General features: G+C 33.7%; 5 protein-coding genes, 4 long non-coding RNA genes and 1 pseudogene across 9 annotated transcripts in view; 2 read left to right on the top strand and 8 right to left on the bottom strand.

Annotated features, from left to right (window-relative positions):
- LOC149374343 (vascular endothelial growth factor receptor 1-like) overlaps positions 1 to 1,570 on the bottom strand; it is a 1,884-nt gene extending 314 nt beyond the window's left edge. The window contains exons 1-4 of the mRNA XM_089594034.1: positions 1,467 to 1,570; positions 449 to 585; positions 170 to 353; positions 1 to 61 (exon numbers count right to left, since the gene is read on the bottom strand). The exon at positions 1 to 61 is cut by the window's left edge and continues 73 nt beyond it. Coding sequence (XP_089450160.1) covers positions 1 to 61; positions 170 to 353; positions 449 to 585; positions 1,467 to 1,548 — 464 coding nt within the window. The 5' untranslated portion in view covers positions 1,549 to 1,570. The remainder of the gene's footprint in view (positions 62 to 169; positions 354 to 448; positions 586 to 1,466) is intronic.
- A 14,738-nt stretch (positions 1,571 to 16,308) lies between these two features.
- LOC149374342 (uncharacterized) lies at positions 16,309 to 18,343 on the bottom strand. Its single transcript, XM_089594033.1, has 4 exons — positions 18,220 to 18,343; positions 16,839 to 16,975; positions 16,560 to 16,743; positions 16,309 to 16,451 (listed from the first exon to the last, which is right to left on the bottom strand). The coding sequence occupies exons 1-4, from the start codon at positions 18,299 to 18,301 to the stop codon at positions 16,309 to 16,311; spliced, it is 546 nt and encodes a 181-aa protein (XP_089450159.1). The 5' UTR covers positions 18,302 to 18,343.
- A 3,474-nt stretch (positions 18,344 to 21,817) lies between these two features.
- Positions 21,818 to 25,176, top strand: LOC149374341 (uncharacterized). The gene is made up of 4 exons (XM_089594032.1): positions 21,818 to 22,023; positions 22,083 to 22,487; positions 22,647 to 23,402; positions 23,445 to 25,176. The coding sequence occupies exons 1-4, from the start codon at positions 21,818 to 21,820 to the stop codon at positions 25,174 to 25,176; spliced, it is 3,099 nt and encodes a 1,032-aa protein (XP_089450158.1).
- Positions 25,177 to 25,917: 741 nt separating this feature from the next.
- On the top strand, positions 25,918 to 27,081 carry LOC149374340 (uncharacterized). Its single transcript, XM_089594031.1, has one exon. The coding sequence runs from the start codon at positions 25,918 to 25,920 to the stop codon at positions 27,079 to 27,081; it is 1,164 nt and encodes a 387-aa protein (XP_089450157.1).
- A 72-nt stretch (positions 27,082 to 27,153) lies between these two features.
- Positions 27,154 to 33,423, bottom strand: LOC149374339 (vascular endothelial growth factor receptor 1-like; annotated as a pseudogene).
- Positions 33,424 to 35,545: 2,122 nt separating this feature from the next.
- On the bottom strand, positions 35,546 to 35,977 carry LOC149374338 (uncharacterized). The gene is made up of 3 exons (XR_016293135.1): positions 35,920 to 35,977; positions 35,679 to 35,812; positions 35,546 to 35,599 (listed from the first exon to the last, which is right to left on the bottom strand). It is a non-coding gene; the product is annotated as an uncharacterized LOC149374338 (long non-coding RNA).
- A 4,376-nt stretch (positions 35,978 to 40,353) lies between these two features.
- LOC111642739 (vascular endothelial growth factor receptor 1) lies at positions 40,354 to 43,938 on the bottom strand. Its single transcript, XM_089594030.1, has 7 exons — positions 43,892 to 43,938; positions 43,641 to 43,791; positions 43,315 to 43,539; positions 43,101 to 43,239; positions 41,114 to 41,267; positions 40,681 to 41,012; positions 40,354 to 40,606 (listed from the first exon to the last, which is right to left on the bottom strand). The coding sequence occupies exons 1-7, from the start codon at positions 43,895 to 43,897 to the stop codon at positions 40,354 to 40,356; spliced, it is 1,260 nt and encodes a 419-aa protein (XP_089450156.1). The 5' UTR covers positions 43,898 to 43,938.
- A 1,247-nt stretch (positions 43,939 to 45,185) lies between these two features.
- LOC106645674 (uncharacterized) lies at positions 45,186 to 48,346 on the bottom strand. Its single transcript, XR_016293113.1, has 3 exons — positions 48,203 to 48,346; positions 45,340 to 45,490; positions 45,186 to 45,242 (listed from the first exon to the last, which is right to left on the bottom strand). It is a non-coding gene; the product is annotated as an uncharacterized LOC106645674 (long non-coding RNA).
- A 1,686-nt stretch (positions 48,347 to 50,032) lies between these two features.
- Positions 50,033 to 50,600, bottom strand: LOC149374337 (uncharacterized). The gene is made up of 3 exons (XR_016293112.1): positions 50,468 to 50,600; positions 50,194 to 50,377; positions 50,033 to 50,084 (listed from the first exon to the last, which is right to left on the bottom strand). It is a non-coding gene; the product is annotated as an uncharacterized LOC149374337 (long non-coding RNA).
- Positions 50,601 to 64,282: 13,682 nt separating this feature from the next.
- LOC149374336 (uncharacterized) lies at positions 64,283 to 66,141 on the bottom strand. The gene is made up of 4 exons (XR_016293133.1): positions 66,130 to 66,141; positions 65,939 to 65,978; positions 65,713 to 65,817; positions 64,283 to 64,428 (listed from the first exon to the last, which is right to left on the bottom strand). It is a non-coding gene; the product is annotated as an uncharacterized LOC149374336 (long non-coding RNA).
- Positions 66,142 to 72,089: the final 5,948 nt, after the last annotated feature.

The following is a 72,089-nucleotide window of genomic DNA, read 5'->3' as shown; positions in this document are numbered from 1 at the left end:
CATCCAGAAGCTAGTAAATAATGCCCTTTTTTATGTACATGCACAAATGGGTTTATATTGGCTGCATAACAACAGTAAAACTTTTAAATATAGTTTGTGTGCAGTAGTATGCCAGTATTTGGTCATTTTATGATATAAACTAAAAAGCTGGAATTTGTTATAAACTTACATTTAACATAAACATAAATCCAAGTGACTTTTGAATCATTGCGATCTTTGACCGTCATACTTGTTATTTGTTTCGTTTCATCAGCGCAACAATACCAACCAGTGTCTCCAAAAACAGTTGACGATCTTATAAATGTCTTGTTGGTGCTCCTGCCTTCAGGTGTTACATCAGGCTGAGAGGTTGTCTGCATTTAATTTGAAAATTAGTAGCCATGGTATTATTTAAAAGTTTTTTTTTACAACTTATGTAAGCATAACATATTCAAGTCATTCAACTCACTCTACCCCATGTATTGTTGGTGGGAAAATAAAAATTGACATAGCCAGTGCTTATGCATGTAATGTTAAGAGTTTCTCCTTCATTTATCTGCAACTCGGTCACATTTGGATGAAGCAGAGGCTTATATCCATGGCATCCTATAAAATATAAAATCGATCTTATGATTTTTCTCTTTTTTCATTTACATTTTCTTCGAAGTCAACTAATTAGAGCAAGTTGACTCGTTTTTTTGACAGCTGTTAAGTTTAATATTATGGTTTTGTTTTTTATATTTATTTGAATGAAGTTAAAGATGAACGAAAAAAAATTTTTTTTTATTTTACTGTTCAATACGAACGATATTTCACGAGCCGAGAACCACGTTGATTCCATACAAAAACTTGTGTTGTAAATTGTCAAAGATTCAAAAAATGTTTGTATGTAAGTGTTAAATCTCGTCTGGATAACGTTCATTTAACCTTACGACCAAAATAATGCGTAAAAAGGTTTCCAGAAGTAGTTAAGATACATTACGCTAAACCACAGCTAGGCTTTGGCCTCGTACATGTTTAGAAATTTTTGATAAGTATTCAAATTATTCATTGACCAAGGAGTTCTTCAGTTCCATCATATTTAAAATTCAATAAGTTTTCATCTGATTTATTCATAGTTAAGCTATATATTTCATTTTTCAGCTAGAGAATAATCAAAAATACAAGACAAAGAACTTCATTAAATTTGAAATTTCATCCCTACGCTCCTCACATCGAAACTAAAAAAAATACCCGGAAAAATGCTGCAATATAATTAAATTATTAACTGCAAGCTAGTCAAATTCTGCATGGGACTGAGTCATAAGTAGCCTAGAACATCAAGCTATAATTTTGAGTAGGTACGAACAAAAATATTAGAACCAGCTGCGATTACAGTAATAATTTTGAGATAACTTTTAAAACTGTGCTGCGATAAACATTAAGTGATAGTGATATATTGACCACAGTTGTGGATTAATAAATGTAAAATATAATTTTATACATACCTGATAGTATCATAAAAAAAATGAGTAATTTTTTCAGCCTCAAGAGAGTTAGTGGGTCTTTCCATTCTTGAAAGCTCGACATTGCTGACTGTTGGGTGTGTCTCACTTCAAGGTCCAATAGTTAAGAATTAAAAATTTGAAGTCTGATTTTGGGTTAAGCCATTAACAATGTAGATAAATATAAGAAAAGTCTTATAATTACTCAACATGCAGTTATATCGTTTATTTGTGTAAAGCCTATAAACGCACCTTGTAGCCATCATAGAATCAAAGAACCATACACATAGTATGTAGAGACACTAGACGGTGACGATTGCATGTCACACACTATTCATAGCTGTATGATTGTGATTTACTAAACGGCAATTAAGATAGTTCACACTAGAACATAGAGGGAGACCCAACCATCAGCTGTTTGTTCCCTGTCCTTGTCACAAGTCTACTTTTTTTTGATACTTCTACCAGCGCTGTTCTGTGACTAAGCTGTTACTATTATGTAATTTCGATTACTTGAAACCTTAGTGATTGTCAATTTGATGGGTTGAGTAAAAATTGTCATTTGACGGCTTGAAAAATGTTATAAAATATTTGTTTAGAGCTTTTACATAATATACCAGATATATGACATAAGCATCAGCCTAGATAAGTTTTACACGTAACAACAAACTGTGATATCTCCCTTAACGTTGCTAAAATTTGTCATGGATTAAGTTGATGAAAAAAAAACTTATATTGAAATATAATTCAGGATCTTGACTATCAAATTATCTGTAAAAATAATACTATGACAAGGAGGTTTTATTGTAACAGACTGAATTTCAAAACATTAATAATAAATTAAGAGCAAAACTAATTCTTTTCACCACATACGTTTGTTTAAAATCATCGTATGCAATATTTTTTCTACTATCCTGTGCCACAGTCAATTATACCAACGTGCATTTATTTAAGTTTTTAATCATTATGTACCTACTCTCGTCACCAGTTACAGATACACCAGTGGTCAGTTTACATATGTTGTTAACGCACCATTAAAAATTAGTTTTGCTAAAAAAAGTGTCTTTAATAATGAAAAATGAAATAGTTTCAAAATTGAGCATGATTGCATCGTATTACATTTATTTTATTAAACTCTAACTAAGCAACTACTTTCTTCTGGATTTATGCACTTGCTCTTGAAATTCTTGTAAGAAACTAATAAAAAATTATGCATTATGAGTTACAGTAATGGTATAATGCACGTTTATGTATGACAGGTTAGGAATTTAAGGCAACGTATTAACATAGTTACGCCGGTTAAGCGGAATTGTCATATCTTCAGACAATGATGCTGTTGCTTGATTGTCATCTTTCTTTTGCAACTAGCGTTCTTTATCAAAATTTTCGTATTCATGATAAATTCTTAGAAAATGAGTTTTAATATCATTTTGTAAAAGTTTTCCAATCATTTCAACCAGCATTGTGAACGACGGTCTCGATGTCGGCTCTTCCTCCCAGCAATGGAGCATTATATTATATCTAAAAAAAAAGTAATCGAATTAAGTACTTAACGGCTTTTCAAATACAAACTTATTATAAAAAATTTCATTTACATGTCATCGGTGGCATAAGTGGGCTGAGACATTCTGTATCCCCTAATTAATTTCTGATACATCACCTCGAAACCTACACCTGAATAAGGTATTTTTGCAAGAGAGAAAAATTCCCAGAGTACTACACCAAATGACCACACATCTGACATAGTGGAAAAGACTCCGTCTCTAATGGACTCAATGGCCATCCACCTTATGGGTAACTTCCCATCGCATTGCTTCTTATAGTTTTCATCTTTGTACAATGTCTTGGCTAACCCGAAATCACAGATTTTAACAATGTTGTTCTCTGCTAACAGTATATTTCTTGCAGCCAAGTCACAGTGCAGCACCTGTAAAAAGAATGAGCATCATAAAACTACAGTTAGGTAATGCGTAGTTGTAAATACTTAACCATAAAATTTATATATGTATGCACATAATAAGTACTTGCCTTTCTTTCTGAAAGAAACTTCATGCCATTTGCCACCTGATAAGCCCATAACAAAAGATCCTCAGTGCAAAGAAACGACATGTCTTCTTCTACGTAATCACCTTCGTAATTAGAACGCCAACCTGGCTCAGAGTCTTCATCCATAAAATCATCACTGGATTCAATCGGGCCGCTGAATTTCGAAGTTTCTGAATAGTGAATGGTGTGCTTATCGTTTGGACTGCTGTCAGACAAGGCCGTAGTTAAATTTTCATAAATCTCATGTCTTTTTCTATAGGCCAAAAAAATTTGTATCGTTCGTGACATTTACAAATTATAGGTTACCAAATCAAGTTTTGTGTTTTGTTTGATGTATTTAATAAGTTCCAGAACTAACTACGTGGTTAATAACCTTACAAATTTTATCCTTTCTTGGTCACAGGGTGAACATTACTTATTAATAGAAATGATAAAGTATTTCGTATTTTTTTAACTGAATTATTTATATTATCAGTTTCGTATTCATTATGAAGCACAGTTTGTTTTATAATTGATGTAAATCTAGCTATAAAGTAAAGACATTATGTGAAAGCAAGGATAAAGTAATTTGTTACGTGAAACATAGTCTGTAATAAGGTTAATGTTAAAAGTTTAATTCAGAGTAAAAGTTCATTATATTATAAGTAACTGTTTTTGTACGAAATATCAATATTAATGAAAAAGCATCTCATTGTCTTTCAGTTCCAGTCCAATATCAAATTACATCGTCAACAATACAGTACCAGAACAAAAGGTTACTTAAGGTAGCTCCCTTGCGAAATGATACGTAATAAAATATGTTTTAATTAATGGATTTTGATCCATTGAATTTATTTGTATTTATTTTATACTCCAAGCCTCCCCTGAATATCGAAAAATTCTTACTTAAAGTCTCAATTTCCAATGAATGCTATTATTGAATAGTATAAGACAATAAGTGACTTATGCATTTCCTAAAAAAAATTGAAATATCTGAGCAAAGCCATTATTAGGTCCTTATAAAAAAATTGTTCTTGTTTCAAATGCCACGTTGCAAAGTGTATGTAGTGAGGCATTTTCTCGAGATATTTTTTAAAAAATAAAGTGAAAATTGTTTTAGCTACTTATTTTTTGTTACTGATACGCGCTAATTTTTGAAGATGAACATTTTTACTGAATATCCTCACTAGCCTTCTCTTCTACCTCTGGAGACCCTTATCAAGAGTAAAAAGATAATTTATTTTTGACTGTATAACAAGTACTCCGTATATGAAAAGAACGTAAAAATATACTTCGGCTAGGTGTGCGTAAATATCTATGTAGGTATGGGTGGTCGACTGCATTTGGACTTTGGCTGCCTAGGCTACACTTGGCTGTACTGGGATTTCGTTAATATTACTGTTAAACTTTTCATTATTATATGTAGACAATGGAGCTACCTTAAAAAACTTTTGTGATCTCTTGTTTGAAGGTGTCCATATGAATCGCTCTATAACTTAGGCTGTGGGTACGTAAAACCCCGTGAATCGTAAAACGTATCGCGTATCGCGTAAAGTAAGAAAGATAACATGTACGCCAGTTTGCGGTCACGAGAAGGCGTAAAAGCCTTGTGTATCGCGTTAAGTATAAGGGAGTTGACCGATCCATCTTATCAATGCTATCTTGTCAACAAAACAAGTTTCCTAATGCAAGTAAATTCCTAGCCTAATCAAATGAAAAAAAGTTTTCAAGTAATTATTAATGCCCTCATACTTTTTTTTCCATTTTATTTGCCGTAAATACATTTTATACAGATAAGTCATAACACTTCTCACCTTTTCTTTGCTATATTGGGTCATTTCATATGTCGTATGGACTTTCTATAATTTTTCAAAGGTCTTGGAATTCGTTTTTTATTCAATGTCAAAAATCTAATTAATTGTGGAATTGACGCTTCGATTGTTATTGTTGACATTAGCTACGGACTGTATTTACAGGTTCCGTACTTTATGTACGCTTGACGCACAAAAATTCGTCATCGTGCACATGAGTAAAAAAATAAGCACGTATTTTTATTTTTGCCACAAGCGAGGGTGAAAAAGCATGTGTTTTGCCAACTAACTACTAGCTGTGAATGGTTTAATAACACTTACGCGCGTATTTTTACTTACATGCACACGATGACAATTTTTTTGCAGAAAGCGTACCTCACCTAACTTTACCTGATCCTATAATTTTATGCGATACGTAATACGTTTTATGCGATTTCATGTATGTACTTGGATTCTAAGGGACTAATAGGGTCACGTTTTAATAAAACGAAAAATAACTTTCCTCAATAAAACTCACCGTAGCTCGAAAATTTTAATGAAAAGTTGAAGTAGTCAAATTCATACCTCTTTAAATTTTTTCCTATGGAGGTATCGATTTGACCTGTACTTGGATCAATTTGGTTAATAAAATTTCTTCGATGACGCACGAGATAGCTTTCAAGATTTCCAAATCTACAAAGCTCGACAATTACCAAAAGTTCACCTACTACATAATATTATTTTTGATAAATAAGTTCTTTTACGTTAATATTTTGAACAGTTTTTCGTAAACTATAACGTTTGGCTATATTTTTGGTGCAAGCGCCCAGAAGATTTATAACATTTAAGTGTTGTCCTAAATAAACCATTATTTTAAGCTCCTTTGCTAGCGCACTAATATACATTAAGTCTGCATTTTTGCGAACTGTTTTCACAGCCACAGTTGTAATAGACTCATGAGGCAAAATTCTATAGGCCTCTGCCTTATACACAACTCCAAAAGCCCCGCTTCCTAATTGCTTATCTTTAATTAATTGAATAAATAGGTTGTTTACATTATTATGAATTACTTAAATGTTTATTTTCATAGTCTTTGTGTGGAAGTAGAAAAATTTATAATTTTTACCTAATCTCAACTTTCCAATAGGAAACTCCCATCTAATATCGTAAGGAAGAAGTTCTGCCTGCTCGTCTATGGTTAACTCTGGGTTTATTAAATTAACTGCTCCTTCTTTACAATGCGTACAGCCAGCTTCTAATACTTGTTTTTCTTTAAACTTGAAATTATAGTTTATTTGACGATAAAAATTTTTAATATTGGCAAGTTTTATTCTTAAGAAACATCTAAAATTTTCTAGTTACCTTCGCATGTTGAGTTTTTAAATAAAAGTACATTAAAAGAGAAATAAGAATTGTTATAAACCACACTGTCATCGCAATCCACAAGTAAAATTCTCGATTTTCTGAAGTCAAATGCAATTATTTTACAAATACTATCATTTTTTTAAGTCAGTAATAAAGTTTAATACTTTTATGATTAAGAAAATCAACTACAACTATTTGTTATAAAAATATGGGAAAATAAAATTTTTAATTTAAAAAACAACATTTTAAGTGGAGTCATAGCATAAATTTGACAAAATTTTTTTCAACAAAAATTCGATTTACTAGCAGAAAGTATGAACAACTTTATTTTAAACTTGACAATATCATTAAATGTATTGCAATTTTTTTTTCTCTTCACTAAAGTTTTTTATAACAAAGTGACAAGTAAGGTTGCCCGTACATTAATAATGTAAAATACTTTTTTCGTTATCAACATCACAATCACTTGCATCGATAACTGTTACCTTTGACAATAATTGTTTGAGATTTTTTTACTGGCCAAAAGCCATTCTCTGCAACACATGAATAGTCACCACCGTCACGTTCCAAAAGATATCGTATTATTAACTTTTGATTTCTATCCTCTAAACTAAACTGTTTTGATGACGATATAGATGTACTGTTTTTGAACCACATAATATTCGGTGTTGGGATGCCTTCAAAGTGACATGATAAGTATACAGGATTTTCTGGGTCTTTTTCAAATCGTGTTATTGCAACGTTATTGATATTTCCATAAACGAAGTAAGCTGGAACTAACAATAAAAACATCACTTAAAACAAAGAAAAAAAGTAAGTTATCTATAAAAATTAGTGGACAGTGGGTGCTTGGGTAATCAAGTTGAAAGTTTGACTTTTATTTTTATGAAATGATATGGCAGACAATGTTAACTATAAATATAAATATCCCTTCCATGAAACGATATTCTGTACAAAGGTAGTTCAACTATCGTCGAAATTAGCATGCCTACTTTGATTGGGTAGGGTTTGAATTAATATTTTCATATTTAATGAATATATGATTATGGATCTTCCGAAGATTTTGAAAGAACTCCTTACCACCTACTCTGATGTGATCTCTAATGTCATACTCAAATTATTTGTCACATATGCTCAAACACTTATTCCTAGTCCATCTTTTATACCTAAAATATATTCGTATCTAAAAGGGTAACAAACACGTTCTGTAGAACCTCATCCTGTACCACTTCATCTTAAATAAGATAGTATTACAAATCTGTGAATGTTGCTGCAGGATGTTTATCACACGTAGAGTTTCTTAACTGATATTATACAAACATGAAACGTTTTTTTAAAATAGCATAAAAAACACCCACAAAAAATTGCAGTTCATTTAACTATACCCTCTGTTTATATGATTCCCGAGATGTTAAGTTTTAAAGAATCTCAATTCAACGTGTTGCATTACAAAGGAATCCCATAAAATTTCATTGAACGTCCTTAAGCCAAAAAAATATCTCGATCACGAATGGAAAAATTGTGAACGAATAAAACGCAAAAAAATTAATTGATGTATTCATGAAACGCAAAAAGTATTGTTTAAAGAATTTTTGAAAATTTTGAAAAAAAGATAAAAAAATTTTACAACAAATTATCAATGAAAAAAAAAACAAATTAATTATAACTAAATAAATATTATAATAACATAATCAAGCTGCTATGTTAAAAAAACATTATTTAAAATATTATTATTCTAAGTTTTGTAACGTATGATGTGTTAATCACGCTATCCCCGACTATCCAGCAATAACGGATAGTGGGCAGTTGGAATGAATTGATAGCAAAGTTTCGAGTGTCGCTGTATTAAATAATAGCGCTGAGCCGAAGGTATAAAAGGGGGCAGGAGAAGGCCCTCGCTCTCTTTTCCCTTTCGGGCCGCGCAAAGTCAAATCGAACGACGGTCGATCGCCAAGGTAGACCTCATATAAAAATACATAAGTACAAGGTACGGAATAACGGTACGGATCCAAGTAGGCACGTCGACGGTGAGACTACGCGGAGGACGAGAAGCCTAATTGAAAGTGCCCGGTTGGGGACGCTCGACCGAAGTCTGAACCGTTTTGAGTACCCGTGGACGTCGGGTGTATACTCACCATCTAAACCAGCAGTAACCCGAAGAGATTAACTTATGGACGAGAAAGAGACCAAGAATCACCAACACCACTCCTGGCAGATAAGTTTCGTTTGAAATTAGTGTTGATAAAAGACAGATAAATATATGGACAAGAGGACATTACGAATAGTGTTTAACCCTACGTGTAACTCTGCTCTCGTTATAGCGAATATTTTGTAATGCAATGATTATTTGATACATATGTATATATATATATATATATATATATATATATATATATATATATATATATATATATTCAAAATATCAAATTTGTTAACGATCTCTGATTTTCGCCTCATATTAAACACCGCAGAAATGATAGATATTACATACACGGTGAGTACAGATTGATACCGATGTATAAATTATCCATTTTTATACAGTAAATTTTAATTATTTATATAATGTTCATAAGAAATTTAACAGTTTTCAAGAAAATCATATAACTAAAGAAATTCGATTATTTCATGAATTATTTATTTAATAATTCAATTTATAATTAAATCAAATTTATAAGTAAACACTTTCTGATTTTTTTATGGCGATCACAAACCATAACATTACAAAAAGTAATTGAGTAGTTCCTTTCAGGGATGCTCATAGCAGATTAGGTAAGGGCTCTTGCTAGTATGCAGGTCATTTTTATTTAACTTTTCTTTTTTTAATTGGTTCGAGATAAAAAATTAAAAATCAATGAAATTCAACGTTTTTGGTGTGCTGTAGTGGCGAGGCGTTGGGTGGTGTGGAGGAAAAAATGTGCAGTTAGGTATAGCAAGAGAAGCGGGGTAAAGGAGGAGTAACATGCAAATCCACTTTTGTTTCACATTTTGTCAAGGTCACTAATCTAAAATCATTGGTTTACTCTCGTGCATAACCCACCTATAAAATTATAACTTAAATAATAATCTACTGTGCAAATATTGTAAAGAAAAAGTTTTTTATACGTACCATTAATCTGAAGAGAATATTTCTCTGGAATTTCCTTGTAAAATTTATTATTTGCTGTACAATAATAATCTCGTTCATCCAAACGACTAACATTATTAATCGATATAATAGCGCGGTGAGTGAAGTTAGTTTTTTCAAACGTGACTTTTATTCTTTCTAAAACATTAGAAGATCTGAATGATTCAAGTTTCGACAAATAAAGCTACTTTTACAATTTAAATAAGTTGCATTATAACTTTAGGCTTAAACTGACCAGAATCTTCGATTTTGTTGTTTTGATCATCATACCATACGGCTTGAAAAAATTCACGAATGACAGCAGAACATACTAAAGAAATATTTTGACCTTCATGAAATTTCATTTTTGGTTGTATAACTCCATAAGCCTCATTGGGATTTCCGTCTTTAAATAAAAGAATAAAAATTGAAAATTATTTCATAGCAGTCAATTTTCATCAAACTAAAAACTAAATGTAAATAGTTGGTTTAGATATACAAACCAGTGACATGAATGTCATATTTTATATCGCTACATCCATAACTATTGCAAGCCATGCATTTTATTGTTGACTTTGCTTGAGGTCTCAACATAACCATTGACTTATTATCAGCACTGAGGCTTCGTTCACCCATCTTGGTATCCTTTAAATACTTTATTTGAATTCAAATTAGAACTCTACAAAACTTACCTTTTAACAAAAGTAGAAGGTTTTGCAAGTTCGACATGTTACATTTAATTACATACGTTATTAATTTAAATTATTTGCGAATTGTTAATTTAGTGTGACAAACTATTCGAGTCTAAGCTTGCGCTTGATAACTTGGGACTTACACTGGGCACGTAGGTGCGACGCGGGGCTAGAGAATAATTGGGAATACGTAGTAAAATACCCGATAATAAGGGAAGAGTGCTTTTAAGCGAAATGAGTCAAGTTATAATGCCTCAGAGTGGCTGTAGTGCTGTAAGGTTAATGTTCCGATTGCGAGAAAACGTCCCAATTAATGGGATGTTTTGAAATTAATTAATATTTAAATAATGGAGAATATATAGAAATGTAAATAAATTTTGTTAACTTATACGTAGAAACATTTATCATATAAATTTTTTTCAAGGCCATAGTACGTAAAGAATATTACAAAAAAAAAGTTTATTGCAACTCTGCCATTGCAGTACTATGGGACATACGAATCTGCGCCTATTTTGACTTTCACTTTACTGAGTTTTTTCTTGATTAAACTAAATTCTTTGTCAAGATATGTTTTTTTTTCATGAACTCAGGTATTCCTTAATATATTTAAAAACAAAGATCAGTATTTTTAACGCAGATTTTTTATTTATAACCATGTCTCAATATACGTACATCTATAATTTGAAGGTCCCAGTTAATGGTACAGCATAATGCATGTACCGTATTTACGTACACTTCATATTTATGCCTTTGGCCCGATAAATGAGACACAGCAAAGTTGTTGTTTTTACTTGCAAATCTTGTATTCTGTTATGTAAAAGTAAATACAATGTGTTTTAATCAATTGTGAAGTTATTGTAATTGATATCCAGCTTCATAGTAAGTTAATTATTGACATACAGTAATAAATCGTACACATAACCTCAAAAATGAGCAGTCCTAGAACTCTTTATTTTGTAATTACCTACTTAATAAACAAAATTTACTGATTTTAGCTAAAAAATGAAAGAAAAAAAGGGAAAAAAGACTGACAGAAAAATAGCCTCTAAAGGTGTTAATAAGCAGCAATTGAAAAAAGAGGAAGAGCAACAAAAAAAGGAAGAGAAAAAATTTAAAAAAAAAAAACAATTACAAGAGAAAAAAAAGAAAATAGAAGAGGCTAAGAAAAAGTTACAAGAACAAATTAAAGATATTTCAAAACAAATTAAACAAGAAAAGTAGTTATAATAAGATTAATAGATTTTGTTCTCTTAATTTTTTGTTGTTTGTCAAAATTTGAAGTTTATTGTCTTGCATAATACTATTTATTTATTTAAATTAGAATGTAAATTAATGAATACATTAAGTTGAAATATAAATAGCAATTGTTATTATTTCCGACAATTTTTTTAAATCTCTATTTTTATCTTCATTTAAGCTTATTTTGTTATTTTACAAAATTGTGATTTTGTGGGGTGAACTTTTTTATATTATTATACTTATTATTAATTTTCACGAGCTACCAAATTTTTTTTTTTTATCGCGGTAGGTTCAATCTAACAGTTTTTGTATGTCCCATAAACCGGGACTGACTGAGTGGGACAACTGGGCCATGCTGTTTTTTGATGTGCCATTAATTGGGACCTCATATTTTTCTCCATTATTTCAAATTAAATTATTATTGCGATTATATTTATACACTAAAATAAATTTTTTATTGCTAGAACACATAATTTTACATTACAATACGAAACATTTTCTGGTTATATGTATTTTTCAGCTTCGAATAGCTTATTTCACTTATAAGTTCGCTTAACCCTGTCTCACAATCGGGACATTTACCTTATCGCGATGCACTTTCTCGCAACGCGCCAAGAGGTCTACAATGCTACCCGGAGCGGTGTATACAAGGTGTTCCATTCTACGATCTCCAAGCTACCGATACCGTCACCAAGTTAAACCGCCTCGTGGAGAACCGTATGATAGCAGAGGTGGACTCTAGCCACCCAGTTGACCGTTTGAGAGTAAAAGTCAACTTTCTATTTTTGGGGTCTCTGTGCCCTTTTATTAGGAGTAGCCGATCATTATTATTATTATTAATCATAGTACTATTAGTACTATGAGGGATATGATTATTATTATTATTATTATTATTATTATTATTATTATTAAAATTATTATTATTATTAATGATAGTATTATTTGTACTATGAGGGTTATGATTATTATTATGAATATTATTATTATTAGTATTATTATTATCAATAATATTATTATTATAACTATTATTAGTACAATTATTATACCATTACAAACATAAGTAATGTAATCGCAGCCACTGCTTTTGCTGTTCGTTAACTTAATTTATTATATCTAATTGATATACCGTCACGTTCCAACTGTTGATTAAACCAAGCAATTTATCAAAATAATAAGCGGTTATCACTGCTCTTTCTGCAGTAGGTTTCATTAAATGAACAAATTTTACCAAACATAAGAAAGTACTATTAATATTTTATCTTAGAAACAATATTAAAATGAAATGAAAAATTGGTAAAATCTGAATGTAAAAGAGAAAGGAAGGGCACTAGTAAGTGAATCACCTTCCCTTTTCTTGACGCATACGTAAGGGCAAGCTGAATGTGGAAAGTACCAATTTTTAAGAAGCTTAACTAGAGCAGCTCTGGCCAATCAGATTTTCAGTTATTGTATTTTCCTCAAGGTTTTCTCCCAGTAAGCTTTTCTGCGTCATCTTTGAACTTTAAACTAATGCATAACCAAGGTACGCTTCTTCTAATGTAAGGAACTAAATGCCTTCAAAAATAAGTGGACAATAACAATTTGAACAGTGAACTAGGTAGTTTGTCGTCCATGGAGAATGCGGTAGCTCAGTCGGCTAGGTCGTAGATTGTCACGAGGTTAAATTCCCGTTTAGTGCGATATTGACGAGCAAGTAGGGGACGCATAGCACTGTAATATAAAAAAAGTGCCCATCTCTGCTACCTCACAGTTTATCATGAAGCAAGTTTTTATTTTCCTCTCGAACGGTCGACTAGGGGAAGAAGAGGGTATTATTACGGTTGCTCCAATTATTGCGACTCGAATAATGCGTATATTTTAATTGAACTGATGAGTTATGGTGAGTTAATTCTTAATATAATTAAATGTAGTTACAGAGTATCTAATTATTAAAACTTCAGTTCCAAAAAAGGGTTAAAAACTTTGAATTCACATAACAAATTGTCACGTCCGCGCAATAATTGGTGCAGACATAACTTCTTTGGCTGTGAATGTGTTATTGTGGATAACCCGTTGATTCAACTTTGAAATTGACCACAATAATACGTGCACAATGATACATACAGGCTCGCAATGATACCAGCATTGGCAACATTAAACTTTTAAACCTTTTTTTAAATTAATATTCAAGAGTTAACAAATTTATCAAAGCAAAATTCAGGAGTTGTTACCTTTAACATTAACGAACAAAAAAATTACAACGATTTGATGAACTAAATTTCTTAGATATACGTCTAAAACTAACCACTAAAAAATCGCAATTATACCCCCATTTACCTCTATGTAATGAAAGTCTGTCTCTGCTATCTTGCAGCAAATTTGACGGTAAGACCACTTTTTATGAATAAGGCTAAGCCTGATCAAATGTTAATTTAAGCATTTTAAGATTCACTCATCTAATTTTCATCATTCTACTAACTATAATCGACAAAAAAGCTGTATAATAGGATTTAAAAATTAAAATTCAACCCAAATATTTGAGATATGCTGACAAGAATAACAATATTTCATAATTCAAAAATTCGAATATGCGAATTATAATTAAATAGTAGCGCGATCTCCGAGACATCGTATGTTTTCTCAAACGTGACTTATTACGTTCCTACTCCACTTGATTACTTCACATACCTCTAGTTATTACTTTCAATAAATCATTTAAATTGAAAAATTTTTTAGACAAACAAACCTGCAGCTTAGATGTTTCGTCAACATGTGTAGACTCTGTTGGATGACTGATATAACTCCATGATACATTATATTCCAAGTAACTTTTAACAACGCAAACGAACGTCGCAGTCTCATTGTAGCTGTAGTATTTTTTAAAAAAAATTGGATCAAACCTCACGCTGGGCTTATCTACAAGCAGTAAGATAGTATATAGTAATCATTCGAGAAAAAAAGAGTGATGATAACAGCAAAAAATATGTTTCAACAAAAGTAACATTCTGCTGCATCATAAAAATAAATCAAAAGTAAGTAAAAACATACAGAGCTCTCACTTTCGAAATCTAAATCAGTTAGAACATTTAACACTAACAAAACTTTACTAAATCTATTATTTTCTAAAATATTACCTAAAAAAAAAGATTAACATCCAACAAGATAAAGCTAAAAGTATCATACAGCATATTTCAAGTTTAATACAAAATTTACTGTGAATGCAAAGGGCTAAACACATCATAGCTTGACATTAGTTTCGTAGGATCAATGGACATAAACAAGAAAGTATTGTCTAATACTCTTCATATATATGATATAAGTATTAATTTTAAAACCGGACACATTGTTCTTTTGTAACGAATAAATTCGTAAGTATGCATTATCATTATTATTATTTATGACACATTTTTACTGACTGTGAAATGAAATTAATTAACATGTGGTATAACGCTTTTAGCTTTAAGTTCAAGAAAGCGAGATATTTTAAACTATCGAATTAATAAAATATTAAAAGTTTCAAGTGTTGTGCAGTTTAAAATGTTAAAAAAACTTCCGTGTTATCAAAATTTGATTTACCGAAAACTTTAAGATGAAACGTTATGTTTTTTTTTTTTAGAAAATTTTCAGCTACAAGAGTATAAATCCCATCATTGACAATGGAAATATTATCTATGCGTAAGCTACTTATTGTTCGGTTGGTAAATGTTAATATCAAGCTTCCAGAATATTCTAAACCATCAGAGATAAGGCGATGATTATATTCCCTAAAAATCAATAAAGTAAGTCTCGTGTTCATTGATTTATGTGTCTGAAAAAACTGTGAGTGTTACCACTGTAAAAAAGGTTCTCGACATGCGGAGACATTAGCCAAGAAAGTTACAGATTCACCACGTAATCTGGATACTTGTCTCTCAACAGATGTCAGACTAATGTAGGGATGATTCGAATCTGTCGAAATAAGAACCCAGTAATCATTTCAAAGAAGTGAACAAAAAGTAGAGAATCAAGACCTACCATATACACATATATCTACTTCAGTACTAATCGTTTTATTAAACGATGATTTTATTTGGCATATGTAATTCCCTGAATCTCTAAATGTAACGTTGTCAATTATAAGCTCAGATGTTATTACATCTTCTATGAAGAACTGATTAACATTTTCTCGAATAGTGTTTGAAATTATCCTAGAAGTCTAATAAACGTAAATACTATATTATTTGTAAAATTTGTCGGAAATATACCAACACTTGTGCAGTTATTGAAATAATTTTAATAATATACAAGTATTTAATGTTACCGTGTTCTGCGGAATTTTCCAAAAAATATTGTAAACGGCTTCTCTTCTCACTTTAACTGTACACTTAACACTAAATCTCGAGCCTGTAGTCATGTCTTTTGAACCATTCATGATTGTTCGCGGCCAACTCATACATCCGTATAGTATATAGAGATTAACTTTCAGAGTAATTGTGTATGATGAATTTTTATGCTGTACGGAACAAGTAAACAAATCAGAGTAGGGTCGAAGTCTATTCTTAATAATGTAACCAACTTTGGGATTAAAAGTTGTATTTTTGCCGAGTTGAACTACCTATAACAATAATATTTTTAGTTTTCGATATTTGTTTCATAGGTAAATTTTGACAAAGTCACATTACGTTTCCATTTTTTTTCAAAGTGACTTTAATTTCAGGAGAAGTCGTCTGGCACGAAAGAATTACATGTCCATCACATCCAGAAGCCAGTAAAAAACGCCCTCTTACATTTTCATGCACAAATGGATTTCTGTTGGCTGCATAACAATAGTGAAACTTTTTAAAATATTTTTTGTGCAGTAATACAATAATTTTTGATGATTTTAAAATGAAAATTAAAGTGCTAAAATTTTTTATTAACTTACATTTGACATAAACGTATATCCAAATAATTTTTGGATCATGGTGATTTTTAATTGTCAAGTTAGTTATTTGTTTGCTTTCATCAGCACAACAATACCAGCCAGTGTCTCCAAAAACAGTTGATGATCTAATAAACGTCTTGTTGGTGCTCCTGCCTTCTGGTATAACATCTGGTCGAGAAGTCGTCTGTTATGAATGAAAAAAAAAGTGGTTATCGTTTTATCTAAAGACCTGCTTATACAACCTTCTTGTTCATTAAATATTTAAGTTATATAACTTACTCTACCCCATGTATTGTTAGTGGGAAAATAAAATTTGACGTAGCCCGTGCTTATGCATGTTATGTTAAGGGTTTCTCCTTCATTTATCTGCAACTCGGTCACATTTGGATGGAGCTGAATCTTATATCCATGGCAACCTACAAAATTAAAAATCAATCTTAGGATTTTCATCTTCTTCGTCTACACCGTTCCTTACAGGCTAACTATGCTTGAGCTATCACACTCGCTTTTTACAATTTTTTAAATTAAATTCATGGTTTTTTATTGGTCATTAACTATTTCATTATACATGAAAGTCCAGAAAATGGCTATTTTTTAATTTTTCCAGGACAATATGAAGCATCACAGTAAGAACTTTATTTAATGGAAATTTGGAAAAAAGTTTAACATAGTTGTGTTCTTAAAGACAAAAAAATTTTTTTAATAGGGGTCCTTTAGCTTTGTTCTATTCAAAATTCAATTCAATAAGTTTTTATTTTATTAGTCAATAGTAGAGATATTTTTTTTTATTTTGTAGCTATCTAAAAAGTAAGCAAAAACAGGATATGGACAAGTATATTAATTATAAGTTTTACCACTTCATTCTTCACATCGATACTAGAAGCAAATATTCCGAAAAATACTGCAAATTTAATAAATTATCAACTACACGCCCGTCGAATTCTGCATAGGCCTAAGTCGTAAGGATCCTAGCGCATCGGATTATGAGTACGTATTAACAAAGATATTAAAATCACTAGCCAAAATACATGCGAAGGTAACAGATAATATCACCTTATATTCTTATACACTTATTTAATGCAGTATTTTAATTTAAAATTGTATACACACTCTCTTGAGAAGTATTCAAAAATGTTAGTTTGTTTTTACTTGAAGGTCATAACTTTTCTGCAAAAAAGGGACTTTACCAAGTTAAAAATCGCAACAAGAGCTATCAGATACAACACAACCTGAGGAGTTATAAGTTATTTTCAATTATTTTCGATCATTTACCATTTAAAAATTACAAATAACGAATACGCAACATAGTTTACTATTAGTCAAGGGGCTTCCACGTGGCACAAATTAGTTTTTTTTTAAATTTTATTCAAAAAATTTTTAAATCGGTTTTAACAAGGCAAATCCAATAGTCCTTTACCAATCCTTTACTCACTTTAGAAAGATACATCTATTAAACTATAGTGTGAAAAGAAATACTTCAAAATTGTAACTAAAAATATAAGTTGAAGTGTACCAGGTTATGCACTATCAGAATCAGTTGCGATTTTAGTAATAGTTTTAAGATAAATTTTATAAGTATACTTTAAGGAAAAATAGAGTGATAGTTGTATATTAAGGACAGTTATAAATTTAAAAACGTTAATTGTAATCTTATACATACCTGATAAAATCATTAAAAAAATGAATAGTTTTTTCCACCGTAGGAGAGTCAGTGGGTCCTTCAATCCTTGTAAGTTCGTCATTGCTGGCTGTAGGGTGTGTCTCACTTGAAGGTCGAATGGTTAAGAATTGAAAATTTGCAGCCCCATTTTGAGATTTTCCATTTGCAATAAAAGTATATGTAAAAAATGTCTTAAAATTACTAGATTTCTATATGTATTGCTTACTTAAAGAGCCTTTCTAGGTACTTCGTTGCAGTGATCAAACCTATAAACGAAGAACTGCACAGGTAGCATGTAACAATACTATAAAGTGACTTTGCCTCTTACAACCCATTGTACACAAGTGCAGGTCTCTGATTTGCTAAGTGGCAATTAAGTTAGTTCACGCTGATATGTAGAAATAAAACTTACCATCCGCTGTAAGCCACCTGTCCTCATTATGCCTCTAGTCTACTCTACTGCGGCTCCCCCGTCGTTTTATTGTTGAGGCACATATTAAAATAGCTTCGAGTCCAGATAGTTGTGTATTTAATAGCTTTAGTAATAATTTTTAAGTATTTCGTTTCAAACTTTTATTTAATTTACCTTATGTATGACGAAAGTATGAACCTATATTAATTTAACAAATAAAGAGAAATTATTGTTTCCCTGAGAATTGCTAAGACTCGGGCAGTTGAGTGGAGTTAAACGATAGTACTTCTAGGAAATTGATAAATTACAAAATAATGGGAAATTAGTTAACGTAAAATTTTCATGTTGCCTAAGTAATTGACTTTGAATACAAGTAGCAATTATTCATATATTGGCGAATAAGCAACTTCAACTATTAAATTTAAAAACACAAAACTTTTGATTCAATTAATATGCGTTTTAATTGTATTCTAGAGGATAAAATTTAATGCGATTTTCACATTTTATCAAAGATTCCCTGTTTACTCCAATTCAACTTATATTTATTTAGGAGAACTACTTATGCTTTAAATAGGTAATCAATAGTACTTTTAAAATAGTTGAAGAAGACTTTGCCTTTTATAACTAATTGTACACAAGTGTAGCTTTGTGATTTATTAAACAGCAATTAAGCTAGTCCCCATTATTCCTTCACTTTAATTTACTGCAATACCCACAATTTGTTTATTGAACTACGCGTTTTGATAACTTAAATCCTGAGTGGTAATGATTTTAAGTGGAAGTGACACTTTTTTTTCGATGATTTGCATTTGACAACTAGTTGTACGCATAGAAATAACTTATGAATGTCAATCGCGAAAAAAGGGTATTTTTATCACTGAAACCCGTGTTCACAATTTTCTCTGACATAGTACATGTCGTTGCGAGAAATGTAAGTATATCTTAAAGGTGTGTCTTAAAATTATTTATTTAAAAATCGAGGATTAAAATGGGTTGTCTTTTCTGGCTTTCCCAAAGTAACGACAGCATAAACCTATGTCAATTTCACAGGTAAAAGCAAACTGTAATATTTTTTTGTGAGCTTCTAAGATTTTGTCAGTCAAACAAAGTTAAATGATATTACTTTCGGCAATTTTTAGGATTACAAAATTATGTGAAGTCATAGTTTTCTTTATACAACGATTAAGGATATATTAAACATAACAACCCAACGTTTACCGTTCAAAAATATTTTATAAGTTTATTTATGTAATAAAATTAACGCTTAACATAACGTAACGTAACACGTAACAGCCGTTTCAATACACTGTACCGTCCTCAGACGTAGAGTATTACAAACTGAACTTATTTGGCTGTACAAGTCATCCATATTATACAAACGCATCCATATACACTAAGTTTCTATGCGCAATGGTAACAACATTTACAATATGCGTTATTAATACTACGTACATTCGTTACCAATTCAAAACTGGCAAATTATTCAAATTTAACTGACAACTGAGTAGTCGGTCAGATTGTCTGAGCTGTTAATTTCAACTATTTTTCATGCTTCTACAGTATTTGACTGTTCGTGGCTTCATATAAAATTTATATCTAAGATTAAATTTGCGATCGCATTCTAATGAAGGGGATGCGCAGTATAATAGTGTTATTTTTCTTTATGAAAGCTTTTTAATGCTCTTTCATATGTATATCAAACTTTTCTACCTACTTTTCCAACATATTCTTTTTCCCATGAGCTACATTTTAATAGATTTACACCAAATTTTTTACTTTTTTTAAATTTGCTTCAACCATTTTTAATTTATTGACAGTCTAAAATGCTAATTCAATGTTATATGTCTTTAATCTTGTTTTAATAATTTTTAAGAGATTTTCAAATTGTAATACAGTAATATTTAATGTATTGTTTCTGACGCTAAATATATATATTACGAGTAGCTTTTTTAATCAGAGGTGTTAATTAAATCAAAGTTATAATCATTTTTTTCGATTTACTTTACGATCTCCACTTCTTGATTGTAATTAATGTTTGATAGTGGAACAGTAAGTGATCTCTGTATGTAATTGGCAAATATTGCCATTTTAAGTAGATATAAATAAAGCGATCTATTATAAATTGTGATACTTGTGTATGTTGGTTAATGATAGATGCCTAATTCCAAACAATCTCGCTCTCGAGTAATAGTATCATCCAAACAGTTTATACCGATGTTTTTTTTGACAATGAGATCAATAATAAGGTAAAAGCTGTTCAAAAATTTTTAATACTTATGAAATTATCTTTGTGTTCATTTAAAAATACAAAAAAAGGTCTACATGAATATTTGCATCGATTATTGCTTGATTGATAATACATAATTTCATTTTCTAAACCATTCTTCTGGTTCGAGAAATGAAACTAACTTTTTTCATTATCGTTTATGTTGTCTGTTTCGTTCGACGATATACTGTCGGTCGGCCCCCCCTCCTGATCGTCTCGGCGCTTCATTACGCCACTGCCGCTGGCATCGACGGCCTGTGCCGGGACCAGCTCAGTTCGTCTCCTGATACACAGGTTCACGCATCAGCTGGCCAGCTACAAGCCTCTACCAGCCAAGCCACACCAGCAGCAGCCAGCAAGCCGCTCGAGACAGCTAGTCTAACAACAATATCAGCAGAGCATAGTACGCAGAAAGTACGCTATTCATTGTCACCGGGTTCGCTTCCCTTGTACTCAACAAATAAAGAGTTTCTCAAACATTGGTCCTTCGAGCCGGATTCAGCAACAAGGAGAGAAAAGCCGGCACGATGTAAGTACGCATTAAGTCCTGCGTCTTGTGTTAATGCGCGTGTCTTGCACGTCCACGCGCGTTAATTAATGTAGCCGGAGGTCATGGCCGCCACGCTGCCCATGATACGGATTGCGTGGCAGCTGTGGTTCTCGTTTGTCAGCCACCGCGGCCTCCATATTGCAGGCGTCGCCGACTGGCGCTCGCGAGTGCACGCGCGCTTGGGACCGCCATATTGGCTGCTCGCTGTGCGAGCGTTAGCCAATGCCGCCGCCATATTGCAGGCGTCGCCGACTGAAGCTCGCGCGCTCTGGACCGCCACGGCCGCCATGATGCCCGTGTCGCGGATTTGAGGTTTGGCTGCTCGCCGTGCGAGCGTTAGCCCCCGCGGCCGCCATGTTGCCCGCATCGCATGACTGCTGCTCACAAGTGCACGCGCACTCGAGACCACCACGGTCGCCGTGAGGCCCGTGTCGTGGATTTTATGCAGCCAACTGAGCGTCTGGCGCCTTGCTGCCTCGCTCGCAGAGTAGTCATCCTTTCCGAGCGCCTGGCGCTGTGTCGCTTCGCTTACGAAACAGTTGGCTCAGCAGAGCGACTTATAACTGATCAAGAAGCGTCCGCCTCGAGTTCCGTTGATGATTCAACGTCGAACTCGTTATATTCATGATTTTCAGGGAAATCGGACAGGCGTCAGCCCTGTTTGCCACCCAACAACGGCTTGGCGACGTCATCGCTCGGTTCACGGCCGCTGTAAAGGCCACCGAGACAAGCCACTGGACCCCAGGCCTCGTCACGGCTCGGCTTGAGCTCTTGGACGCCTACTGGAATGACTTCCAGGTTAACCACGTGGGTTTGTTGACCGCAGAAACCACCGAACATGGCGACGCCGCGGACGACATATATGCCGCCGCAGGGGCCAACTTCGTCGATGCCCGGTCACACCTGTGTGACGCTCGGCTCGCACTAGCCCCGACCGGGGCCCACGGGGAAATCCACCCAGCCGGAGAACCGGCACCACATCGTGGGCCCAAGTTGCCTACGATCACCATCCCGCCCTTCTCGGGACGACGAGAGGACTGGTAATCCTTCAGGGACCTGTTCCGAGCCCTCATACACAACGACAAGCAGCTAACGGACGTTGAGAGACTCTATTATTTAAAGTCACTCTCTCAAGGCGATGCCAAGGCCGTCTTGGACTCCGTGCAGATCGTTGGGTCCAACTACCCGACAGCCTAGAGCCTACTCGAGGCCCGCTATGAGCATCGGCGGCTCCTCGTGCAGGACCACGTTGCGGCGCTTCGCAACATCAAGCCTCTGCGGGACGAGTCAGCTGGAGGTCTCCAAGCGCTGTTGGACACGCTTGAACGTGATCGCGATCAGCTTAGTGCTCTCGGCCGCCCTGTCGCCTCCTGGGATGATTGGTTCATCACGTTTGCAGCAACGGGCATGGACGCCACCACAAGACGTGCTTGGGAAGACGAGCTGGAGAAGCTGGAGATTTCCAGCGACGTGCCCGGTGATTCCTGGGCCACCTTTACCATGCTGGCTGCGTTTCTGCGGCGCAGATGCCGCACTCTCAGCTCCGTAGAGGCTTCTCATCTAGCGCGCTCAGCTGGCTCCACCGGCTCACGAGGGCCCTCCTCGACACACGCAGGGCGCAATTTCCGCTCCCTCACGACCCAGGAGGCTCCAGCGAACTGTCCGGTTTGTCACGAACCCCACTATCTCGGGCATTGCGGTCAGTTTCGGGATCTGAATCCAGCCGCCAAGATGCACATCGTATTCCAGGAGAAGTTATGCTTCAACTGCCTGAAGCCAGGGCACTCCCTGCATGACTGCCCCTCCAAGTCGGTCTGCCAGCGCTGCCGGGCGGCGCACCACAGTCTGCTGCACGACAGCCGCAAGCGCCGGTCCGAAGCTCCAGGATCTTTGGACCCACCCAAGTATGCGAAGCCAACCAGCTCCGATCTTCTCAAGACTCCTGATAAGTCCCGGCAATGACTCGCGGTGCTTCCGACCGCGCTCGTCCAACTCAGCGGCGGCCGGGGGCCCATCGTCACCGTGAGAGCCCTCCTCGACCCGTGCTCTGAGATCTCGGCCATCTCTCTCAAGCTCGCTCGCCGCGTGAAGGCCCCTTTGGAGGATTCTAGAACCAGCGTATCGGGCATCGGCGGTGAACACGCCGTAAGGTCGACACTCCGCGCCAGCCTGCGCCTGATGCCAGGGGATGGCACCCCCAGTTTGCATCTGAAGGCGCTGTGCATACCCCACCTCGGTCTTTTAACTCCTGCGGCCCCGCTTGACCCCAGCATCCTGCGAGTCTGGGCCAGCCTGCAGGACCTCGCCGACCCCGACTTCGGCCTTCCTCGTGCGGTCGAAATTCTCATCGGCGCTGAGGTCTACAGCCGTCTGCTGCGCCCTGGGTACCATCAGCGTGGAGAGATTGTCGGTCAGCATACAGCACTCGGCTGGACTCTAGTCGGGTGTGCTCCTGGGCGCCCCTTGGACAGCGCCGTCGCGTGTCCGACATTGCACGATGAGCTGGCTCCACCCTGGCATCGCGAGCTCGTCATGCTACTCCAGCGCTTTTGGGAACTTGAAGAGGTGCCCTTCGTCTGCCGCCGCGCGCCCGATGACATCGACTGCGAGCGGATTTTCGCCAACTACCAGCGCGACGCGGACGGCCGTTATATCGTGCGTTTGCCTATGAAGCCCAATGCTGCACCGCTCCTCGGCGATAGCCTGGCTAGCGCCCTGGCCTCACTGCGATCTCTACACCGTCGCCTCCAGCGGGACTCAAAGATGGCGACCGAGTATAACCGCTTCATGAGCGAGTACCTCGCCCTCGGTCATATGAAGCAGCTCTCCAGCCGAGAGCTCTCCGAACCGAGCAGCACGGTCTGCTACGTCCCGCACCACGGCATCTGGCAACACGGGAACCTTGGACCAAAGTTGCGCGTCGTGTTTAACGCCTCGCACCCAACCTCGAGCGGCTACAGCCTAAACGACATCCTGCACTCCGGGCCGAGACTCCAGACCGCACTACCGACAGTCCTGCTGCGATGGCGAAGACATCGCGTCGCCTTCTGCAGCGATGTCCAGATGATGTTCCGCCAAATCTGGGTCGACCCGCGAGACGCAGACCTTCAGCGCATCGTCTGGAGTCCCGATCCAAGTCAGCCGCCTGTACACTATCAACTGCGCACCGTCACTTATGGCGCGACTTGCTCGCCCTACTTGTCACTGCGTGTAATTCAACAACTCTGCCATGACAAAGGACACTTGTGGCCGGACGCCGTACCTATCGTCATGAACGATCGGTACGTGGATGACATCCTTTCGGGTGCCGATGACCTCGAAACGGCCCGCCAGCTTCGGGATCAAGTAATTGGTCTGCTGCGCTCAGGCGGATTTCCACTCCGGAAATGGGTCGCCAAGGACGCCGAACTTCTGGCTGACCTTACCCAGGAAGCTTGCCTGCGCCCTACGTGGCGTGAACTCAGCGACGCCGGCCTCGTCAGCGAGCTTGGCATCAGCTGGGACCCAGCCTCGGATACTTTCCGGCTCACACCCCCGGCAGCTCGAGAACAGGACACCAAGCGGAGCATCCTTGCTGGACTCGCGAGCCTCTTCGATCCTTGCGGTTGGCTCGCGCCGACCATACTCCAAGCCAAGCTACTTGTGCAGGATCTCTGGCGCGCCCGGTTAGATTGGGATGAGGTCGTGCCTGCATCAATGGCTCTTCGATGGTCAGCTTTCACCACTTAGCTGAAATCAATCCAAGGCTTCTCCATTCCACGTTGGATTGGATTTTCGGCTCTGTCGAAGATTCACCTCCACGCCTTTTCAGACGCCAGCCGCCGCGCGATGGGCGCGGTGGTGTACTCCCAGCTGCAGGACTCCTCAGGGCAAGTCCGCTGCCACATTCTGCTTGCCAAGACGAAACTTGCGCCCATCCGAAGCCTCAAGCCGTCAGCCACGCCCCAGGCTCGCATGACGATCCCTCGCCTTGAGCTGCGTGCCGCGCTGCTTGCTGCGAAACTACTGCGCTTGGTCGTCAGCGAGTGGAATATCCCTATTAAGCAATGCTACGCTTGGTGCGACTCCCAAGTCGTTCTACGCTGGCTCCGCTCCGCCCAGCCGACCAACCACGCTCTTGTCGACAACTACGTCACCCACATCCAGGAGGTACTGCCACCGCACATCTGGCGCTATGTGCCTACTCATGACAATCCTGCCGATGTGGCGTCTCGAGGCACCGATGCCCAGACTCTACACCGCCAGCAGACATGGTGGACTGGCCCTTCCTGGCTGTCCGAAGGCCCTGATCGTTGGCCCCAGGAGCCCTCCGAGCCGCCACAGCCCTCTCCTCCTCGCCTCTGCAACGTCACGCAAAAGGTCGAGTTCGACCTTCTCCGACTGTTCTCCGATCTGGGCGTCCTCCTGCGCACCCTCACCCACCTGCGTCGGTGAGCGAGACTCCATCTCGGTCGAGCCCCTACACGACCGATGCTCTCAGCACCGACGGCTACCGAGTTGACCGATGCCTACCTCGCTTGCGTGCGCTTGAGCCAGCAGCGTGCCTTCTCTGATGAACTTGCACTGCTTCGCACGGGCCGCGCCCTTCTCAAGCGGCACCCACTGACATCGCTGGCAGCCTTCGTCCATACAGACGGCGTTCTGCGTGTGGGCGGTCGCCTCCAGCACGCCGAGATGACCTTCGCGGAGCGACACCCACCCATCCTTGACGGCGCTTGCCCTCTCGCCACGCTTACGATCGCGTGGGCCCATCACCGAGCGCTCCACGGGGGCTTTCGCACCACCAGCGCGTACACCGTCAAGCGTGCTTGGATCATCGGTGGCTCCCGGAAAGTCAAGGCTTTCCTACGCAGTTGCGTTACTTGTGCTCGCCTCCAAGCCCGATCAGCTGTCCAATTGATGGCTCCTCTCCCACGGTCACGAGTTACTCCCTTCCGCGCCTTCGGTCGCACTGGAATCGATTACGCTTGGCCGTTCCACGTCCTCGCAGCTAAGGGCCGAGGCGTTCGCACCACGAAGGGTTACATCGCCATATTTGTCTGTCTCACCACGAAGTCACTACATCTGGAGCTCGTAGGCGATCTATCAACCGTCTCCTTTCTTGCGGCTCTCACCCGCTTCTCTGGGCGCCGGGGAAAACCGTCTGAACTCTGGAGCGACAACGCGACGTGCTTCCATCGAGCTGACACCGAGTTGCGCGACGCGCTCCGTCTTGCTGAGCACCGGTGGGACCTCGTCGCAGGTGCCCTAGCGGATCAAGGTATCGAGTGGCATTTTATTCCACCCGGGGCCCCTCACTTTGGAGTTCTCTGGGAGGCCGCGGTCAAGTCCGTCAAAGGTCATCTCCGACGAGTCATGGGCTTACGGCACCTGACATACGAGGAGTTCTCAACCGTCTTGGTCGGGATCGAAGCTGTCCTCAACAACCGACCCCTCACTCCACTGTCGGGCGACATGGACGACCTGGGCGTGCTGACCCCCGGTCACTTCCTCATCGGAGCACCCCTCAATTCAATCATCGAGGCCGCGCCACCCGATCAGGATCTCGACCATCTGGCTCACTGGGAGCTTGTCCGGAGCATCAGAGCACAATTCTGGGCCCGATGGAGTCGGGAGTATCTTAATACTCTTTAACAGCGATCGAAGTGGATCACCCCTCATCGGAACCTGACCTTGGGTGATATCGTCGCCATCCTTGACTCATCTCTACTCTCGACCAACGGCCGCTGGCCTCTCGGCCGTGTAACTGGTGTTCACCCTGGCCCGGACGGCCTCGTACGCGCTGTGACCGTCCGAACGGCGACGGGAGAATACACCAGGCCAATCACGAAAGTCACGCTGCTTCCTGTGATAACCCGGACGGCCTCTCAGCCTGCATCGCCCGGAGGCGAAACCGCTCTGGATACGGCGGGCGGGACTTGAAGTTTCGTTCCTGGAACGAGGCGGGCGGGATGTTTCGTTCGACGATATACTGTCGGTCGGCCCCCCCTCCTGATCGTCTCGGCGCTTCATTACGCCGCTGCCGCTGGCATCGACGGCCTGTGCCGGGACCAGCTCAGTTCGTCTCCTGATACACAGGTTCACGCATCAGCTGGCCAGCTACAAGCCTCTACCAGCCAAGCCACACCAGCAGCAGCCAGCAAGCCGCTCGAGACAGCTAGTCCACTAAAAATATCAGCAGAGCATCGTACGCAGAAAGCACGCTATTCATTGTCGCCGGGTCCGCTTCCCTTGTACTCAACAAATAAAGAGTTTCTTAAACATTGTCTATAATAAATTTTTAAAATAAACACAAAACTGCATTCTTATTTCTGAGCTGTTATAAGGACAAGCTGATATAAAAAAATAAAAAAATAATGCCAATTAAGCAGCAAAAATACTAGCAGAAAAGTTTTTGTATTATGGTTGGAAAAAAATTATTTTACTGTTTCAGTATTTCTGTACCTAAACCTGGATATAAAGCGTCTTAATAAAGGCACTTTTACGCTTCTATTGGTCAAACTTTGTTAGTTATATTCTTAGTTCAGTAAGTTGAAATTTATTGTAAGGAACCTTATTTTTACACATTATTGATAAATTCAGACAGAAATCGTTTATTTTTGTCACGTATGCATTTGAAAATATCGTATTTAACATTCCGTCTTGTTTACTACATGCCACTGTGAAAATTGTAAACAATTATTAATTTACTTTTTGATGGTCTTATGTGTTCCATCTCGTCATCCTATATCAATACATGACAGGGTTTGATTAACGTATGTTTTCAGCAAACTTTTAAAACTCATTTCTGCTAAAAAAAAGTCATTGAAGAACCATTAAACAACTTGAAAACCTGAGTATTATTGCACCAATAATTATACTTAATTTATTAAATTTCAACTAAGCATCAGCTTTTTATCTGGGATGATAGGCTTGCACATTTATATAGGATGGGGTTACAACTTGGGACAAGGTGTTTACGTAGTTCTGCCGGATTAATGGAATTGTTATATCATTTGGTAATAATGTTGTAGCTACATCATCTTCCTTTCTTCCAAACTGGCCTTCACTGTTAAAATTTATATACTCATGATAGAGTTTTAAAAAATGCATTTTGATGTCGTTTTGTAAAAGTTTTTCAATACGTTTGACCAAACTTGTAAACGACGGTCTTAATATTGGCTCTTCCTCCCAGCATTGTAGTATGATATTGTAACTAATAAAAGATAAGCAACATAGAGTGAGAGTTATATAAAAATGGTATTTTATATACAAGAACTTTCTTTTACATGTCTTTGGTAGCATAACAAGGTCGACCCAATCTATAGCCTGTAATTAATTTTTGATACATCACCTCGAACTCTACACCTGAATAAGAAATTTGTGCAAGAGAGAAAAACTCCTAAAGTACTACACCAAATGACCATACATCTGATATAGTGGAAAAGACTCCGTCTCTGATGGACTCGATGGCCATCCACCTCACGGGAAACTTCCCAGTGCATTGTTTCTTATAGTTTTCATCTTTGTACAATGTCTTGGCTAAACCAAAGTCACAGATCTTAATAATGTTGTTCTCTGCCAGGAGTATATTTCTCGTGGCCAAGTCACAGTGCAGCACCTAAGAATACAATTATTAGCATACAATTAAAGTTAGGTAATACAAAATCAGAAACAGGTAACTGATAAATTTTAATTCGCTTCGTGCATCATTTTGAAATAACGCCACCTGCAGGGGAAAATATGTCGATGCTAGCTAACAAAAATACACAGCATTTGATGTACAATGATGGATTACAAGTGTTTATTTCAACAATAATAAATATTTAAAAAGAAACATAAGTTTTTTTAGTCTCAAATAGCATTTTAACAGCAATTAATAGTTTTTTTTTATTTCATGGAAAAAAAGTAAATTTCTGGAGTGAAATGGATATAATGTACTAGTGAGCATATTGAACATTACTTTTGAATGTGCTCACTTAAAATTACTTTACGAAATAAATTGATATTCGAGAAAAATCGCAATACTAACCAAAATAATATAACCATGAAAGGCGAAAAAAAGTATTTTTATTAAGGTACTATTAAATAGGTATTTTTAGGCTTAAACGTATACTCGACGACCAAGAAAACATGTGAGTTATTAAATATAAATTACTGTTAAAATGAACGATTATGAAAAATCGTTTTCCATTAAATACTGTGTATTTTTGTTAGTAAGTATCGACAACTTTTCTTCACGTAGGTAATGTTGTTTCAAATTGCTGCAAATACGTAACACAAAAGTACTGGCCTTTTTTTTTGAAAGATACTCCATGCCATTTGCTACCTGATAAGCCCATAACAAAAGATCCTCAGTACAGAGATACATAATATCTTCATTCACGTAGTCCCCTTTGTAATTAGAACGCCAGTCTGGCTGAGTGTCATTATTACAACTAAAATTATCATTGGATTCGATGGAGTCACCAAAGTTCTGAGCTTTTGTGTGGTAAAAACTTGGCTTATTAATTGGATTTTCATCGCACAAGGTCGTTCTAAGATCGTTAGAAATCTCGTTTTTTTTCCTGTAGGCCCCAAAAAAATATTTGGTTGGTTATATTTATGATGCATAGTAAACTAAAATTTTTTTTTGCTTTTTTGATGCAGTTAGAAAATTTCTTCTAGTAAAACCAACTTTAATTCTCTACTCTAAAAAATTTAATCTTCTCACAGTTTAGTAAAAGAATTTTTATTCTTGTAAGTGTACTTTAAAAGTTCTGTACCCTAATTTATAAATAACTTTAAGATAAATGTTAAATTCCTATTTGCTTACGACATAACTACAATAGCAAACTGAAGCCGAACCAAAACAGTGTATACACTTAAAGTAATTTAGAAAGCAGCTGAAACAAGTTTCGGGTTACACACTTAACTACTTGAAAATAACAAATATAATATCTATTTTGCGCTAAAGATAACTATTTCAGAAAAAAAGTTAATTGGGCAGTTATATCTTTTATTCTTAGTTTGCAACAAAACCATTAAATTAATCACTTTTTTCTACATATAGGTTCATATCAGATCATAAAGAAAAATACTTCAATCATGTGATGCTAAAGTATCGTTAAAAATTAAAAAGAGTTTCTAAAAATATTAATTAACAGACAAAACCAATATAGAATAAAAATCAGTAGTGTACCAAACGATTATACATTCACATGTATTTACACCGTTTTCTGTATAAGTTTGTTAATGTATCGTCTTATAAGGAATCTACTTATGTTTTTATCTCTTTCAAAAATAACTCTTGCTAAAAAAAAGTTCTATGATATTGAAGCAGCTGTAACATAATAACTTAATAAAAAATTTCCTTAAAAAATTGTTGAAAGGGACATATTAATTCCTTAATTGCAACACACTGATGGTGTATGAGCCTTATTTCACTATATTTATGTATACACACCTTCATATTAGCAGGAATACTATTTGACTTAAAATTCAAACATGTAAGGCATAAAATATGTATTATACAAAAAAAAGATATCTAAAGTTCTCAGATCTGCTCTGCTCTGTGGTTCAAACCCATAATTTATTACGGGCTCGTCCTCTATTGCATTCAGCAATGATAAAGTAAATATACTTGACGTTTTTCATATAATATATATACGATAAAACAGTGGATAATTGTATACCCCGGAAATTTCTAACCATTCAAAAAGACTAATTTTCGGAAATTTTGCGCTACATTGCAAAATGAACGTTAGTAATTAGTTAAATCAATACCTCTTGAGATGTTCCCCTATACATGGATTAATTTCACCCGTGTTTAAATCAATTTGATTGATAAAACTTTTTCGATGACAAGAAAGATAGCTTTCCAAGTTCCCAAATCTGCAAAACTCAACGATTACTAAAAGTTCACCTACAATATGGTTTAATTTTTTTTGTTACACAATTTGTTATACACATGGAGTTGTACAGTATTATGTAAATTCTTACGTTTTGCTATATTTTTGGTACAAGCACCCAAAAGATTTACGACATTTAAATGTTGTCCTAAATAAATCATAATTTTAAGTTCCTTTGCCAGTGTGCTGATATACATGAGATCTGCATTTTTGCGAATTGTTTTTACAGCTACAGTGGAAATAGACTTTTCAGCCAGAATCCCATTAGCTTTAGCCTTAAACACAACTCCAAAAGCCCCGCTGCCTAATTCTTTATCTTAAGTTGAATACATGGAACGTTTTACGTTATTATAAATCACTATGATGCTAATATTTATGGTATATTTTTAAGAAGATTATAGATTTTACCTAATCTTACGTTTTTTCTAGGAATCTCCCATCTTTTGTCGTACGGTAGGAGATTTGGCTGATCATCTACTGTTAGCCTTGGGTTTATAAGATCAACTGCTCCTTCTTTTGAATGCGTAAGACCAGTTTCTAATCGTTGGTTTTCTTTAAACTTAAAATTGTTATCGATGAGAGGATACAAATTTTATCATATAGCTAGTTTGACTTTTTAAGTTTAAGTGTTTTAAAAATGATAACAACTATGAATTACCTTAGCATATTGTGCTTTTAAATAAAAGTAAATTGAAAGCGATACAAGAATGGTAAAAAACCACACAATCAGTCCAATCCAAAAGTTAATTTTTTGGTTTCCTGAAGTGAGAATAAATTGCTTTAATTTCAAAACGATTCGTTCTTTTTCTTAAGAAAAATGAGTAATCAAGTACATTTCGATGCCTCTTACGAAGAACAACGGAGCTAAGATTTTCCCATGTTAATTCAAAAGGAAAAGTCTGAGCTCCGTTGCTCTTCGTAAGAGGCGTCGATTTGTTGTATGATAAAAAAAAATTTTATTACAACTTAATATTTTTCAAATATATATAAACAAGAAATTATAGCCAAAATAAAACAAAATTTTATAGTTGACTGTAACACGAATTCACTAATTCTTCAGAATAAAAGTTAAATTTTGTAGAAGATAGCATAAATAACTTTATTGAAAAACTCTCCAACTCACACAAATATTATTTTTAATTTTAATTTACTTAACAAAGCTTTTTCTATTATAACCAGGTATAAAACTTTCTTCTGTATTAATTTATATAAGAAATTTGTTTAGCTAAACGTATTACATAACAAGTTTTTTTTGTTAGAAGGCAGTACGCCTTTGTCACACTTAAATGATCATTAATTATATTTCGTAAGAAGCATACGTACAATTACAAGTATTGGCAATCGTTACCTTTTACAATAATTATTTGAGATTTTGTAACCAGCCCGAAGCCATTATCTGCCAAACACGAATAATTACCACTGTCGCGTTCCAAAAGATATCTTATGATTAATTTTTGATTTCTGTCCTCAAAAGCGAACTGATTTGATGACTTCAATGATGAACCATCTTTGAACCACGTAACGTTAGGTGTTGGAGTACCTTCAAAGTAACATGATAAATAAACAGGATTTTCAGGATCCTTTGCCAATCGTGTTATTGCAACATCATTTATACTTTCACGGGTGAAGAAAGCTGGAACTACAATTTTAAAAAAATCATGAAATTGAAGATTTAGGTTACGAAACTTTATAGAAAAAAGAAAATTTTTTATCGTTACTATTAATTTTAAGAAAAAATTTCTCTGACATTTCTTTATTCAATAAATTTTTTGCAGTGCAATATAAATTTTTTTCATCCAAATGGCTCACATTATTTATGAACATAATGGCACGGTGAGTGTAGTTAGTTTTTTTAAACATGACGTGTATTTTTTCTAAAACATTGAAATAGTCCGATTATTTAAGGTGAGATAAACTATAGAATCGTCGAAGTTTAATTAATTTCTGGTACAACGTCAATTTACAACTCACCTGAATCTACATCAGTTTTGTTTTCATTATCACGCCAATATACTTCAGAATATTCGTAAATGACAGCAAAACATATTAAAGTAATATTTTGGCCTTCATGAAACTTTGTTTTTGGTTTTATAACTCCATAAGACATATTAGAAATTCCATCTTTAAGTAAATAAGTAAGTTCTTACAATTTTAGAAATTTTAAATTTTGAACCTACTAATTCGATTAAAATTTCAAACCTGTAATGTAAATATCAGATTTATCACTGTTACATCCATAACTATTACAAGCCGTGCACTTGATTGTTGACTTTGCTTGAGATCTTACTGTAACTATAGACTTATTTTTACCAATGTTAATTCCTTCATTTTTTTCCGTATCCCTTAAATACTTAATGATAGTTCAAATTAACAATAAATTAACAATATAAAAACTAACTAAGATTTGCGTTGCAAAAAAATCAAACCTGTAGCTCCGATGTTTTATCAATATATTTAAACTGTCTTGGACTACTTATATAGCTCCATGATATATTAAATTCAGGATTACTTTTGATTAGGCAAACAAACATCGCAGTCTCGTTAAAGCTATAGTAGTTCTTAATATATCTTGGATTAAACCTCACAGCTGGCTTATCTACAAACATCAAAGTGAGTTATATATTGTTACAAAAAAGAGTAAGAGTAAGAGTAAAATATATCAGAACAAATTCCATTTTCTATTTCATAAAAAGAATAAATAAAAATTAAGTTAAAACAACCAGAACCTCCGTTTTTTTTAAATTGAGATTATCTAAAAAAATTTAAACACGAATATTACTTTATTAAATCTATTATTTACCAAAATATTACGTGAATCAAACACATAACAATATACTACTAGCACTAACAAGAAAATAAGGTTCAACAAAACGTAGCTACATATCACTAGTCTCACAATGTAAGTGTACTTGAATAAGTAGGTATTTTCTAATAATTCTAATACCTGTGATATAAGTACTGGTTTTTAAAAATTTTAATGAAATTGGCTACTTATGTATTAGTTACATGGAAGTTTAGAACTATCAGTAGTTATAAAAATTTAGTACACAAAATGTTTTAATCTAATAATGATGACAATTTTGAACATGCGATGTAACGCTGTAAGTTTTTAGCTCAATGAATCAAGACATATTAAAATGGCTAGTAATTTAAATTCTTAGAACGCACATCAACTGTATAATCTTTAAACAATGTATTATTTAATACTTAAAAGGTACTTTAGTATCAAAAGTATTTCGTGTACCAAGAACCTTAAGATGAAACGTTATGTTTTTTTTCCCCGCAATGTTTTCAGCTGTTAGTGTATAAATTCCATCATTGTCGATTACAATATTTTCTATGTGTAAGCTACTTGTCATTTTGCTATAAGTTCTCGATATTATGTTATCTGGATGTACGAAAAAATTGAAATTTCCACCATAATTATCCTCCCTGAAAAATAATGCATTTTTTTATAAGACTAAGAGCAGGCAAGTCACATAATCATTAAGTAGAATTGTATTACCATTTCAAAGCAGGTTCTGGACATGCAGAAATATTAGCTAAAAATGTAACAGATTCACCATGTAATCTAGATGTTTTTTTCTCAACAGACGTCAGATTAATGTAAGCACTGTTGAAATCTATCAAAAAAAAAAAAAAATTTGAAGAGCCAATTGATTATTATAAAAAAGTATTAAAAAATCAATCCAAAACCTTACCATATATACATATGTATACATGACAACTTTCCCTTTCATTAAACGATGATTCCACTAGGCATTCATAATTTCCTGCATCTCCAAACGTTGCATTGTCAAAAATCAGCTCTGATGTTATTATATTATATTTATAATACTTCCTAGCCACTTCTTTGACTGTATTTGGAATTATTCTAGAAGTCTAATATATTTACATACTTTATGATTTAGAAAATGTATTAGAAATGTTACATACAAATTTTTGTCATTATTAAGACATTTTAACGTTGTAAGAATGTTTATTTCTACCGATTTCTGCGGAACTTTCCAAAAAATGTTATAAGTGGCTTCTCTGCTAACTTTGACGGTACATTTGACACTTAATCTTGACCCTATAGTGATATCTTGCGGACCATCCATGTTTATTATCGGGTAACTCATACAGTTATCATGTTGACTAGTTGAGACTCCTATTTTAATTGTGTGTGATGAATATTTTTGATTTATTGTACAAGTAAATACCCTACCGAACAATACTTTTTTATCACTCATGATTTAACCTATTTTGGGATCAAAAGTTATCTTTTCATCAAGTGTAACTTCCTAAAATTATTAAAAATAGTTCTAAAATCAACAATATTTATTTTACAGACACTTCTTAAAAAAGACTATGAAGCCTTACATTCTCGTCTTCTTTTAATGTTACTCTAAATTCAGGAGAAGTCGTCTCGCATGGGAAAATTATGTATCCAGCACATCCAAAAGCAAGTAAATACCTCCATTCTTCATGGACGTGCACAAAGGAATTTTCATAAGCTACAAAACAAAATTAACACTTTTACATTTATTTACAATGCAACAGTATTGTAGTATTTCATTTTTTATCAAAAATATAAAAGAGCTGAAATTTATTATACTCTTACATTTAACATAAACGTACATCCAAGTGACTTTCGGATCATTGTGATCTTTCACCGTCATACTTGTTATTTGTTTGCTTTCATCAGCGCAACAATACCAGCCAGTGTCTCCGAAAACAGCTGATGATCTAATAAATGTAATTTTTGTGCTCCTGCCTTCTGGTATAATATCGGGTTGAGAGGTTGTCTTTATTTAATGTAAAAATTAGTGGTTGTGGTATTATTTAAGCGGTTTTTTTTAACAACCTTTGTAATCATAAAAATTATTCAAGTTATTCAACTTACTCTGCCCCATGTATTGCTGATAGGAAAATAAAAATGAACATAGCCATTGCTTGTGCATGTAATGTTCAGAGATTCTCCTTCGTTTATCTGCAACTCGGTCACATTTGGATATAGCTGAGGCTTGTACCCTTGACAGCCTATAAATTTAAAATTTAGTCTCAAGACGCATTACAGTTTTCTTTATAAAAAATATTATTGCATATAATGTGAAAATAATGATAGTGGATAGTCCTATAGTAAGAGGAGGAGAATTTTCATAATTTTTGCACTCAGCTACCCAAAATAGGACGAATAATTAGCTCTACCATAAACTGAGTTCTTCAAGAAACCATTCATAGTGTAAACATTTCTTAATTACTCATTAAAATAGTGAAAAAAACCCAACTCTAAAAAAATGTGGCTTATTAGATTGTAAAAGAGTTTAAACTATCAACCCTGTAATCATATTATTTAATGTCAATAAATGTGAGTATAAAAAAATATGTGTTATGAGCATTGAAATAGGAAGGAATTTCGCTTGTGGTCTGCACTTAATAGTGGGCATTTTAAGCAAGTTTTAAAAAAACCTTGTCAACTATTCTAAATAAATTTTTTTTGTATTTGTCTTATAAAATTTAGATAACTCTACAAAAATTTAAAATGAGGCTGAAACCTTCTATATGTTCACTGGTTTTTTCATAAGTATTAAAATAATTTGGCGGTCTAGGAGCCATGAAATTATACTTCATTAAAAATTAGAAAAGCTTTTGTTTGCTAAGTAGAGGAGATCTTTGTTTGTAACTACCTCACAATACCATTATACTTGGTTTGAAATTTGATTTTCATTACAAAAAATTAATTTATGAGTGGTTACACTACTTGCAAATACAGAAGTGTAAGGCTCTATAATGCATTGGATGTACCTAAAAACTGCATTATTATTTGTATGCCCCTTGAGTTAAAATACATATGAACACTTTCCTAAACAATTTAAATCACTTGACTGATATTAAAGACATCACTGATTTTTTAAAGAACGTTTAGGTATCTTGTTCATAATAAGTTTTAAATAATGTATAAAATAACCTACTATTTTTATATTATTCAATCGTTATAATATATGAAACTATAGCTTTTGTTATGCCCTACAATATTAGAATGTTTTACAACGAACTTAGAAATTTTTCCTAACAAATTATTAAAAAAATGTATTTTTCGATTAACAGATTATTTTATAAACTAATTATGTACAAAACTTGATTTTCGTCTCTGAGCTACTACAAGTATGGCAAAATAAACGTTTAAGGCGTTGGATCATTACAATATTGGGTAACATGCTGAATATGACTAATTTTTTTTTTTTCATTAGAACTATGTTATTAACATTTTTATTTTATAGGACTAAGTAGGAATAAAAATGTTTCTGATATAGTAGAAAAAATACTGGCTCAAAACGTCTCATGATAGGGCTGGAGATAAATAATAATTTTTTTTTTAGGATTCCTGTGGTTTAACTTATGTACAAATTTAATTTACTCATCCACGAAAATCTGTTTTTTTTTTTTAATTTTAACATGTCATTAAAAATTTTTTTAAATCTTCAAGAAATCATCAAACTTTTATATGATAATACAACACTCTGAGCTAAAAAACTGTTTATGAAAATAGTTCTACGGCTATAGGTATTATTATAAGGATCTTTATATTTACACATTGGTGATAAATTTAGATGGAAATTAATTATTTTGGTCACGTACGTATAACAAGTATTGAACTGTCTCAGTAGCCTAAGGACCTTAAGCTATGTTCTATGCAAAATTCGATGAGTTTTTATTGTATTAGTTAATAATAGAGCTATTTCTTCTGTTTTGTAACTATTTACTAATCAAGCAAAAACATTAGATAGAAAAAGACACTAAAAAAAATGTTCAAAAAAAATATAACAATTATCACCTAAAAGCCATGCAGCGGTGAAAGGTAGTATTAGTTAATGCACTTTTTAAATTTATTTTATGCAGTATATTAATTCAAAACTGTAAACATACTTTCTCTTGAGAAGTAATAGAAAATAAAAGTTGTAACCCCGCTTTTCTTTGTGGTTTGAGGTTATAATTTTTTTGCAGGAAATAGTACTGTTACGCGGAAATCTTGCTGAGACTAAGTAAAAAATCACTACGAAAACTATCAGAAGTTATATAAAATTAGGAATATTAACTTTTTTTAATAGCAGATGAATTGTTTAGACATTGTTAATCTTATAGGGCGATATAATTTCGTCCATCTATTTGTAATTTAGAAAAAAAGGTTATATTATTATCATTATATTTTTAAAAGGAAAAATTAATCATTATGCAAGTACTACTAGATTAAACGTTCGTGTTAACTGCCCCTATAATATATATCAATACGCGTTGAAGCTATCGCGTTGTATACGTCAATTCTTATTTTTTAACTGCCTTAACTTATCCTTTAATTTCCATCGTAAATTTTTTTACATAAAAATTTTCCTGACAATTTAACTATTAGAAGTATGGCAAAAAATAAATACACAATACAGTTGACCAATAGCCCAGCAGCTACAACAGGACACAAAATAGAGGTTATAAAAAATTTCTACTATCACTCAATCGATTTTTTAGACGAATAAATAAATAAGATCAACCTGTAATATTCATGATATTTATAGAGAGATAGTTATGAAAGTGGTGATACACATGTCTATTGCATGCATCTATTGAATTGCAATGTATAATAAAGACTCAAAGATTGTAACAAAAAAAATAAATTAAAGTGCAAAAGCTGATGCAGTATCAGGACCGATTGCAATTACAGTATTGATTTTGAGATAAATTTAAAAACAATACTGCGAGAAAAATGAGAAGAAGAGTTATACGTGGGATATGAAAAAAATAATCTCATACATACCTGATACTATGACAAGAAAAGTGAGTAGTTTTGCCCACCGTAGGAGAGTCAGTAGGTCCTTCAATTTTTGAGAGCTTGACATAGCTAACGATAAAGGGTGTGTCTAAGTCGTAGGTCAAATATTTAAGGCTTAGAAAGTTGGAGCCTGACTTTGGCCTAAGCCATAAACAGTGTAAATAACTGTAGGGAACGTCTTGAAATTACTTGACATGTAGTTGTATCGTTTATTTGTGTAAAGCCTATGAATGCACCTCGTGACACTGGTCAATATAGAATCGGAGAACCATACACATGGTATGTAGAGATACTAGACAATGAATATTGCTTGTCACCCACTGTTAATAGCTGTATAATTGTGATTTCCTAAACGGCAATTAAGAAAGTTCCTACGGCAATGTAGAAGGAGAACTTACCATCCGCTATTTGTTCTCTGTCCTTATCATAAGTCTACTCGACTTCGTTGTTTCTACCAGCGTCGCTTTGTTACTAGACTGTTACTATTTAATGATTAGATTACTCGAAACCTTAGCGATCGTAAATTTGACGGCTTAAAGTTTTATAAAATATCTATTTAGAGTTTTTGCATTATATACCAGATATATGACGTAGGCATGATTCTATATAGGTTTTACAGGTACTAAAAATCTTTGATGTCTCCTTAAACGTAACTTAAGTTTGTCATGGATTGAGTTGATGAAAAAAAAAAGAAAACTCAAAATGAAATATAACTAAGTACTATTATAAACAAATTATCTGTAAAAATAATGCTATGACAAAGAGGTTTATTGTAACAGGCTAAATTCCAAAACATTAATAATATATTAAGAGCAAAAGTAATTATTTTCACCACATACGTATGTTTAAAATCATCGTATGCAATATTCTTTGTATTACTCTGTGCCAAAGTCAATTATACCTACTTGCATTTATTTAAGTTTTCAATTATTCTGTACCTACTCTCGTCACCTCTGACAGATATACCAGTGGTCAGTTTACGTATATTGTCAGCACACTCTTAAAGATTAGTTTTGCTAAGAAAAGTGTTTTTAATAATGAAAAATAAAATAGTTTCAAAGTTGAGTATGATTGCATTGTATTACATTTATTTTATTAAACTCTAACTAAGCAACTACTTTCTTCAGAATTTATGCACTTGCTCTTGAAATTCTTATGAAAAACTAATGAAACATTTGCATTATGAGTTACAGTAATGGTATACTGCACGTTTATGTATGACAGGTTCGTAATTTAAGGCAAAGTATTAACGTAGTTACGCCGATTCAGCGGAATCGTTATATCATAAGACAATGATGCTGTTGTTTGATTGTCTCCTTTTTTTTCTAACTGGCTTTCCCTATCAAAATTTTCATACTCATGATAAACTCTTAGAAAATGGGTTTTGATATTATTTTGTAAAAGTTTTCCAATCATTTCAACCAGCATTGTGAACGACGGTCTGGATGTCGGCTCTTCCTCCCAGCAATGGAGCATTATATTATATCTAAAAAAAAAGTAATCGAATTAAGTACTTAACGGCTTTTCAAATACGAACTTATAATAAAAAATTTTATTTACATGTCATCGGTGGCATAAGTGGGCTGAGACATTCTGTATCCCCTAATTAATTTCTGATACATCACCTCGAACCCTACACCTGAATAAGGTATTTTTGCAAGAGAGAAAAATTCCCAGAGTACTACACCAAATGACCACACATCTGACATAGTGGAAAAGACTCCGTTTCTGATGGACTCAATGGCCATCCACCTTATGGGTAACTTCCCATCGCATTGCTTCTTATAGTTTTCGTCTTTGTACAATGTCTTGGCTAAACCGAAATCGCAGATTTTAACAATGTTGTTCTCTGCTAACAGTATATTCCTTGCAGCCAAGTCACAGTGCAGCACCTGCAAACAGAATTAGCATCATAAAACTATAGTTAGATAATGCGTAATTATAAGTAAGTAAGCAATAAGTTTGTATATGTATGCACATGTTAAGTGCTTGCCTTTCTTTCTGAAAGAAACTTCATGCCGTTTGCCACCTGATAAGCCCATATTAGAAGATCCTCAGTGCAGAGAAACGAAAAATCTTCTTCTGTGTAATCACCTTCATAATTAGAACGCCATTCTGGCTCACAGTCTTCGTTCATCAAATCATCACTGGATTCAATCGGGCCGCTGAATTTCGGAGTTTCTGAATAATGGATGGTGTGCTTATCATTTGGACTGCTGTCAGACGAGGCCGTGAATAAATTTTCATAGATCTCGTGTCTTGTTCTGTAGGCAAAAAAAATTTTGTTTCGTCTGTGACATTTACAATTTTAAGGTTACCAAAACAGGTTTTGTGTTTTGTTTGATGTATTTAATGAGTTCCAGAACAAACTTCGTGGTTAACAACCTATCAAATTTTATCCTTTCTTATATAGAGGGTAAACATTGCTAATTGTTAGAAATTATAAATTACTTCGTATTTTTTTAACTCAATCATTTATTGTATTAGTATCTTTCTATTATTATGCACTATTTGTTTTGTGGTTCATCTTAATACAGGTATTAAGTGAAGATATTATGTGAAAGTAAAGATGTAGTGATTTGTTATGTGAAACATAATCTGTATAAACTAGTTCATGTTGAATGTAAGGTCTGGTGAAAAATTCATTATGCTATTAGTAATTGTTTCTGTACGAGATATTAATATTAATAGAAAAATATCTCCTTGTCTTTTAGTTCCAGTCCAATAACAAATAACATTGTCAGCAGTACGGTACCAGAACAAGAGGTTATTTAAGATACCTTCTTTGTTAAATTATACGTAATAATATATGTTTTAATTCGTAGACTTGATCCATTATATTCATTGCTATTTTTTTTTATACTTCAAACCTGTCGAGAAGTTTTTACTTGAAGTCTCAATTTTCAACATAAGCTTTTATTGAATAGCATTAGACAATGAGTGACTTATGAATTTCCTAAAGAAAACTAAAATATCTGAGCTAAGCTATATACAAGGTTCTTGTAGAATAATTTTTCTTGTTTCTAATGCCTATTTTTTGTCACTGATACGCGCTAATTTTCAAACACTAACGTTTCCATTGAATATCCTCACTAGCCTTCTCTTCTACCTCTGATGACTTTTGTCAAAGGCAATAAGATAATTTATTTTTGACTGTATAAAAGATACCCCGTATATTAAAGACCATAAAAATGCACTTCAGCTAGGTGTACATAAATATCTATGTAGGTGTGAGTGGTCGACTACATTTCGACTTTGGCTGTCTCGGCTACACTTGGCTGTACTTGGGTTTTGTTAATGTTACTATTCAACTTTTCATTATTATATGTGGACAAGGGAGCTACCTCAAAGAATTTTTTCAATCTCTTATGTTAAGGTGTCCATATGGATTGCCGTAAATACATTTAATACAGTTTAATCATTACATTTCTCACTTTTTCTTTGCGATATTGGGTTATTGCAAAGGTCGGTAAGACTTTCTATAATTTTTGAAAGGTCTTAGGATTTGTTTTTTATTGGTGTCAAAAATCTAATTAATTATACAATTGACGCTTTGATTTTTATTGTAGACATTAGCTACTGACTGTATTTACAGGTTGCGTACTTTATTTACGCTTTACGCAAAAAAATTTACCATCGTGCACATAAGTAAAAAAATACGCACGTAACTCTATTTTTGCCATAAGTGCGAGAGAGAGAGCGCGTGTCTTGCCAACCAAATACTAGCTGTGAACACTTACGCGCGAATTTTTACTACCATGTGCACGATGACGAATTTTTTTGCAGAAAGCGTACCTCACCTAACTTTACCTTATCCTATAATTTTGTGCGATACGTAATACGTTTTACGTGATTTTATGTGCTAGCACTCTAAGGGACTAATAGGATCACGCTTTCTTACAATCAAAAATAATTTTTGTCAATAAAACATTCCGTAGCTTAGAAATTTTAATAAAAAGTTCAAGCAGTAAAATTGTTACCTCTTTAAATTTTTTCCCAGAGAAGTGTCGATTTTACCTGTTGTTGGTTCAATTTGGTTAATAAAATTTTTTTGATGACGCACGAGATAGCTTTGAAGATTTCCAAATCTACAAAGCTCAATAATCACCAAAAGTTCACCTACAACATAATGTTATTTTTATTAAATAAGTACTTTCACATAAATATTTCAAACAATTATTCACAAATTATTACGTTTGGCTATATTTTTGGTACAAGCGCCCAGAAGATTTACGACATTTAAGTGTTGTCCTAAATAAACCATGATTTTAAGCTCCTTTGCCAGTGCACTTAAATACATTAAGTCTGCATTTTTGCGAATAGTTTTCACAGCTACTGTTGTAACCGACTCGTTAGGGAGAATCCTGTAGGCTTCTGCTTTGTATACAACTCCAAAAGCTCCACTTCCTAATTGCTTATCTTTAATAAAATGAATAGGACGTTTAACGTTATTACGGATCACTAGAATGCTAATTTTTATAATCTTTTGGCAGCAGGAGTAGAAATTTATAATTTCTTACCTAATTTTAATTTCTCAATAGGAAACTCCCATCTAATGTCGTAAGCAAGAAGTTCTGCCTGCTCGTCTATGGTTAACTCTGGGTTCATTAAATCAACTGCTCCTTCTTGAAAATGCGTAAAGCCAGCTTCCGATTTTTTTTTTTCTTCAAACTTGAGATTATTGTTGATTGGAGAATAAAAATATTCACTAATGGCAAATTTTAGTCGTAAGACATACGTATTTGAGAAATAATCACAATTTTATAATTACCTTCATATGTTGAGCTTTTAAATAAAAGTATAACAAAAAAAAAGTAAGAATTGTTATTAGCCACACCATTATCCCAATCCAAATGTTAAATTCTCGATTTCCTGAAGTCAAAACGAGTTACTTTACTAAGACAACTTTTTCTTTGAGTGATTTGGGAAAATAGTTTAATGATTAGAAAAATCGTCTACAACTATTTGTTTTCAATACATGGTAGAGATGAAATTTTCAGCTTAAAGAACAATACTTAAAAGGGTTTCATTGCATAAATTTGCCAATTTTCTGTTATAAGAATTCGATTCAGCAGCAGAAAATATAATCGATTTTATTCAAAACTTTACAATATCATATAATTCAAACTTTCATTTTCTTCACAAAGTTTTTCGTAATAAAGTAACGTATAAGAATGCCCTTGTATCAATGATGTTATAAATTTATTTTGTTGTAAATGTCACTTAATAATTTTTATTGTAGGAAAATAGTACTCTTAATAAAAGTAAGGAATCAGTAATCAGTTTTCTCCTGCATAAAAGAATGATTATTTACATCGATAATTGTTACCTTTTACAACTATTGTTTGAGTTTTCTTTACTGGCTCAAAGCCATTCTCTGCAACACATGAATAATTACCACTGTCACGTTCCAAAAGATATCGTATAATTAACTTTTGATTTCTATCCTCTAAACTAAACTGTTTGGATGACGATAAAGATGTACCGTCTTTAAACCACGTAATAGTAGGTGCTGGAATTCCTTCGAAATGACATGACAAATAGACAGGATTCTCTGGATCTATTGCATATCGTGTTATTGAAACGTTATCTATGTTTCCATGAACAAAGTAAGCTGGAACTAATAATAAAAAGTCTTTAAAAATAAACATAAATAGTGATTTATTTGTAAAAAACATTATCTGCCGTGCAATCACATCGGAATAAAATTTTTTTGTGCATACCATTGACCTTAAGAGAATATTTTTCAACATCGAATTTTTTTGCACCTTTAAATGAACAGTAATAATCCCTTTCATCTGAACGGCTCAAATTTTTAATCGACAAGATGGCACGGTAAGTGTAGTTAGTTTTTTCATACAAGACGTGAATTCTCTCTGAAACATTATAAGATCTAAATGATTCGAGCTCAGACGAACTAAGCTACACTTAAACTTTTATTTATTATATTATAACTTGAGTCTAGTACTGACCAGAATCTACAACTTTTTCTGGTTCATCATAATACCATTTTACCTTAAAAAATTGACGAATGACAGCAGAACATACTAATGAAATATTTTGACCTACATGAAACTTCATTTTTGGCCTTATAATTCCATATGCCTTATTAGAAATTCCATCTTTAATTTAAAAAATTAACATTAAAATATATTTAATGACAATAAATTTTCATTAAACTAAAAACTTAATGGAGATAGTTTGTTGAGATTTACCAACCTGTGACATGAATGTCATATTTTATATCGCTACATCCATAACTATTGCAAGCCATGCATTTTATTGTTGACTCTGCTTCAGGTCTTAATATTACCGTTGACTTATATTCAGCACTGTTGCTTTGTTCATCCATCTTGGTATCCTCTAAATACTATATTTTAATTTGAATTAAATTTGTACATATCTCACTTTTTAACAAAAGTACATGGTTTGGCAATTTTAAAATAGTACATTTTATTACGTGCAATAAAAATTTTTAATTTGAAGTAATTAATAACATTTTTTATGATAACATAGTCACAGAAAAAACAACATAAAATAACTAATATTATTCACTTTAATCATGCGTTTTTCCTAACATTGGCTTTCAAACAAAATTATAACTATACTTCTGTAATAATACGTATGATAGTCTTACTAATATATAAAGCAAAGTCGCTAAAATCGTTGTAATCGCTAACCGCAAAAACTACTGAATCGATTATGATGAGTTGACGAGACGAAGTGTACGAGAGACCACAAGGTGCATGCTTGGAAGTGCCGCCATGGTTCGCATGGTTTGTCGTGTGTGGGTATAGATAGCAGAGAGGACGAGAAAGAGAGAAAGAGAGAGAGAATTGAATTGAATTTTTCTAATAACGAGCTAAGAGCTAGTCACTCCTTGTAGCTCGGCTTGTTATGCCTATTACATATCTCAATATAGTAGGAGCCACTTGCAACCTACTCCCAGTCTAATTCATAGTAAAAATTGATAAAATAAATAAATAAGTAAATAGATAAGTAGATAAAAGTTTACATGATACATAGTATCACAGTTGGTAAAATCTGAGTGAGATAAATTAGTAACAGTTTACAATGAGGCAAACAAGCAAATAACATATATATGTTTCATATTGAAGAACAGAATAGTACGCTATAGTGAACGGTGGATGTGCGCTCGCGGCTCGCATGTTGCGAGTCGAAGTCGCTGCAGTGCGGTCCAGAGGAGCATGTGAAGCGTTGTGTAGTCTATTGTATACAGAGATACTGTGTATTAGTTTTAGTGGTTAAATAAAAAAATAGTTGAAGATATTTGCTTCTGTGTTAGGTAATAATTCTCCCCGTAGAACGGGAAAACTCCTGCACTATTCGCCCTTTTTCAGGAAAAAAAATCCAAAGTGTAAGAGGAACAAAAGGTGACATACCTGATCGAGATTTGATAACGCTGCATCGGCACCTTTCTTTGTTTTTGGGTAAAGAAGCAGTGTTACAGAGTCCGTCTCTGCTATCTCACAGTTCACTATAAGGCAAGAATTTATTTTTCCCTCGAACGGTCGACTAGTTAGTTAGAGTTCGTCTGTACTGGCTCGTGATCTTCCACACGTGAATTTTATTATACCTTAACGAAGACGCAGTAAGTATAATTCGCTTCTACCACTTCACGCTGATTCAGTTTGTGTTATGCTTTAGAGCTCTGAATAAAAGTAAGTTCTTTAAGTAACGTTAACTTTCTAGCTTTTCTCTTTTCCCTATATCATATGCGTGCACGAATTCAAAAATATGCTCTGCTATTGAAAATAGAAGGGGTAGCCTCTACATCGTGCATTATAATATACCGCATTTTCTACGTTAACGCTAGAGTGTGCACTACTACTCTGAAAAGCGGTGGTTACTTTAGACGTATCGTGAGTGTTTAAATGTATATAACTTTTGTCTCCACCTAAGACGTTGGAGTATGCACTGTGGCTCAGGAAAGATAGTAGTAACTCTTTTGCTTCTCCAAACGGTTAAAACCCTTGCTTTCTCGCTTCAAAGTGCTCCTTCGCTCCGGTCAACAAGGTCAACAACAGTCAAGTTGAAATACGAGAAAAAAAACTTTTTCACAAAATCGACATAGTTTTCTAGCACTGTGTCTCACCTACACACCCCGTAAAAATCCCGAGTTAGTAAGCGCAGGCTAAGACTCAAATAATACTTCACGACAACGTAACAATATCACATCTAGTCTTTTTTAACTTAACATCACGTCTGCAAATTAATATTTTCGTACGTAAAAGTCTACTAGGTACTAAATAAACAACTTGACGTTTAAAAAAGATTTCATAACTTTGCAAGTCAAAATTTGCTTCTTATAAAACTGTTCCAGCTTTTTCAGTACTCACTGCTAACATAAAAATCTATTGTAGAAAATGTAAAAAATGACATCGTGATGTTGCATCTTCCTGAAATTTAAACAGGATAGTCATAAAAATGTCAAAACGTCACAAGTAGAATTTAAGACCTTTTTACAACACTATTTTTGGATTTTTAATGTTGAAAAAACTTTAATTTAACTCGTCACCTTATGAAAGAGTCTCATACAAACGAAATTTACGAGAAAATGGCATGTAGAATTTTTCCAATTTTTTTGCATGACGCAATACCGTAATACTAATATTATAATCATTTTTCAAAGAAATCTTCAAATTGTTTTCGCAATTAAATTTAAGAAAGTCAGACGCCTATATACAAATACAGATATTTTTGTGAAGACTAAGCCTAGTAAAACAATAATTACAGCATTTTGAGATTCACTCGTCTAGTTTTCGTTATTCTTACGACTTTTTGGCTTCTATTCGTCACAAAAACTGTACAACAGAATTAAAAAGTTAAAAATAAACCTAAAAATTAAAGGCGTACGGACAAAAATAATAATTTTTCGTAATTTATACATTCAAGTGTGTGAATTAGAATTGAATAGCAGTGCGGTCACCAAAGCCTCGTCTGCTTTCTTAAACTCACCTTATCACGCTCTCACGCATATTGATTATTTTACATACTTCTGGTTATTACTTTAAATTATCAATTGGAACTAAAACATTCCTATTTATTGAAACAAACAAACCTGTAGTTTAGATGAATCATCAACATGTGTAGACTCTGTCGGGTGACTGATATAACTCCACGATACATTATATTCCAAGTGACTTTTAACAACGCAAACAAACGTCGCAGTCTCATTGTAGCTGTAGTAATTTTTAAAATAACTTGGATCAAACCTCACGCCGGGCTTATCTACAAGCAGTAAAATAGTATAATCATACAAGTAAAGAAGAGTAAAAATAACAGAAAAGTACATTCAAACAAATGTAACATGCTGCTGTACAATAAAAATAAATCAAAAATAAGTAAAAACACACAGAGCTCTCATTTTCAAAGTCTAAATCAACTAGAACATTTAAGACACTAATATTACTTTACTCAATCTATTATTGGCTAAAGTATTATATAAAAAAAAAAAAATCCGAAAAGATAAAGCTAAAAACATCGTACAGAATATTTTGAGTTTAATATTTTCTCTTACTGTATTATAATATTAATTATCAACATGTGGTACAACGATTTTAGCTTCCAGTTTAAAAAAGCGAGATATTTTTAACTATCGAATTAATTATTTACTAAAACTTTTAAGTGTTGATAAGTTTTGAATGTTAATAATACTTCTGTGTTATCAAAATTTTATTTACCGAAAACTTTAAGATGAAACGTTATGTTTTTTTTTCTTAGAAAATTGTCAGCTACAAGAGTATAAATCCCATCATTGACAACGGAAATATTATCTATGCGTAAGCTACTTTCTGTTCGGTTGAAAAATGTTGATATTAAGCTTCCAGAATATTCTAAAACACGAGAGATGACACTATGATTATATTTCCTAAAAAGCAAAAAACTTTTTAATAAGACCAAGAATATATATTATGAGTCTCGTGTTCATCAATTTATATATCTGAAAAAACTGTGTGTGTTACCACTGTAAAAACGGTTGTCGACACGAGGAGACATGAGCCAAGAAAGTTACAGATTCACCATATAATCTGGATACTTTTCTCTCAACAGATGTCAGACTAATGTAGGGATGGTTAGAATCTGTAGAAAAAAATTTGTCAGAACCCAATGATCATTTCAGAGAAATGAACTAAAAGGAGGGGGCCAAGACCTACCATATACACAGATATGTACTTTAGTCCTTTTTGTTTCATTATACGATGATTCTATTTGGCATATGTAATTCCCGGTATTTTCGAATGTAACATTGTCAATAATAAGCTCAGACGTTATTACATCTTGTATGGAGAAGACATTAACCTTTTTTCGAATAGTGTTTGAAATTATCCTAGAAGTCTAATAAACGTAAATACTGTATTATTTAGGAAATTCTGTGGAAATATTATATGCGCACTTGTGCCGTTATTAAAATGAATTTAATAATATACAGGTATTTAACATTACCGTGTTCTGCGGAATTTTCCAATAAATGCTATAAGCGGCTTCTCTTCTCACTTTAACTGTACATTTAGCACTTAATCTCGAGCCTGTAGTGATGTCTTTTGGACTATTCATGATTATTTCTGGCCAACTCATACAATCGTAAAGTGTAAAGCTATCAGCTTTCAGAATAATTGTGTATGATGAATTGTTATGCTTTACGGAACAAGTAAATAAATCAAAGTAGGGACGAACTCCATTCTTAATGATGTAACCAATTTTCGGATTAAAATTTGTATTTTTGCCGAGTTGAACTACCTACAATAAAAATATTTTTAAAGTTTTGAATTCTCACTTGATACATAAATTTTAACAGGGTGACATTACGTTTCCATTTTTTTTCAAAGTGACTTTAAACTCAGGAGAAGTCGTCTGGCACGAAAAAATGACATGTTCATTACATCCATAAGCTAGTAAAAAATCTCCCTTTTTATGTCCATGCACGAAAGGGTTTGTATTGGCTGTATATCAATAGTACAACTTTTAAAAATATTTTTTGTGCAGTAATATGATAATATATGATAATTTTAAGATAAAAAATTAATAAGCATGATACTTTTATCAACTTACATTTCACATAAACGTACATCCAAATAATTTTTGGATCACTGTGATTTTTTAATGTCAAGTCTGTTATTTGTTTGCTTTCATCAGCGCAACAATACCAGCCAGTGTCTCCAAAAACAGTTGATGATCTTATAAATGTCTTATTGGTGCTCCTGCCTTCTGGTATAACATCTGGTCGAGAAGTCGTCTTTTTTTAAAGTAAAAGTCAGTGGTTATCGTCTTAGTCAAATGTCTGCTTATATATGTGTACATAAAATAATCAAGTCATTCAACTTACTCTACCCCGTATATTGTTGGTGGGAAAATAAAAATTGACATAGCCCGTGCTTATGCATGTAATGTTAAGGGTTTCTCCTTCATTTATCTGCAACTCGGTTACATTTGGATAAAGCTGAATCTTATATCCATGGCAACCTACAAAATTTAAAATTGTTCTTATAATGTTTATCTTCTTCGTCTACGCCGTTCCTCATAGGTTAACTAAGCCAGAGCTGCCACACTCGCTCTTCACGGTTATTTGAATTAGAGTCATGGTTTTTTGTTTGCTATTTATTGTTTTTTTATATACATCAAAGTCCAGAAAATGGTAATTCTTTAATTTTTCCAGCACATCAACATACATCACAGTAAAAACTTCATTTAACGGAAATTTGAAAAAAATATAACATAATTGTGTTTACGGAAACAAAAAAGTTCTGAAAATAGGGGTCCTGTAACTTTGTTTTGTTTAAAATTCAATAAGTGTTTACATTATTAGTTAATAGTAGAGCTATTTCTTTGATTTTTTAGCTATCTAGAAAGTAAGAAAAAATATGATTTGGACTTGTACATTAATTTCAAGTTTTAGCACTTCATTCTTCACATCAACGCTAGCAGCAAATATTCCGAAAAATACTGCAAAACTAATAAATTATCAACTGCATGCCCGTCAAATTCTGCATAGCCCTCAGTCGTAAGGGTCCTAGCGCATCGGATTATGAGTACATATTAACAAAAAGTATAAAAATTATTAGCTAAAATCCTTGCGACGGTTCAAGATGATACGGTGCGGAAAAGAATGCTTGGGCAACACAAAAAAAAAACTATCAGAGACTTCATGACATGAGAAGTATTAAGTTATTTTTAATTGAATTTACTAATAATCATGCAATTACTAGTCAATCAAATGTTGACGTTGTTCGCCCCTGCGTTACGTGGTAGTACGTGTTGCAACCACCTTAGTTATATATTAGTTCTTTTTTTTTTACTACCGTAACTTAGCCTTGTTAATTGTAGTTATCATTCACATCATTAATTTGGAAAGAATACTAATAATGATTTTTGACTATTTCACATTCAAAAATGACAAAAAATGAATACACAACATAGTTTACCGTAAGTTGAGGGGCTTTAACGCGGCAAAAATAGGTGTTTTTTTAAGGTTTGATATTTTTACTAAACTTTTTAAAACGAATAATTAATCAGTTTGAATATAGATCTGTAATATTTATGACATTTATGAAGAAGTGTTTTTGATACTGGTGTTACACATGTCCATTGCATGCATCGATTAAATGTAAGTGCGAAAAGAAATACTTAAAGATTGTAACTAAAAATAATAAGTTAAAGTTAACATGCTTGTGCACTGTAAGAATCAGTTGCAATTTAAGCAATAGTTATGAGATAAATATAACTGTACTTTTAAGGAAAATAAAGTGATAGTTGTATAGTGAGGACAGTTGTAGATTCAGAAGCGTAAAATATAATCCTATACATACCTGTTAGTACAATAAGAAAAATGAGTAGTTTTTCCCGCCGTAGGAGAGTCAGTGGGTCCTTCCATCTTTGAAAGTTCGTCATTGCTGGCTGCAGGGTGTGTCTGAGTTGAAGGTCAAATGGTTAAGAACCGAAAATTTGCAGCCTCACTTTTTTGTAATTTGTAAAAGTATCGCTTATTTAAAGAGTTTTTGTATGTACCCCGTTGCAGTGATCAAACCTACAATCGAAGAACTACACACGTAGTATGTAGATACTAGAAGGTGGATATGTCTTTTATAATCCACTATACACAAGTGTAGGTTTCTTATTCGCTAAACGGCAATTAAGTTAGTTTACGCTGAAATGTAGACATAGAACTTACCATCCGCTGTAAGCCACATATCCTCATTATGCCTCCATTTCAGTTTTTTAAAGCTGTCCACACTGCCTTATTTATTGGTGAGACACATATTTTGGTAACTTAGTGCCTGAGTAGTTGTGTATTTAATAACATTGATTATAATTTTCAAGTAATTCATTTGGATCTTCATTCAATTGACCAAATAAATCTAAAAAAATTCACTTTAAATATCCCGTTTTTCTCTCAGATTTTTAACCAAAATAAATTTTTAGGTACTTCCTTGTAATAAGACGTATTTCACTTACAATGTCATTTACTGTAAGAAAAAAATTGCGTACACGATTTTCAGGAGATGTGACTCTCATTTTCTATGATTTAAATGATAAAATTATTTCTATGTAGGTCATATGTACGGATATAATTTTTGTATGTATATCGAAAAAAAGGGTATCACCACCACTGGAACCCGTGTTCACGATTTATTCTCCTATAGTACCTGTAATTGCGAGCAATATAAGTCTTATTTTGGCAGTATGCTGCAATAGTTTTTTACGTGACAAGTGCGGAAAAGACGATTTCCCGCAAGAGTCGTGATTGCGAGTCTATCACACGAGTGCGGGAAATCGTCCCGCACGAGCTGCGCAAAAGTTTTTTCGCAATAAGTGTGCGGAGAATAGGTGTTTTCCGCACCGATATTAGTAGGGAAAATTGATTTTCCACAATTATATCAGTGTTAAAAACACATATTTTCAGCACACTATTGCGAAAAAAATTTTATTTTAAAATCGGGAGCAAAAATAAGTTATTTTAGTAGATTAATAAAAGCATAAATTTTCCCTTGACATTATTAACTTTACTGATACTTAAAACTTATTTTATAATAATTAAGAAATCTTACACTAAACTTGAATATAGCAAATAATTGGCTAAATTTTTGCAAAACGTCAAGTCCTAGATTTAATGCATGACTAATCAATAGTTTGTTAGAGTAGAGAGTATAATTTTTATTATAGGATTTTACTTCAAGATCATCTTATTTACTAAAATTAGCTTCTCTGAAATAGCATTAGACAATAAGTAACTTATGCATCTCCTAAAGAAAATTGAAATATCTAAACTATGTTGAGGTCCTTATAGAAAAATTCTTTTTCTTTCAAATGCCACATTGCAAAGTGCTGGTAGTAAAACATTTTTCGTAATATTTCCTGAAAAAAAAAGTAAAAACTTGTTTCAGACAAATACGAGAATATAATCCGCACCTGTGCAGACACCATTTTATTGTCACTGATACGCGCGAATCTTCGAAAACAAACATCACTATTTAATAGACCGATTAGCCTTTTCTTCTAACTCTAGCGACTCTTGTTAAAGGCAAAAAGATAATTTTTTCCCACAATATAACAAATACACAGTGCATGAACCAAACGTAATGATGCCTTTTTGCTAGGAGTACATGCAAATCTATATAGGTATGTGTGCTTGACTGCAGCAGGGCTTGGGCCACTTTGGTAACTCTCAGCTGTACTCGAGCTGAAGTAATATTACTGTGAAACTTTTTATATCGATATGTATATAAGGGAGCTACTTCATCAAACGCTCTACAAGTAACGGGCTGATAGGAACTCACTTTGTTAATTCGCCGATAGCGTTTAATATTTCATTTTTAAATTAAAAATAATTTTGGCCAATTAAACGACCCATGGCACAAATATTTCAGTAAGCACTACAAGCAGTGAAATGGTTATGTCCTCCAATTTTTTCCCAGAGAAGTGTCGATTTTACCTGTTGTTGGTTCAATTTGGTTAATAAAACTTTTTTGATGACGCACGAGATAGCTTTGAAGATTTCCAAATCTACAAAGCTCAATAATCACCAAAAGTTCACCTACAACATAATTTTATTTTTATTAAATAAGTACTTTCACATGAATATTTTAAACAATTATTCGCAAATTATTACGTTTGGCTATATTTTTGGTACAAGCGCCCAGAAGATTTACGACATTTAAGTGATGTCCTAAATAAACCATAATTTTAAGCTCCTTTGCCAGTGCACTTAAATACATTAAGTCTGCATTTTTGCGAATAGTTTTCACAGCTACTGTTGTAACCGACTCGTTAGGGAGAATCCTATAGGCTTCTGCTTTGTTTACAACTCCAAAAGCTCCACTTCCTAATTGCTTATCTTTAATTAAATGAATAGGACGTTTTATATTATTATGGATCACTAGAATGCTAATTTTTATAATCTTTTGGCAGCAGGAGTAGAAATTTATAATTTCTTACCTAATTTTAATGTCTCAATAGGAAACTCCCATCTAATGTCGTAAGCAAGAAGTTCTGCCTGCTCGTCTACGGTTAAATCTGGGTTCATTAAATCAACTGCTCCTTCTTGAAAATGCGTAAAGCCAAATTCCGATTTTTTTTTTCTTCAAACTTAAGATTATTGTTGATTGGAGAATAAAAATATTTACTAATGGCAAATTTTAGTCGTAAGACATACGTGTTTGAGAAATAATCACAATTTTATAATTACCTTCATATGTTGAGCTTTTAAATAAAAGTATAACAAAAAAAAAGTAAGAATTGTTATTAGCCACACCATTATCCCAATCCACATGTTAAATTCTCGATTTCCTGAAGTCAAAACGAGTTAATTTACTAAGACAACTTTTTTTTCGAGTGATTTGGAAAAATAGTTTCATGATTAGAAAAATCGTCTACAACTATTTGTTTTTAATATATGGTAGAGATGGAATTTTTAACTTAAAAAACAATACTTAAAAGGGTTTCATTGCATAAATTTGCCAATTTTTTGTTATAAGAATTCGATTCAGCAGCAAAAAATATAAATAATTTTATTCAAAACTTTACAATATCATATAATTCAAACTTTCATTTTCTTCACAAAGTTTTTCGTCATAAAGTAACGTATAAGAATACCCTTATATTAATGATGTTATAAATTTATTTTGTTGTAAATGTCACTTAATAATTTTTATTGTAGGAAAATAGTACTCTTAATAAAAGTAAGGAATCAGTAATCAGTTTTCTCCTGCATAAAAGAATGATTATTTACATCGATAATTGTTACCTTTTACAACTATTGTTTGAGTTTTCTTTACTGGCTCAAAGCCATTCTCTGCAACACATGAATAATTACCACTGTCACGTTCCAAAAGATATCGTATAATTAACTTTTGATTTCTATCCTCTAAACTAAACTGTTTGGATGACGATAAAGATGTACCGTCTTTAAACCACGTAATAGTAGGTGCTGGAATTCCTTCGAAATGACATGACAAATAGACAGGATTCTCTGGATCTATTGCATATCGTGTTATTGAAACGTTATTTATGTTTCCATGAACAAAGTAAGCTGGAACTAGAAATAAAAAGTCTTTAAAAATAAACATAAATAGTGATTTATTTGTAAAAAAAATTATTTGCCGTGCAATCACGTCGGAATAAAATTTTTTTGTACATACCATTGACTTCAAGAGAAAATATTTCACTATCCATGATTCTTGCACCGATAAATAAACAGTAATAATTCTTTTCATCTGAACGGCTCAAATTTTTAATCGACAAGATGGCACGGTGAGTGTAATTAGTTTTTTCATACAAGACGTGAATTCTTTCTGAAACATTATAAGATCTTAATAAGTAATGTTCAGACGAACTAAACTACTCATAAACTTTTATTTATTATATTATAACTTGAGTCTAGTACTGACCAGAATCTACAACTTTTTCTAGTCCACCATAAAACCATTTTACCTCAAAAAATTCACGAATGACAGCAGAACATACTAAGGAAATATTTTGACCAACACGAAATTTCATTTTTGGTTTTATAATTCCATATGCCTTATTAGGAATTCCATCTTTGAATAAAAAAATTAACATTTAAAAACATTTAATGACAATAAATTTTTATCAATCTAAAAACTTGATAGAGATAGTTTGTTGAGATTCACGAACCTGTGATATGAATGTCATATTTTTTATCGTTACATCCATAACTGTTGCAAGCCATGCATTTTATTGTTGACTCTGCTTGAGGTCTTAACATTACCGTTGACGTATATTCAGCACTGTTGCTTTGTTTATCCATCTTGGTATCCTCTAAATACTATATTTTAATTTGAATTAGAACTCTATAAAACTTACATTTCAACAAAAGTGCATAGTTTGTAAAGTTTAAAATGATACATTAAATTATGTGCATCAAAAATTTTTAATTAGTAGTAAATAATAACAAATTTGTTCTGATTACATTGTTACAGAAAAGTCAACATAAAATAACCAATATTTTTTACTTTAATTATACGTTTTTCCTTACGTTGGTTTTCAAAAAAATTATAACTATGCTTTTGTATGATTACATATAATAATATTAAATATATTATTAAAAAAGTTGCAAATCATTTACATATTTAGGATTCAAAATCACAATGTTTTTTTTAATAGTTCCTACAACAGCTTTTGTGTATTAGTAGTTATTAAATACTGAATAACAGAAATTTATTTTATGAGGAACAACTTTTGACTTGCAAAGATGTGAGATTGATTTTTTTACTTAATAGTGTGGTTTTACTTACAAAACCTTTTGGAAAAACTATAGCTTCTTCAACACTTCTTCGATTATACTGCAATGTTCGTGAACTATCGTTGATCCAACTACTAATATTTTTGTTTTATTCCTTTGGAATTTCCCATGATAATGTAAAAATTATTGAAAGTAGGGACCAACTTGCATCTGTAAAGAAGTGAATCATTCATGAGTTCACTCGAAGCTGCTATACGACCTATCATGACTCATGAATATGCACGTTAGCCTATGCTGACTAGAAATCAAAAGCTTATAGCAGTTATTTACGTCATAAGTGCAAAAAAAGATGATTCCTCGCACGAGTCATGATTGACTCTTACGAATGTACGGGAACGAGTACCAGTTGAGCACACAAATTCGTTGCACCACTGTTATTGCAAGGCACAAGTTGCCTTTACCAGCCACGAGTGCGAGTCAATCACAACATTTAATAAATGAAACTGACTTTTCTCTAAAATTACATCTATTTTCCTCACACTTGTTGTGAAAAAACTTGTACGCAACTCGTGCGAAAAAATTTTCCTAACAATAAGTGTGAGGAAAATAGATGTAATTTTCGAGAAAAATCAATTTCATTTATAAAATAAAGACTTTATAGAGGTTGCATTATTGGTAATGTATCTCGTGTTGTGTATGTTATGTGAATAGTGACTGAACTATATGCATGTTAAATATGCGTAGTAATGTTTATGTCTTGTACAGTTAACAGACGCATATAAGTAAACAATATTGATGATTTGCAAGAGGGGGCCAGCTCGCGGTAAGAGGGTACGGGGGCGCGAGATCCCCCCGACTGTAAAAATACCAAATGATCGTTCTTAAAAAAAAAATGTGTTTGCATGCTTCAACTGTAAGCGTGGAAATTCGATTTAATTAAAATTATATTTTTAAAATATTGATTATGCAAAATAAATTTTGAATTACATAAAAAAAAAACATTTCTTACGAATTTTACAACTAAAACAAATTTCGTTAAATTTTTTAGTAGAAAAATAGTAAAGGATTTAAACATTTTCAATTATCATCTAGCACAACTGTGATATATAATTGTAATGTAATCAAAAAAAACAAAAAAATTATACAATATTTAATGGAATTAAAGAAAAAGAAGAGTCATTAGAAAGAAATTTCAGCTAATAGTAAAAACTTACACCAAGTAGAGTTATGATAGTTTTATATCGCCATTTACAGAGTATACTACTTGTCATACAAAATATTACAAATAAAAACACAAAACTATAGAGAGCTCCACATGGACGATTGAACCTTCTTAACAATATGTAGTAAATCTAGCATTTAATATTATTTTTATTTAATCCCAATCTATACGCATTAAATTTAAGTTACTCTAGCATTATGTCTCAATGCAGCTGTTTCCAGTCTAATGTTTGCATTTAATGGTTTTTTCAAAAAATGTTTTGTTATATGTGTATGAAATAATATTATTTTTCCATTTACAGTTACCATAGGCTCGCGTGCATATGCATGAATCATAAATGCTTATTGTGCCGCAGCTACAAGCAAATTGCAGATAATTCACTTTTTTTCAGATGTATGTTGGTCCATGCTTTACATACTTTCGAATCAATATGTAAAATTCTAGAGGAATGAGCGGAAAAAAGAAAATTCGCTTCGTGCAGCAATTTAAAATAGCACCACCTTCAGGGAAAAATATATCTATACTAACTAACAAGAACCCTCAGCCTCTCATAGTGAACAATCTCTTACAAGCGTTTATATCAACAATAATATATCTTTAACAACTGACGTGATTTCTTTGGGTGTTAAGTATACTTCCGAGCTAAAAAATATCTATTTAACGGTGCATTAATAAAAAAAGATTTCTTTTCCCGCATTGTTGTATTTTATTAGTAAGAATCGTGGTTTTTCTCGAATACCAATTCATTTCATGGAGTACCGTAAGTCAGCACACTAAGGAGGTCGACTACCTTTGGAGGTAAGTGCGAGAGGGAGCCAGTGTGGTTCGACTTTGTGCCTTTTTTAGGTAAGAAATGCGTGCGCATGTCCCGTAATTTAATATTGAGTTGTATTTACACTCCAGATTATTCATTAATATCTATTTTTACAAGAACCTAATTGACCTGATTGTTTTACATAATAAAAAGACAGACGTTAACTTATTGTTGATTACAGTTTTTGTCCAAATCTGGCTGTTAATTGTATTACCTTAGTAAAAGTGATATTATGCTCATTCATACATTAGATATATTTTATGCAAGAATACTTAGTACATTACGATACTAGCGCGCGAGGAAGGCGATTGACCCACGCATGTTAATCACCTAACCTCTCACACGTGCGGTGTTTACAACTTTTGGACACATCATGCGCGGGGAACGAGATTATGAGACATCTAAACAATGTGGCTCTGCAAAGATTTCGACGTACACACGCACTTGCACGAGTGCGCATCACAAGTTGTAAGTCGCGTGTGTAAATCGAGGTTTCAAAGACTCAACAGATGGCTCATAATCAAAGTCCCCATGTACGTCGTGTTGAAAATTTACTTTTCTTTCATGAAATTAAAAAACAAAGTATTATTTGCTAATAATATTGTGCTTGGGACTGAAAAAACTGATTTTAGTCATTGTAGGTAAATTGTTGTTAAAATAAACACTTATGTTAGGTCATTGTCCATAAGAGGCTGTATATTCTCGTTAGTTAGTATTGTTTCGTTCGACGATATACTGTCGGTCGGCCCCCCCTCCTGATCGTCTCGGCATCGACGGCCTGTGCCGGGACCAGCTCAGTTCGTCTCCTGATACACAGGTTCAGCTAGCAAGCCGCTCGAGACAGCTAGTCCACCAAAAATATCAGCAGAGCATAGTACGCAGAAAGCAAGCTATTCATTGTCGCCGGGCTCGCTTCCCTTGTACTCAACAAATAAAGAGTTTCTTAAACAAGTATGAACATCTTTTCCCCTGGAGGTGACGCTATTTCAAATCGCTGCACGAAGCACAAAAGCGAATTCCTAGCAGCAAAATTAACTATTTTCTCCCTATCCGCTTCCGGTTATGGTGAGACCACCCATCCCTCTTCCCATTTCTCTCCCAAGTATTCATAGCCCAGAGTAGTGATCTTATTAGGAGCTAAGGGCGTATAGCACCATAACACAAAAAAAATAGTTAGAGTCCGTCTCTGCTACCTCACGTTTCACCATGAGGCAAGCACTTATTTTCCCTCGAACGGTCGACTAGTTAGTTAGAGTTCGTCTTTACTGTCTCGTGATCTTCCACACGTGAATTTTATTATACCTTAACGAAGACGCAGTAAGTATAATTCGCTTTTACCACTTCACGCTGATTCAGTTTGTGTTATGCTTTAGAGCTCTGAATAAAAGTAAATTCTTTAAAAAATGTTAACTTTCTAGCTTTCCTCTTTTCCCTATACCATATGCGTGCACAAACTCGGAAATATGCTCTGCTATTGAAAATAGAAGGGGTAGCCTCTAGATCATGCATTAAAATATACCGCATTTTCTACGTTAACGCTAGAGTGTGCACCCCTGCTCTGAATAGCAGTGGTTACATTAGACGTATCGTGAGTGTTTGAATATAATTTTTGTTTCCACGAAAGACACTTAAGTATGCACTGTGGTTCAGAAAAGACAGTAGTAACTCCTTTGCTTCTCCAAACGGTTAAGACCCTTGCTTCTCCGCTTTAAAGTGCTGTGCCCCTTCGCTCCGATCGACAAGGTCAACAGCGGCCAAGTCGAAATATGAGAAAAAAATACTTTAACCACGAAATCCCCATAATTTTTCAGCCCTGTGTCTTCCCTACGCACCCCGTAAAAGTCCTCCTTACGCAGGACATTAACTGTGTATGCATTTTATATACCCATAATCTTTAGTGAAAACCTTTCGTGAGATCCCTATCGCCATCTTACGGTAGAATAACCCTTATTAAAATTGACAACGTTGAAACTTGCCTAACCATTTACTTTTGTTAAAAGGTAAGTTTTGTGGGGTTATTAACAACATAAACTTTAATACCAACCTAAAAATCCTTAAGGTGGCTTGGGCAGTTGGTACCTTACCTAGAGTACAGTGCCATAAGGGCCCTTAGAAAATCAACACATTTCGACACTAAATTTTTTAATAAATATAGTTATTTCGATAAAACTAAAGTATAAGATCAAGTAATTGCCAAAAACGTACCGTGAAATTATAACTGTGAAAATTGGGTAATGTTGCGAGACAAGCCAGATGAATATTTCATACTTTTCTTCTGATTTTCTCTTAAGTTGAGTCGTTGACCCTATATTTTCAAAAATTTAATAGATTCTTTGTAAAAAAATGCACGAGAAATATTTTCAATTTTTGAGGTTAATCAAGTACTTCTAGAGTTATAGCCGTTTTAGTGACAATTCCCATAAGACTGCATGTGAAATTGATAAATTTTCAGTAGCGATTTGCGAAAAAATTAAGTCGTTGACCCCACTATTTTTTTATCGCAAATGAATTTGGCATACTTTATTTACATAATTCCAGAATCTTAGAGGTTTTAATCTAGCCGATAAAAATCGCCCAAGCCACCTTAACGGTAAGACAACTATTTGTAAAGACTAATCCTGGTAAAATGTTGATTACAGCATTTTGAGATTCACTCGTCTAATTTTCGTTATTCTTACGACTTTTTCGTCTGTATTCATCAGAAAAGCTGTAGAATAGGATTGAAAAGTTTAAATTAAACCCAACTATTAAAGGCGTACCGACAAGAATAATAATTTTTTGAGATTCAAAACTTCGAGTATGCAACTTACAATTAAATAGTAGCATGGTCTCCGAGACACCGTATATGCTTTCTCGAACTTGCCTTATTATGTTCATACTTGACTTGATTATTTTACATACCTCTAGTTGTTACTTTCAATAAATCATTTAAATTGAAAAATTTTTTTGGCAAACAAACCTGCAGCTTAGATGTTTCGTCAACATGTGTAGACTCTGTTGGATGACTGATATAACTCCATGATACATTATATTCCAAGTAACTTTTAACAACGCAAACAAACGTCGCAGTCTCATTGTAGCTGTAGTATTTTTTAAAATAACTTGGATCGAACCTCACGCCTGGCTTATCTAGAAGCAGTAAGATAGTATATAGTAATCATTCGAGAAAAAAAGAGTGATAATGACAGCAAAAAATATGTTCAAACAAAAGTAACATTCTGCTGCATCATCAAAATAAATCAAAAGTAAGTAAAAACACACAGAGCTCTTATTTTCGAAATCTTAATCAGTTAGAACATTCAACAGTAACATAACATTACTTGATCTATTATTTTCTGAAATATTAAAAAAAAAAAAAAATTAACATCCAACAAGATAAAGCTAAAAGTATCATACAGCAAATTTCAAGTTTAAAATAAAATTTACTGTGAATGCAAAGGGATAAACACATCATGGCTTTACAGTAGTTTCGTAGGATCAATGAACATAAACAAGAAAGTATTGTCTAATACTCTCCATTTATATGATATAAGTACTAATTTTTTAGAATCATGTAAAACCTAACACATTGTTCTTTTGTAACGAATAAATTCGTAAGTATGTATTATCATTATTATTATTTATAACACATTTTTACTGACTGTAAAATGAAATTAACTATATATATGTGGTATAACGCTTTTAGCTTCAAGTTCAAGAAAAAGATATATTTTAAACTATCAAATTAATAAAATATTCAAAGTTTCAAGTGTTGTGCAGTTTTAAATGTTAATAATACTTCTGTGTTATCAAAATTTGATTTACCAAAAACTTTAAGATGAAACGTTATGTTTTTTTTTCTTAGAAAGTTGTCAGCTACTAGAGTATATATCCCATCATTGACAGTGGAAATATTATCTATGCGTAAGCTACACATTGTTCGGTTGGAAAATGTTGATATCAAGCTTCCAGAATATTCTAAACCATCAGAGATAAGGCGATGATTATATTCCCTAAAAAGCAATAAAGTAAGTCTCGTGTTCATCAATTTATATGTCTAAAAAAACTGTGATTGTTACCACTGTAAAAAAGGTTCTCGACATGTGGAGACATTAGCCAAGAAAGTTACAGATTCACCACGTAATCTGGATACTTTTCTCTCAACAGATGTCAGACTAATGTAGGGATGATTAGAATCTGTCAAAAAAAATTTGTAAGAACCCAATAATCATTTCAGAGAAGTGAACTAAAAGAAGGGGGCCAAGACCTACCGTATACACATATATGAACTTCAGTATTTCTTATTTTATTAAACGATGATTCTATTTGGCACATGTAATTTCCTGAATCTCCAAAAGTAACGTTGTCAATAATAAGCTGAGATGTTATTACATCTTCTATGTAGAACTGATTAACATTTTCTCGAATAGTGTTTGAAATTATCCTAGAAGTCTAATAAACGTAAATACTATATTATTTAGAAAATTCGTCGAAAATATTATGTGCGCACTTGTGCCGTTATTAAAATGAATTTAATAATATTCAAGTATTGAACTTTACCGTGTTCTGCGGAATTTTCCAAAAAATGTTGTAAGCGGCTTCTCTCCTCACTCTTACTATACATTTAGCACTTAATCTCGAGCCTGTAGTGATGTCTTTTGGACCATTCATGATTATTTCTGGCCAACCCATACAATCGTATAGTATAGAGGGATCAACTTTCAGAGTAATTGTGGATGATAAATTTTTCTGCTCTACGGAACAAGTAAATAAATCGGAGTAGGGACGAAGTCTATCCTTAATGATGTAACCAATTTTGGGATTAAAAATTGTGTTTATGCCGAGTTGAACTACCTATAATAATAAAATTTTTAGTTTTCAATCCTTATTTTATAGATAGATTTCGAGAAAGTTACATTACGTTTCCATTTTTTTTCAAAGTGACTTTAAATTCAGGAGAACTCGTCTGGCATGGAATAATGACATGCTCATCACATCCAGAAGCTAGTAAAAAACGCCCTTTTACATTTTTATGCACAAATGGGTTTCTATTGGCTGCATAACAATAGTAAAACTTTAAAAAATATTTTTTGGCCAGTAATACGAAAATATTTAATATTTTAAAATGAAAAATTAAAAAGCCTAAATCTTTTATTAACTTACATTTAACATAAACGTACATCCAAACAATTTTTGGATCATTGTGATTTTTTAACGTCAAGTCTGTTATTTGTTTGCTTTCATCAGCGCAACAATACCAGCCAGTGTCTCCAAAAACAGTTGATGATCTTATAAATTTCTTATTGGTGCTCCTGCCTTCTGGTATAACATCTGGTCGAGAAGTCGTCTTTTTTTAAAGTAAAAGTCAGTGGTTATCGTCTTAGTCAAAAGCCTGCTTATATATGTGTACATAAAATAATCAAGTCATTTAACTTACTCTACCCCATGTATTGTTAGTGGGAAAATAAAAATTGACGTAGCCCGTGCTTATGCATGTTATGTTGAGGGTTTCTCCTTCATTTATCTGCAACTCGGTCACATTTGGATGAAGCTGAATCTTATATCCTTGGCAACCTACAAAATTAAAAATGAATCTTAGGATTTTTATCTTCTTCGTCTACACTGTTCCTTACAGGTTAACTATACTTGAGCTGTCACACTCGCTCTTTACAAATTTTTAAATTAAATTTATGGTTTTTTATTAGTCATTAATTATTTTATCATACATTAAAGTCCAGAAAATGGCTATTTTTTAATTTTTCCAGGACAATATGAAACATTACAGTAAGAACTTTATTTAATGGAAATTCGGAAATAAGTTTAACATAGTTGTGTTCTTGAAAACAAAAAAATTTTTTTAATAGGGGTCCTTTAGCTTTATTCTATTCAAAATTCAATTCAATATGTTTTTATTTTATTAGTCAATAGTAGAGCTATTTCTTTTATTTTGTAGCTATCTCAAAAGTTAGCAAAAACAGGATTTGGACAAATATATTAATCATAAAATTTACCACTTCATTCTTCACATTGACACTAGAAGCAAATATTCCGAAAAATACTGCGAAAGTTAAAAATAATCAACTGCATGCCCGTCGAATCCTGCATAGCCCTAAGTCATAAGGGTCCTAGCGCATCGGATTATAAGTACGTATTACCGAAGATATTAAAATTACTAGCTAAAATCCATGCGAAGGTGAAAGATAATATCACTTGATAGTCTCATACATTTATTTAATGCAGTATTTTGATTCAAAATTGTATACACACTTTCTTGAGAAGTATCAAAAAATGTTAGTTTGTTTTTACTTGAAGGTCATAACTTTTCTGCAGAAAAGGGTCTTTACCAAGTTAAAAATCACAACAAGAGCTATCAGATACAACACAACCTAAGGAGTTATAAGTTTTTTTTAATGATTTTTGATTATTTAACATTCAAACTGACAAAAAATGAGTACACAACTTACTTTACTAATAGTCGAGGGGCTCTAACTTGGTACAAATAAGTGTTTTTTAAATTTTATATTTTCACTGAAAAAATTTTTGAAACGATTCAATAAGTCAATTTAAATAGAGAACTGTAATATTCATGATATTTGTAAAGAAATGTTTATAATACTGGTGATACACATGTCTATTGCATTCATCTATTGCACTACAATGTGAAAAGGAATACTCAAAGATTTTAACTACAAATAATAAATTAAAGCGTAACAGCTTGTGCACTATCAAAATCAGTTGCGACTTCAGTAATAGTTTCAAGATAAATTTTATAAATGTACTTTAAGGAGAAATACAGTGATAGTTGTATATTAAGGACAGTTGTGAATTTAGAAACGTTAATTGTAATCTTATACATACCTGATAGTACAATAAGAAAAATGAGTAGTTTTTCACGCCGTAGGAGAGTCAGTGGTACCTTCCATCCTTGAAAGTTCGTCATTGCTGGCTGTAGGGTGTGTCTCACTTGAAGGTCAAATGGTTAAGAATTAAACATTTGCAGCCGTACTTTGAGATCATCCATATACAATATAGATATATGTAAAGAATGTCTCGAAATTACTAGATTTCTATATATATTGCTTACTTAAAGAGCCTTTGTAGGTACTTCGTTGCAGTGATCGAACCTATAATCGAAGAACTGATCAGGTGGCATGTAACGATACTATAAAGTGACTTTGCCTCTTACAACCCATTGTACACAAGTCTAGGTTTGTTATTTGCTGAACGGCAATTGAGTTAGTTTACGCTGAAATGTAGAAATATGCCTATACTTACCATCCGCTGTAAGCCACCTGTCCTCATTATGCCTCCAGTCTACTCTACTGCGGCTCCCCCGTCGTTTTGTCGTTGAGGCACACATTAAAATAGCTTCGAGTCCAGATAATTTTGTATTTAATAGCTTTAGTAATAATTTTTAAGTACTTCGTTTTAATTTTTCATTCAAATTACCTTATGTATGACGAAAGTGTGAAACTATATTAATTTTACAAATAAAGAGAAATTATTGTTTCCCTGAGAATTGCTAAGACTCGGGCAGTTGAGTAGAGTTAAACGATAGTACTTTTAGGAAATTGATAAATTACAAAATAATGGGAAATTAGTTAGCGTAAAATTTTCATGTTGCCTAAGTAATTGACTGTGAATACAAGTAGCAATTATTCACATATTGGCGAATAAGCAACTTCAACTATTGAATTTAAAAACACAAAAATTTTGATTCAATTAATATGTGTTTAAATTGTATTCTAGAGGATAAAATTTAATGCGATTTTCACATTTTATCAAAAATTCCCTGTTTACTCCAGTTCAACTTACATTTATTTAGGAGTGCTACTTATGCTTTGAATAGGTAATCAATAGTACTTTTAAAATAGTTGAAAAAGACTTTGCCTTTCATAACTAATTGTACAGAAGTGTAGCTTTGTGATTTATTAAACAGCAATTAAGCTAGCCCCCATTATACTTTCACTTAAATTTACTGCACTTCTCGCAATTTGATTATTGAACTACTCGTTTTGATAACTTAAAGCTTGAAAGGTAGTGATTTTAAGTGGAAGTAACACTTTTTTTTCGATGATTTGCATTTGACAACTAGTTGTACGCATAGAATTAACTTATGAATGTCAATCGCGAAAAAAGGGTATTTTTATCACTGAAACCCGTGTTCACAATTTTCTTTGACATAGCACATGTCGTTGCGAGATATCCAAGTATGCCTTGAGGACGTGTCTCAAAATTACTTATTTAAAAATCGAGGATAAAAGTGGGTTGTCTTTTGTGGCTTTCCCAAAGTAACGACAGCATAAACCTATGTCAATTTCACAGGTAAAAGCAAACTGTAAAATTTTTTTGAGAGCTTCTAAGATTTTGTCAGTCAAACAAAGTTAAATGACATTACTTTCGGCAATTTTTAGGATTATAAAATTATGTGAAGTCATAGTTTTCTTTATACAACGATTAAGGATATATTAAACATAACAACCCAACGTTTATCGTTCAAAAATATTTTATAAGTTCATTTATGTAATAAAATTAACGCTTAACATAACGTAACGTAACACGCAACAGCCGTTTTAATACACTGTACCGTCCTCAGACGTAGAGTATTACAAACTAAACTCATTAAGTTGTACAAGTCATTTATATAATACAAACACATCCATTTAACATAAGTACATATGCGCAATGTTCATAACATTTACAATATGCGTTATTAATACTACGTATTTTCGTTACCAATTTGAAACTGGCAACTTATTTAAATTTAACTGACAACTGAGTAATCGGTCAGATTGTTTGAGCTATTAATTTTAACTGTTTTTCGTGCGTCTACAGTATTTGACTGTTCGTGGCTTTATGAAAATTTTATATTTAAAATAAAATTTTGCGATCGCATTCTAATGAAGGAGATGCGCAGTATGATAGTGTTATTTTTCTTTATAAAAGCTTTTTAATGCTCTTTAATATGTATATCAAAATTTTCTACCAATTTTTCTATCATATTCTTTTTTACATGAGCCGCAGTTTATTAGATTCACACCAAATTTTTTATTTTTTTTAAATTTGCTTCAACCATTTTTAATTGATAATTGTAATTTATTGGCAATCTTAAATGCTATAACAATGTTATATGTCTTTGATCTTGTTGTAATAATTTTTTCCGCCCTCGGGTGGTTTTAAAAGGCTGGTACTTCCTCGGGCAAAAAAGCAGTTTTCCGATACTCGTTCAAAAAGTCTCCTTTACGAACCTCGTTACGGACCTCGCTTTCGGCTCGGGCCGCAAACCTCTCGGTTCGCAAACAAAGACTTTTCAAACTCGTAGAAAAACTACTATTTCGCAATAGTGTGTGAAAAATGGATGTTTTTCGCACCGGTATTAGTGTGAAAAATCAATTTTCCCACATAGTGTGTGGAAAAGGTGTGTGGAAAAGGTTTTGCCACACACCGGAAAAAATTTTGCTACACACTGGAAATCAAAATTCAAACCTATTTTGTACCTATTTTCCTTACACATTGCAAAAAAACTTGTACGCAACTCGTGCGGGACGATTTTCCGCACTCGTGTGATAGACTCGCACTCGTGGCCGGTGACGGTAACTAGTACCTTGCGATCACAATTGTGCTACGCACTCGTGTGCTCAACTGATACTCGTTACCGTCAACTCCGGCACTCATGTGAGTCAATCACTACTCGTGCGGGAAATCGTCTTTTCCGCACTTGTTACGTAAATAACTATTAAGAGATTTTCAAAATATAATACAGTAATATTAAATGTATTGTTTCTGACAGACGCTGAATATATATATATATATATATATATATATATATATATATTACGAGTAGCTTTTTTTATTAGAGGTGTTATTTAAATTAAAGTTATAATCATTTTTTTGATTTATTTTATGATCTCCACTTCTTTATTGTAATTATTTTTGGATATTGGAACTGTAAGTAATCTCTGTATGTTATTGGTGAATACTGCCGTTTTGAGTGGATATAGATGATGGGGATCTATTATAAATTGTGATACATGTGTATATTGGTTAATGATAGATGACCAATTCCAAACAATTTCGCTCTCGAGTAATAGTATCATCCAGAAAGTTTATACTGATCTTTTTTTTGACAATGAATTCAATATTATAATAAAAGCTGTTAAAAAATTTTTAATACTTATGAAATTATCTTTGTGTTCATTTGAAAATACAAAAAACAAGGTCTACGTGAATATTTGTGTCGATTATTGCTTGATTGATGATTCATAATTACATTTTCTGGACCATTCTTCTTTTTTTATTATCGTTTATGTTGTTTATAAATTTTTAAAATAAACACAAAACTGCATTATTATTTCTGAGCTGTTATAAGTACAAGCTGATATTAAAAATAAAAGAATGGTGCCAATTAAGAACCAAAAATACTGGCAAAAATGGTTTTTATATAAGGGCTCGAAAAAAATGATTTTATTTTTTCAGTATTCTTGTACATAAACCTGGGTTAAAGCGTCTTAATAAAAGTACTCATGCACTTCTATTAGTCAAACTTTGTTAGTTTTATTCTTAGTTAAGTTAGTTCAGTTTTATTGAAAGAAGCCTTATCTTAAAACATAATGAATAAATTCAGACAGAAATTAATTATTTTCGTCACGTATGCATTTTAAAATATCGCATTTAATATTCCGTCTTGTTTAATATATGCCACTGTAAAAATTGTAAACAATTATTTATTTACTTTTTGATGGTCTTATGTGTTTCATCTCGTCATCCTATATCGATACACGACAGGGTTTGTATAACGTATGTTTTCAGCAATCTTTTGAAACTCATTCCTGCTAAAAAAATGTCATTAAAGAACCATTAAACAACTTAAAAACCTGAGTAATGTTGCACCAATAATCATACCTGATTTATTGAACTTCAACTAAGCATCAGCTTTTTATCTGGGATAATAGGCTTGCACATTTATATACGATGGGGTTGCAACTTGGGGCAAGGTGTTTACGTAGTTTTGCCAGATTAATGAAATTGTTACATCGCTTGGTATTAATGTTGTAGCTAAATTATCTTCCTTTCTTTCAAACTGGCCGTCACTGTTGAAATTTTCGTACTCATAATAGAGTTTTAGAAAATGCATTTTGATGTCGTTTTGTAAAAGTTTTTCAATACGTTTGACCAAACTTGTTAGCGACGGTCTTAATATTTGCTCTTCCTCCCAGCATTGTAGAATAATATTGTAACTAATAAAAGATAAGCAACATAGAGTGAGAGTTTTATAAAAATTGTCTTTTTACAAAAACTTCCTTTTACATGTCTTTGGTGGCATAACAAGGACGATCCAATCTATAGCCTGTGATTAATTTCTGATACATCTCCTCGAACCCTATACCTGAGTAAGGTATTACGGCTAGGGTGAATAATTCCCATAGAACTACACCAAATGACCACACATCTGATATAGTAGAAAATACTACATCTCTAATGGACTCAATGGACATCCACCTTTTGGGTTACTTCCCATCGTACTGCTTCTTATAGTTTTCGTCTTTATACAATGTCTTGGCTAAACCAAAGTCGCAGATCTTAATGACGTTGTTTTCTGCTAACAGTATATTTCTTGCAGCCAAGCCACAGTGCAGCACCTGTAAAAAAACCAGCGTCATAAAACTATAGTTAGTTGATACGCAATTATAAATAGGTAAGCAATTGTATACGTATGCACATGATAAGGGCTTGCCTTTCTTTCTGAAAGATACTTTATGCCATTTGCAACTTGATAAGCCCATAACAAAAGATCCTTAGTGCAGAGAGACGCAAAATCTTTCTCTATGTTCGCTGTAAAAGTGAAGACAGCCAGCGCTTGAGTCGGCGATTTTTTGCAACACTGGCTGCATAGCGGACAACTTTCACAATACCAAATCTCAAAAAAATATTTATAACAGTTAATGAGAGAATACAAATTTTATCATATAGCTAGTTTGACTTTTTAAGTTTAAGTGTTTTAAGAATAATGACAACTTTTTACAGATGAAACAAATCGAACAAATTAGAATAACTTTTTTGAAAATATATTCAGAAGACAGGTTAAGAGTTTCTCTTAAATATTACAGAGATACTGGTCAGACTTTCAGAGAAAGAATGCTTGAGAGTTGCTTGATGATATATTTTTAATAATGAAATATCGTCATAGCAACTTAGTTGACCACAAAAGGAAGAAATGACGCACTAACACACAGAACGCATTTTCCGTCCGAGAAAAAGTAAAGCTCACTTCTCCCCGTGCTTTCCGAACTCTTCAAATCGCGCAACCCGCTAATTTCAGAGAAAAATATCGCCCACGGATGATCCCTGTGATCCCCACGGTATGGACTCGCACATTTACTTCTTTAAATTCAATGTTCTTGCCTTGAATGTTAGTACATAAATTAAGATTGTATTATATGTAAATTGATCGACAATTTCAAAATAAATCGTATAGAAACAACAAGAGCACAACTGTTCATTAATTTCGCATATTGTGTTTTCAAATAAAAGTAAATTAAAAGAGCAACGAGAATGGTAAGAAACAACAGAATTAGTCCAATCAAAAAGTCAGGTTTCTGATAACCTGTAGTAAAATTGAATTGCTTTAGTTATAAAACAATTCTTTCTTCTCCTTCAGAAAAGTAAGTAATTATGTATAAACGTTGTACGACTTCCTTTTCTTTTGAGTATAACCCCAATTAATTTGTGGTGGTAACAATCGGCTAAGAATATTATCTGTACCGAGGAAACTCTAAGATTAGGAACCAACATACAAACAATGATTGTGTTCATATGTCGGAGGGCGGGTTCATGGCCCTGTGTAAAAGAGCGAATTTGCTCAATTTGCCGATTATATATAATACTTAAAATTATTTATTATCAAGTTTCAAAATTTATCTGTTGAATAATCAATTAATTCCTGCACTTTATACAGCAATTGTTTATTGATTATTACTTTATTGAGTTCTCCTGAGTATTTCCTTAATTCAATCAATTTAATAATTCAATATCTTTTTCAACTTATTCAATATTTTTCTAATCTAATATCTTTTTCATTTTATTCCTGTCCCTTTTTGGGGTTCAGATAATATTCTCAGTTTATTAAACGGTTTCAAATCTTAACAGCTATTTTTCTAGTTTTTATCTTAAACTATAAAAAGGAACTCGCAATCTTATGTGGAGGGGAAGGTTTGCTTAAATAAGTACAATCAATT

The sequence above is a fragment of the Copidosoma floridanum genome, unplaced genomic scaffold (assembly GCF_036245765.1).
Source record: "Copidosoma floridanum isolate Cflo_tuat_1 unplaced genomic scaffold, Cflo_Japanese_pri ptg000020l, whole genome shotgun sequence".
Lineage (NCBI taxonomy): Eukaryota > Metazoa > Arthropoda > Insecta > Hymenoptera > Encyrtidae > Copidosoma > Copidosoma floridanum.
The sequence above is the reverse complement of the archived record's forward strand: the minus strand, read 5'-3'. Positions and strand labels throughout refer to the sequence as shown.

What these genes read in the sequence shown, in the direction of transcription:
- LOC149374342 (XM_089594033.1), bottom strand. Translation starts at nt 18,301, where the DNA reads ATGACGAACTTACAAGGATTGAAGGACCCACTGACTCTCCTACGGTGG. An exon ending in CTAACAATACATGGGGTAGA is followed by an intron (nt 16,744 to 16,838) that starts GTAAGTTATATA and finishes CATTCATAACAG; the next exon opens with ACGACTTCTCGACCAGATGT. An exon ending in GATATACGTTTATGTCAAAT is followed by an intron (nt 16,452 to 16,559) that starts GTAAGTTAATAA and finishes ATTGTTATGCAG; the next exon opens with CCAACAGAAATCCATTTGTG.
- LOC149374341 (XM_089594032.1), top strand. Translation starts at nt 21,818, where the DNA reads ATGACTGCTGCTCACAAGTGCACGCGCACTCGAGACCACCACGGTCGC. An exon ending in TCGGGACGACGAGAGGACTG is followed by an intron (nt 22,488 to 22,646) that starts GTAATCCTTCAG and finishes GACAGCCTAGAG; the next exon opens with CCTACTCGAGGCCCGCTATG. An exon ending in AAGACTCCTGATAAGTCCCG is followed by an intron (nt 23,403 to 23,444) that starts GCAATGACTCGC and finishes CGTCCAACTCAG; the next exon opens with CGGCGGCCGGGGGCCCATCG.
- LOC149374340 (XM_089594031.1), top strand. Translation starts at nt 25,918, where the DNA reads ATGCTCTCAGCACCGACGGCTACCGAGTTGACCGATGCCTACCTCGCT.
- LOC111642739 (XM_089594030.1), bottom strand. An exon ending in TACCAAAAATATAGCCAAAC is followed by an intron (nt 43,240 to 43,314) that starts GTAATAATTTGT and finishes ATTATGTTGTAG; the next exon opens with GTGAACTTTTGGTGATTATT. An exon ending in ACTTATGCCACCGATGACAT is followed by an intron (nt 40,607 to 40,680) that starts GTAAATAAAATT and finishes CTTTTTTTTTAG; the next exon opens with ATATAATATAATGCTCCATT.